Source organism: Elaeis guineensis, chromosome 7 (genome assembly GCF_000442705.2).
Source record: "Elaeis guineensis isolate ETL-2024a chromosome 7, EG11, whole genome shotgun sequence".
NCBI classification, from domain to species: Eukaryota; Viridiplantae; Streptophyta; class Magnoliopsida; order Arecales; family Arecaceae; genus Elaeis; species Elaeis guineensis.
In genome coordinates this window covers 1,625,522-1,697,610 of record NC_025999.2, presented here as the reverse complement: position 1 = coordinate 1,697,610, position 72,089 = coordinate 1,625,522, and the positions used below count along the sequence as shown (strand labels likewise).

Here is a 72,089-nt window from a genome sequence, read left to right as displayed (position 1 = left end):
TACTTTTATTGCAATAGGCCTCTCCCCTCTCCTCTTGCCCAGCCTCTCAAGTCCCTCTTCACCATTGCCTATCCTCGTCACTTCCAAGAGACCCATGACCGCCTCCTCACTTCAGGCTTCACCATGCTGTCTTCCTCCTCCACTCCATCTCCTCCTCTTTCACCATTGCCCACCCCTTTGCCCCTCTCCTTCACCTTCTCATCCTTCTCAATACCTACACCGCCACCCGCTCCCTCCCTGTAGGCATCTATGTCCATGTCTAAACCCATGCTGCCAGTGGTTTCAATGTCGACATCACTCTCCAAATCGAGTGCTCTTGCCTGGCCCTTGCTTGCATGATGTTCGATGGAATATCCATCATAGACACCCCTCTTTTCCCCAACTCTCCTCCAAATTTAAGAAGTGAACTTCCTTGCAGTCAACTATGCAACTTGAGTTGCAATGCAGCTTCAATTATAGGGCTCCAAATAGCTCCTAAGGTTTACCTCAATGTTGTAGGTTTCGTATGTGAACCAACTTGCATGGATTCATTGCCAAGTTCTAGAAGTTTTTGATGTTCATCAATTCATTTGATTCATTTCAATAACTCCAGCTCCTTAGCTAAAATTGGATCAAAGTAATATGAAAAATCCTAGGTAACTCATAAAGTTTGCATTTTGGTTTATAAACTTAAACAAAAGCTAAACAGAATTTTATAGCATTAAAAAAAGAGAGATAATTTCAAACAGCTGGTGCACCCTTTGAAAGCTAGTTGGAAAAGTTGTGTCCAAATCTTGCAAGAATAAAAGATGTCTACTAAAAATAGTGATAGCAAAAGCACACATATTTCGAAATTTTGCAGAAGAAGAAAATTTAAACCCAGATATTGAATTCAAGAAACTGTATAAAAAGACCTGTAAAGAAAGGAAAGCCTACCGTATAGTCTCCAGAGGAGCAAGAATAGCTTTAGTCATGGCACCAGCTAATGCCCCACTAACAAACTCTCCAACTTCTCTTCTCCTGAACAAGTTCTGCAACAAAGCAAAAAATTATAATAAAATATAAAAATATATGGATGACCAGGCCAGAAAACCTGTTTTCATCAATCAGTGCTCCCATGGTAGCTTCAAAGATCATTTTCACATTTGGACCCACAAAAATATCCTACCTGAGAACAACCTTCTATAATAAATATAGCGAAGGGACTGGAAACTGGAAAACAAACGTCATAGGCCCTGTTACTGGAACAGTTCTAATGGATGCAACAGCTGCAAGACATATTATTTTAAGATAGTATTGTTCGATGCCTGATCAAGATGTAGTATATGATGAAACAAACAAAGCTATTTAAACTTTCAACCCCCATGTTGACACCAAACACCTTGCAATCACATTGATATCGATCAAAAAAAAAAAAAAAAGCTCACTCAAAATAAAGCCTGTGCAAGTTCTCATACTCCAAGCGATTGCAACAATCAGAAATTAAACTTTTGCAGACAACTCCTAATGGAACGGTAGGTTCTAAAAACAAAGCATGACCAAATACGTGAAGGAAAACCTCAACTTGCTGAGGACTAAACCAGGTACTTCAAGGTGTCATCAGCCCCTTCGACTCCAAAACAAGTAATTGAGCTAAAAAATTAAAAGGTGTGAACTTTCCGATGGAGGTACGCACATAATGGCCAGAAAATGGAAGGTCTCATCAGATTGGGAGATGCCCATCTGATCCTGAATCAAATAACGAAGAACAAAAATAAAAAAGATGCGAATTTTCATAGAGTAGCTAATTAAAGAATCCAATTCCAAAAGAAGGAAAATAGAGCTTTAATCCAAATAAAATAAAAAAAGAGTACGACTTAAGAAAAAAATAAAAATTAAAAAAAATGCAAACAACTGCAATCCGTCCTTTTTCGATCAAGAGACTTCATCTGATTCCAAAAGAGAGAAATCAGAGCTTTGATCCAAGAGAAAAAGTGAACGGCCTTTAGGCTGACGAAGATTTTAAAAAAAAAAAAAAGAGAGACAGGGATCAAAGGAGAGATAACAGGAGGACAGAGGGAAAAAACCCACCTTAATGGCCCCGTTGACATCGGGGATTCCGATACGGAGCTCGACGGCGGGGGAGTTCTTGTGGACGTCGAGCTCCTTGGGCACCACCATCTCCACCGCTCAATCGTCCCCCGGCATCCACATCTCTGCTTCTTCTTCTTCTTCTACCTCTTCCACGGCTCCAACTCTAAAGCCATTGTACCGATCCTTTTTTTTATTTCTGGAAACAAAAAGAGAGTTTTGGAAGGCAGTTAAATGCGAGCCAAATCCAGAGGGGAAAAAAAAAAAAGTCAGATTTCTTTAACTAACGGAAAGGAGAGTTTTTTAAATACTTTTTTCATTACCGATTTATTTCTTCCTGTCCCGGAGTTTTTTTTTTTCCCCCTTTATTCCACCTCCTTTTTCTTTTTCTCCTTTATTTAAAAAAAAACTTATTTTCCCTCCCGTTCGTTGCGCTGACGAACCCTAGCTCAAAAGGAAGTCCTTTTTTCATATCCCGGGGTAACTTTACCGAGAAAATAAAAGAAAGATATAAAGGGTTAAGTGGGTCCCATTTAAAATCCGAAAGTGGGGGGACACCTGCCAGGAGAAACTATCGCCTAGACTGCCCGCACAGCGTGGCCGTGCACGCAACCAATAACCGCTGATTTTAGTAAATCCCATTCATCAAATACGCATCTCGATGCATTATTATAAAAACCATCGGTCGTGATTGGCTGCATTGATGGTCATACGGGTGGAGGCAGTGTAGGCGATCAAGATCAGGAGGATGTGGCTAGGGTTCCAAACGGTCGGATTGGTGTTTGGATCTGCATTTCATTGAATCGTTTTGGCTTGCATAGCGTCCGATTGCATTTGTGCACATGGATTGAAGGAAAGATTGTGATGATCTAAAGTACGATCCAACAATAGATATCGCGAAAAAACACCCACCTAGAGAAAGATACAATCCCGGAGGCGTTAATCGCAGCAGCATTGCATAAATAATTGTGCGACTGATACTCAAGCATCAAGGAGTAGATTTTTGTAATATCATATCAAATTTATAATAATTTAATAAAAAATTAAAAATTAATAAAATAATATAAAATATTATTATAAAAATCGATGAAATATATAATAATCGATGAAATATAAATATTTTTATTGAATTATGATTAATTTGATATAGTATCACCGTTGTAATGAAGTTTTTTTCCTGTAGTGCTGGACCGGTGATTTAGTGCTCCTAGCCTGTAGTGCTGGACCGGTGATTTAGTGCTCGACACCTGTTTTTATGTTGCGATCACATGAATTATTTTACAACTAAAAGCTGGTTTATATTTGAAAACGTACTAGTTAGATTGGGTGATGTCATTGCCCCTGTACGCGAGTGTCACGAGGGCAAGTGAATGGGACAGTGCATCACTGGCACGCAATGTTGGTCAACCACGGTCAACCGTTTTATCCAAATGGCTACTCCTATGTGGCATTGACCAGGAACTCTTGGGTCAATGACTCTTGTCATTACACGTAGCTACTGTTCTTTTGGCATTATCAACAACGGGAAACTAATACGTCTCAAGATTGGCCCAGCCATTAGCGCATATCCAATCAATTGAGATCTGATACGAAGCAGCCTTGAATTCTCCATCCCGACCAATAAATACGTGACATATGACTAATCTCCTAGATATGGAGTAGTTATCCTTGATAAATTCTCATGCACGTCCTAAAATTCAGAATGCAATGGACATCGGCTCTTGCTTTTATAAACTTCTTTCCAAGGCTCTCCAAGCAAGTCTATGGAGCTCAAATTGAGTTTGGAAGTCCAAGTCCCGGTTGAGTGCGAGCAAGATAGAGACTTTCTCTCACTTACTCACAAACTCTAACAAACAAACTCAATGACTTCTGTCATTTTGTCTTCTTCTACTCAAAACTTCTCCTATTCCATTAAGATGTATTGATTTAGGCATCTAAAAATTCTTTGCTTGGAAATCTCCTTAAGTAGTCTTCTTCAGCTTGTGATGTTTTACGATATTTTTGGGAGGTGAAGTGAAAATTCGATCCTCACCAATTGTATCAAGATCTCCATCTAACTTCTCGAATCTCTGAATTGCCACCCTTAGCTCTCCAACTTACCTTTTAGCTCATTGACTTGAGTTAGATAGATCCTTGCGGTACAATAGAAATAAAGATGATTTATCTAGAAAATAGAATGATATATAGAGAAATGCATAGTGCACATGAGACAAATATACATTAAAATTCCATCGCATTTCATAAAATATAGGTACCAAACATTAAATATTTTTTTATTAAAAAATTTATTATCAAAAGCTCTATTTCTCAAACATCCACAGACAAAAACTCTACTACTTATGGCAATATCAGGCCAAGCTTCCCTCTTCTTAGTCTCTATTCAGGGAGCTAAACCAAGGATGATTGACCCATGCTATAGAATATGCATATAAGGTGACAAAAATAGGGTCATAGGTTTGGCAAATCTTGGTAGGCTGAAGATATTAATGTAGATTGGGTAAATCAAGATGTTAGATGTGGAGATATTTTGAAATTATTGTATCTAGACTGGTCCATGTGCATTTATGTTCCAAAAAAAAAAATCTCTAAACAATCAAGAACATAGGCGGACATATTTTCCGTGGATGTTGTTTTGGAACTAGGTAACGACATGAATGCAGCCTCTCCAAAAAAAAATGCCAATTCGAAGAAAGATCTTAGTCCAAAAAAAAAAGAAAAGATCTTACTTCAAATGACAAGCATCATCCCTAGGGAGGCCATCTGACAAATGCAAGCTCACATAGCCTAGATGTGGTGTCCTGCTAGCATACACTAGATGATACTTCAAATGGAGCATTGGGCTTTTGATAGTTGTTGCTGTAGATTTTCGGCTTGGATACGTGGACCACCTACGTCACTGGACCTCAACCTACTCCGATCACTCTGACCCAAGTCGAAAATTTGCAGCAATAATAGTAAAAGAAAGAAAGCCAACCGACTTGGTTATAATTGTCTATCTAGTCCACAAATGGATCCAAAGTGTGACCATCAAATGGACATCGAAGAGAGTACATAAGATAATATTCTCGAGTCAAGAGGCAAGAGATAATATCATCCAAGCTAATACTTGGTGGTGTGGCCCTCATTATTTTTATCATGATTTTTTTTATTTTTCTTGTCATAATCTTGATGTTGCTCTCTAATAACATTCTTTTTTCCTTCGTATTCAGCATATTAATGAGATAGACCAAGCAAGTGCTAGGTTCCTTAAGCTCGGCTTTTTGAAAAGTTCAGTTTCCAACAACAACTTGACCATGTCATTGGGGACTTGTTTGGTTCGCGGGAATTGGAGGGAGGAAATGTAATTCTTGGGATGTAGAAAATTTTTTTTTATTTGGTTGAAATTTTCATGGGAGAGAGATTAAAAAAAGTCTTCTCATGGGAATGCAATTCCTATGTTTCGTAGGAAAGAAAAATCATGCAGAAGATAGATTTTTGGAATTCCCGTGAGAGTGAGAATTAGAGGCTATTTTTTTTGAAAATACCTTTTTAATATTATCCTTTTACATCATAAATATTAATATAATAATATATAAATATTATAATATTTGTAATATATTCATATTATTTTAATATTTATATTAATATAATATTATGTATTACTATGAAAGTGTAAGAGGGGTCGTCAATGAGTAGTCACCCTCAAACTAATGGCCCAACTGAGCACTTCAATGCCTTACTTGAAGAATACCTTAGGCACTTCATAAATGCTAACCAAAAATATCAGATAAACTCACTAATATTTATATTAATATAATATATTTTTATAGTTTAATATATATTATATTAATATTGATATTTATATCAAGTTTGAGAATATATATGATCTTATATCTATTAAGGATATAATAAGTATTTTATATAATTTTTTTAAAAAAATATATGCTCAACCAGAACAGCTTTCTGGCAAAATTAAAATAGCTTCTAGATTTTTTATCCAACATCACTGTATCATCTCAAAGTACTTTCTAAGGATCAAAAAATATTTTTTAGAGGTCAGAAAGTACTTTCTGATACTCTAAAAGCTTAGCCAAACAAGACCTAAGCCACCTTCACAAGATCAGCCAAATAAGTCAAAAATATTTTTTCAGACATCATATTCCTAGAAATCAACTTTTCAAAAATAATATTTCAAGAAAGAAAAACTTCTTCTCGTGAATCAAATAGGTCCTAGATTGAAGTAGGTACAATTTTTTATTTTTCTTGAAAGTTAGAGTGCTCGAACTCAGTAGGGATGGCAATGGGTAAGATTTGGATCGACTATTATACTACCCATCTCCAAATCCGAACTTAATATTCTATACCCAAATCCTATCCGATACTCGATCGGATAAGAAAAGAGATACCCATCCCCATACCCAACGGATTTGGGGATACCTACAGATAATTCATTTCTCCATACCCAACCCATACCCATCCCATGCCTATCCCATATCCAAAAAAAATAAACAATCAAAATAATTTTATACATATTATCAATCAAAACTAAATTAACAATTCAACATAGAACATAATTTATAAGTTCAGATTTATAGAAATCAAACATAGAAATAGAATTATAATTCAACATTGAACATATAAATAATCAAAATAATTTTATACATATTATCAACCAAAATAGAATTATAAACATATATTTTTGGATATAGATTCGAGTATTATCCATACCCGTAGGTTCGGATCGGATTCAAATTTGGATAGAAAATAGCACTACCCATACCCTACCTATGTCCGTACTATAGTTTTCGGATTTTACCCAAATTCGAACTCAAATTCGGTCAAACCCTATTTTTTGAGTTTGACCGAGTTTGGATAGGGTGCATACCCATCGGATCGGATTGATTTTGCCATCCCTAGAACTGAGCATGCTAATAGTCAAGGTTGGGCCAAGGTTTGAGCTTATCTTATCTACTAATAGATCGAGCTTATTAATATGACAAGTCAAGGATAAGCTCCAAAGTCTTGGGACATTTGTAGGTAATTAGATTGAGAATAATAATTTCCTTTTTCCCTTTTTCTTGCTTAAATAGCAAGGTCTTGGGCCATCCGAAATATATCCGATAGGAGCAAAGTAGAGGTTGGATCCATTATACACATAAAGTCAATAGTTCGAAAGCCCATAAGATGGTAACACTTATACTAGTTTTTACTATTATACTACAAGTTATGAAGTTCATAAACTTTTAAACTTATGGTCTAAGGTTTTGTCTTTATTTTTCTTCTTTTTATTCATTGTTAACAGGATGATCCAGAGTCTGAATAGTGGCTGGATGCTATGATGATTTGAAAGGCCTCTCAATTGAGATCTAATAGAAGTTAATCCATTCTAAATGGAAAAGAAATTATGGTATATAGAATGTGATTGCTTCAACTATATTTCATGATTTAATATCAATAATTTTTAATTATGTTTTGTTATTATTATGTATAAATATAGAATAAGCTTTAAACGATGGTTGAGATATATCAAGAGAAAATTCTTCTGTATCAATCCCATTAATTGAGCATTTCACACCCATACTACAAAGGAGGTCGGGCCACTTGCATGGTTTAGGTATATAAAGAATCACATCTAACACTAAAGAAAGATAAAGTATTCATGCATAGATTGAGATTATAAGAAAGTATGCTGATGTTTTAGAAGATGAAGTCTAAAGGCTTACTGAGATGATAAAAAAAAAAGAAGAGGTTAATTTAGAACTTCAAGCAGAAATGCAATTCCGACATACATAACTTGAGGCTCAGCATAAAACTATTAAGGTATAACATGTGAAAATACAAAAAGACATCCAAGAAAGCTCACAAGACTCGTTTGATTTGAAAAGAATCTTTCTTTCCAAAAAATAACTTCCTAGTAACTTTCTGAAAAGTTATTTTCTGAAAATAAAATTTTAATATGTTTGGTTGATCATATAAAATAACTTATTAAAGAGTGACTTATGTTTGATTGAGCATCCCTTTTTTTGAAAACATATGTAGAATACCAATTATACCCTTAATAGATATAAAAGCTACATTTTTTTCTAAACTTTACATAAATAATAATATTATATTTATATTAATATAAAAATAATATTAATATGTTATAATATAAATTAGATCATAATAATTTATTATACTAATATAATATTAATATATATTTATTAGATTAATATAATATTATTATTTTAATATAATAAATTTATTAATATCTTAATAGATATAATATAATATAAATATTAATATTAATATAAATATTTTATGAATATTAATAAAATATCATAATAGTATAAATATTAAAATATAATAGATAATATAATATTAATATTATATTATATTATCATTATTCAATATTTCATCCTAACTATCTATGATATTTTACAAAATCTTAACCATAGATCTTAAAAAGATACTTTAGATAATAAAAAAGTACCATTATTTTTCATCCTATGTAAAGTATCAAAATCCATTTCCTCCATGATTTCTACTTTCTATGAAATATGTAAAGTGACTTTCTATAGAAAGAATTTTTTTTATTCTTTTTTCTCTTGAAACTCCAACCGAACTAAAGGCTCCCTCTCCACTTCTCCGTAATTGGCTCTTCTCCTCTCCACTTCTTGCAAACCAAATAAGTCCATAATGTCAAATGGGCACTCCTTTGCTCACTTTAGCAATAATAGATTATTCCTCGAATAGCTATTTGTGCATCTTCTTTGGATGCCCCTACTAATAATATAAGTTTTATAATTAAAAACATACTATATAATTAGCTAAATTTATTTTATTTTTATAATTTGATAAGTAATACTTATTGTTCTCTTCTCCTTGTAACATTTATATAATTAAATTAATATCAATTATATTTCTAAATTATATTGATTGACTTTTTTAAAAATTTATTTATCATGCAGGAACGTGATTGAACTTTTTTGAGATTAATTATGATTTTTGTTCATTATGTAGGATCATAGAATCATAGTGCTTGTTTTTTGTATTTCACTATGGTGAAGTTATAATTATATTTTGGATACATTTTAACATTGCAATGGATATATACGGATTATATATATATAACTAGATTATAACCCATGTGATGTATAAAATGCCTTTGTTGCCTCTCGCTCCACCGTCCCATCGAGCCCAACCTCCCATTGCCACCATGCCACCTTCCAATATTCCAAAGTTTGTAGATGATACCATGTCTAAGGTTAGTGCAAAAATTGTGCCATTATCTTTTGAATTTTGCTTACTTTTCCCTCACTTAGTATATTTATTTTTCTTTTTCTCTCTTGTTTCATCACACGCTTCTCTTAAAAAAAAATTGAGAGAGCTTCTTTTTCAAAGAAAACTAAAGAATGTGATTTAAATTTTTTTCAAAAGAAAAGCACTCACAAGCATGGTAACATAAAGAAAATGGCTTTCTAAGAATCTCAAACACTTCAACCTTGACATTTCAAGAAACTACAAACAAAATTCATAAATTTGGAAATAATATAATTAACCAAGTCCATCTCCTTGCCATTCCACATAGCTCCTAGCTTCGATTCTGGAAGTAGATCTTAATCTGTTTGGGCTCAATGTTGACTAGGATCGGGCACTCATGGATCAACTACTGATGACGCATCGAGCTTGGCATAGGGCTCTCGGTGTAGACCTTCTCAAGCGCCTCCACCTGCTCTACCGTATACCTCATGTACTTTCTGTTAGAAAATATGTCCTAAAATCAATCATTTGACAATTGTGTTAATTATAAATAAATATAAATTGATAAATAATAAAAATTATTTGATCTTTTTCATCACAAGATAACATCTTTTAACGAACTCTTATGTTGTGATGAAGTCCTTAGGACTACTTTGATCGATAAAGAAAGATTTATTGCATAGTCCTTAAACTGGTTTATAACCAAATGACATGCTATTACTAGGACGATAGTGATATCAAGTGTAGGTCGTTGTGTACCATATGCGTTGGTTATCCTCATAATCAAATGGTGTGGAGATATTGATATGGTATGCAGGTGAGATATAGGAGTACATCATCACCGAACGTGACCAACTATGGAGTACTCTGCTGTCAAGGATAGCTTGCAAAGGGTATGGGTATAAGTGTCCCTCCGACTTGAGATCACCAGGTGACTTACAAGCAACTCACTATATTTTGGTGTTGGACTAACTGAGTTTCTAATTCAGTAGTAAAAAATTTTTGGATGCAGTTAAGTACTTGTCAAGTCGGTGCATGAGTCAAGATGGGATTGATCCTTTCGAATTAGTAGGAGTTAATGTATTAATGTATTATAATTTAGCAAAACTTGGGTTCGGATAATCCATATGATGGATTTGAAAGATTAAAATACAATGTGGATGACTTATCTAGGATTGACAGTTAAATCCTAGGTCGTCCCCAAGTATTAGGATCAAAGAGATAAATTATATGATAACTATATGCCAATAGGTTCTTAAATGTTGCTTCACCACCATTCGATTTATCCGGATGTCGGGTGATCATTGCTAGATGGTTACATCGATTGGTTCAAAAATTTATTTTTGTACTACCGATTTAAGTTCGAATCTATGGGATCACACTCAAAAAAAATTTTTGACTGATCATGTGGCTGATCAATGATTGAGAATCGTTCAAGGGCTTAATCATCAATTTGATTGATAATTAACCTTATGCAAAAGTTACAATAAATTTATTCATCAAATGTTAATGAATTAATGGAGGATTAAATAGTAATTAAATTACTAATTAGCTTAATTTAATTGAGCAAAGAGGATTAAATAAAATCTAATTAAATTAGATTCAGTTAGGTTTGATCCGATTAGGTTATGAGATGATCTAATCGCTAAGGGTGAAATGTTCCTGATTTAATCTAGACTTTGGTTCAATTAATTTTTAATTTAATTGAGATTTGATTAAAAATTTATGAATCTAATTAGATTAAATTTTATATATTTTATTTGGACTAAACTAGATATGATTTGGTTTGGATTCAAATAAGGAAACCTAGAGTCCATATAGGATTGGACTCTTCCTCCAATGCGCCACCAAGTTTTGGATGCCACATTCCTTATGCACAAAATTTTTTTGCATTAGATTTTTCTATGCCAAAGAAGTCCTCCGCCCTCCCTTTTTCATGCCAAGTCTGATTTGATTTTGATAAAAAGAAGATTTTGAAATTGAATTTCAAAATATTTCTTATTAAGAGAATCTGTTCTTATCCAAATCACTCTACACGCTAACTTATTTTTTCTCCTTATATGTGTGATACTTTTGGGAGGATTTTTATCGTGAGAAATCAGATTAGGATCTGATTTCATGTGGAAAAATAAAAGAAGGGGCGTCCCTTATTTTTTTTGGGGCGTGAAATTTGTGGAAGGGCAATATATCTTGAAGAGTCCGAGATTCTTAGGACTCTTCATCCAATCCTATTACACGTAAATAAAAAGGGGTCTATTTCTCACTTTTGTACATGTAAGAGATCAAAAAAGGAGTTCTCCATGTCGAGGGGTTTTGGGGTGTGGTTCTTGGCATGAAAAAGAGGAGGAGGGTCCTCTCTCTTGGGGTGTGCGTAAAACCTAGTCTTCTAGGGGTTCTACCTCATGGTTTGGGAAGAGAGAAAAATAAGAGAGAAAATAGTTTCTTCTCTATTTTTTTTCTATCTCTTCATCTTCTTCAGAAGTCCATCTTCAATCTCTGAAAAGATTTCAGAGATTTGAAGAAAGAATCTAGATCAGCCAAAAAGAAGGTCTTTGTGTGAGCTAGCACTTCTGAGAAGATCGATTAGATCGGAGCTTCGAATGGATTTTTCGTAGAGACCAGATGCATGTGCGACTGCGAACAACCAGTGAAGACCTTCTCTACCATATTTTTAATAGTGGTGATCATCGACCTATGCTCAGGTATCGAGTTTTGAACTTAAATTAAACGTAGATGTGATCTACTGTTTACATCCATACATACAGATTTTATCATGTGATTATTTCAGATTTTATATGCAACATATCATATCATAGATCCTAGAGTAGGTTGGTTTGATAATTAGATCATATGCATATTAAATTAATTTGATTAATCTAATTATCTTTCACTGTAATTTATTTGAAAAAGTTTCAAAATACATGCATGAAATCACCTACGTTTTCTAATACTTCCTTATATCCATCGACTGCTTCTCCAAACCACAACCTTTATTGCTCCTCAGTGCTAGTGCTGTGGCCATCTCTTCTCATTGGTTTCAAAAGAGTTCAGATATGTACAAATCCTTCAAGAATAGCCTCCAAATTGCTTCAAGCCGACCTCCAAAGACTTCATAAAAGATCAAAGATCGATCAAGTGATAAAGTGAGATTTGAATCGTGAAACCCAAGAAATAGGCATGCAACCATATCCCTTCCAACTGGAAGAGCACCGCTTTAAGACCTTGTGAACTACCTCAGACCATGCATTCAAGCACAAAGACCCTAATCTACTTCGATCTAAAGGCAAACCCACTTGTTTCCATTAGAGAATCAAACCTCCTCTCTTTGAATCACCAAAAACCTTCCAAAATCCCTTGCTTCGAAACTCGAAAGAAAGTAAGACAGGGATTAAGAAAAGCTCTCCCCACTACGTCATGTGCACGACTCCATTGGCGAAAAGAGAGCCTCTTTCCTCCCACTCCAAAGGCCTCTCATCGTCCTCCCCTTCCTCCTCTTCTACCTCTATTACTCCCTCCACCATGCCCGTGCTTGCAACTGTACCCTCCCCCTCGACTCCCCCATCGCTTCTCCTTCCATGACCTCTACTCCGTCACTACCTCCTTCCACCACTCTGTCGAGGTTTTCTACAGCCTCCTACTCGACGGCACCGTATTTTGTGGCTTCCTCCTCGACGACAAGTCCATCACCATCAAATACCTCAACTTCCCTTCCTCCTTCCCTCCCTTCTCCTTCTTCGATTGCTCTCAATCTTGACGCTGCCACTCCCCCCAATCCCAAATTCCTTCATGGCCCCTCAAAGCATGTTGAACGATTTGATTGTTTTTTTCCACATTGCTCTCTTCCAATTTTTTTCAAAATTTCAATGTGTCAAATAGAGGCTCTGCATGATGGAGCCTTCATTTTAATATATATATATATATATATATATATATATATTAGATTTATATGTATTAATAATTATTATTGTTATTATAAATATGAATTAATCTTAATGTATAAAGCAAGTAATACAACATATACTTCTTGAAAGATTATTTATTTTTTTAAAAAAATAATATTAATGATATTTTACTATTACTAAAAATATATTTAATGATTACAAAATTTTCGGTGATACTAATTGTTACTAATATTATATATTTTTAATATGATATTTTTTGTTACTAATACTATTTCATTTTTGTGATAAATAGTATTGTCACTAATATGTTAACACCAGTGACAACTTCGTGGTCACTGTAAAAAAAAATTATGATGCTACTTGTATTACTAATAGTGATAGTATGTGTAATAATATTTGCATTACTATTATGATAAATTTTAGTGACAACTAATAGCAATAGATTTATGATAATATATTATCATTACTATTATTACAAATATTAGTGACAATAGTACTATAATATTGTTATAATGAAATTATATTGTTCAGTCAATATCTCCAATAGAATATTAATATTTTGTTTTTGCTTTTTTCTTTTTTGATGAAACAAAGAGGAGGAATACAAGATTTCTGAAAAAAAAAAAAAGAAAGATACATCAAAATGGGCCTAAGCCCATACATAAATATTCCTAGTTGATCGGTCAATAATAATTAGAACTGTCAACGCTGGCCAACTCGTCCCAACCCATCCCGACCCACCCCAATCCACCTCTAAATGGGGCGGGGTGAGCTGACCCGTTTAACTGGCCAGTTGGAAAAGCTCCAATCCAATCCGATCCGTTATGGGCTGCAGGTTAAATGGGCCAACCCACCAAAATTTTTTTCTCTAAAAAAAAATATTAATCCTTTCCTCTCCTCTCCGCATCCCCTCCACGATCTCTGGAGGATTGGTAATTTTTTTTACTAAACAAAATAGACGGACCAGCCCGCCTCGATCCGCCAACCCAAATGGGACGAATCATTTGACCTGCTTTTAAATGGATTGCTAAAATATGAACCCAACCCACCCCATTTACATGGCGGGATAGGCCAACCCGACGGGTCCAACTCAAATTGACAGCTCTAGCAATAATAAATAGAGTCCAACTGAAGTGGATCCATATGGAAGATAGTAAAAATCACTGAAGATCTATTTGGTTCGGGGTAATTTACCATCGAAAAATAAATCCCAGATTAGTTACCATATTTGATATGACAAAGAAAAAAGAGAGATGGTAAAAAAGTTGATGGGCTCCATATTTATTTTTTGGAGAGAGAAGATATAATAAATATCATGGAAGATTGGTACTTGATTAATTTTCAAATGACGGTAATCCATATTTAACAAAAATATCCCTAATAAAGTTCATATATAATCATTAGATTTATTCTAATGCATTTCTAAATTTATTTAATAAAGAGTTTTACAAAAAAATTAAAATAGAGATGATGTTATGTAAAGGACTATGTAATTATAATTATCATATAAAAATTAATTGGAGATAACAATGCTATCCTATTATTAAAAAAATATTTTATGTTGGAGGATATATTTATAAATTTGACTATATTTCTATATAAATTTATCTTCAATCAAACGTAATAATTTTTTTCAGTATCATTTTTTGAAGTAATTTTTCCACCAATCAAATATAGTAAAAAAAATTATTATTTTTTAAATATTTTTTAGATAAATAATTTTTAAAAATGATCAAATTATCGTATAATTTAATATATTCCAACCAAATGGACTCTCAAGGAAACCTGATGTGCCAAATAATCGGCTAGGCAATTCCCTTCTCTAGGTATGAGATACTTTGGATGCCCAAATACATCGTTGAATATCCTGCAAAGAAATGAGGAGCAGCCATAGTATTAGAAGACTTTAACACCCAATTGATAGTTGTAAGAGAGTCTCCTTCAATCTAGAATTGAAGCACCCCCAAGCGAAAGATAGCCACCTTCAGACCATACCACAGTGCAACAAAAGTTTTTTAGCATTTGATTGCAGGCAGGCTAGCCTCTCATGGCGAGCCAAGCTCAAGTCAAGCTTTGGGCTATAACTTAAGAGCTGAGCTAATCATTGGTCAGACCTCAAGCCTAAATTCTGAGTGCTATTTGCTCAGAATCAAAATTAGAATAGATTGTAATGGGAATTAGAATGGCCATGTCTCCCGAAACATTCGATTCATACTGAAATCAGAATTGCAATCAAATGGGATTGAAATTCTAGAGGAGAATATGAATTAGGTTTTGGGGAATTAGACTATTCCTATTCTCCTTTAAAATCAGAATGCGAATGCAACTCTTTGCAACTAAATAGCTGGAATGGAGCAACTCATTCGCATTCCTATTCCAAAGTTCAACTCCTTCCTATTAAATATACTTTATATTTATTTTTAGTTGGACTTCGGATTAGAATAGGCCAATTTAAAATTTGATATTGCCGGTGCTCAAGCCTGGGTTATGATGAGCTGTACCTAAGAGCTGAAATTTGAGTGCAAGCCGGATTCTACTCCAGTCTCGACCTGGCCTGGAGCTGGCCCAAAGCCCAACCCAGACATGCCCCAACCGCCTCGCCCGAGCTTGGGACTTGGCTGGCCCAACTCGACGCTAGGCCAGAACTGGGGAAATTGGATTTCGGTCCGGCCTCTAGTTTGGGCCCAGACCTCCGCATCGAAAATTTATCCTACGGTGGACCCAACGACTCAAAAGCTTATCTGACCCAAGACCTGGTTACGGGAGAGCCAGACCCGGCCCGACCCAGTTCTAGCCTTGGCGTTCTTGTCCGGCTGTTCTCCCGTCCCTCCTCTCTCGTCTCCCTTCCTTGTTCGCGATTGGACAGGGTTCGGTCCGGTCTCAGCCGCCGCCAGCGCTGTTTCCATCCTTCCATGCTCCGGCGGCGCTATTGCCCGCGGCCGCCGGCCCTCCTGAGGGCGGTGAGGCACCTCTCGAGGCTCGCCCCGCCGCGGCCGGTGACGGCGGAGCCGGTCATCCGGGTCTCCAACAACGTGGCCCGCCTCGGCGAGCCCAAGGAAGGCCCCAAGCCGCGGCAGCTCCTCTCCCTCCCCCCCTTCCCCTCCTCTCACACGAACCCTCTTCCCGGCCGGAAGAGGGATCCCGCCGCCGATCCCAGCAAGCCCCGCCGCATCACCGCCATCACCTGGGTCAAGCACTACTTCGCTGACATCCCGCCGGAAGTCATCCAGAGCCATTTTAGGAAGGGCCTGGTGAGCATGTGGTTTCTGGTGTTCTGCGGAAGTTCAAATTCTTGCACGTATGAATAAGATTAGGCGAAAGTTCAAATTTTGACCATTTCATTGGCTATCCAGATGGCATTTTTCTTTGTTTTCACAATTTCTCATCTGTTTCCTCTTTTAATTCTTTCATTCTTGTGTTCGAGAGTGTATTGGCTTATGAGACTCTGGTCTAATTCTGATTTATGAGAATGATTCAAAGTTTGATAACTTTAGAAGCTCTAAAATTTAAAATTTGTTTGTTGACAAGATTTTATCGTGCAATAAGTTAGTTAATGTTGGTGAGAGTTCAGAGTACAGTTTGGGAAAAAGGCTCAATACCCACGGTTTAGCGACCCCCTTCTTGTGAGGTCTGGCTGAGATGAGCCTTGCAATTTGGTTTAATGGTTGATTCACTGGAATTGTATCCATGGCTTCTTTTGATGTAGCGATAGAATACCTGATATACAAATGAGGTAAATGTGGCCTGATTGTAGAGAAACACATTTTCATTGTCAGATAAGCTGATCAACAAAGCATCTGTTAGGAAAATTATTTTGTGATGGAGAGTATATCTTCCATTTGTAGCTCTTATGCTGAGTTGTTCTATCACTATGCAGAATTTATTCATTGTCTAAGGTCCAATGAATATGTATTTTTTTCAACAAGCGAACGAAAACCTGTATCTGTCATGCTCCTAGATAGCACTCCTTTTCTTTTTCTATGTATATGATGATGTAAGAAACATTAGGTGTATGCGTTAAACTCACATGGTTTGTGCCAAAAGGAAGAAGGCATTTCAGAGTTACCAATGTCAGAATTTGAGAATCATCTGTGCTTAGACATTTCCTTTTTTCTTTTTTTGTTCTTGTTTGAATCAGGTCCATGTGGAAAGTTCAAATCATGGTGTTCCCCCTGATAAAGGTGATCATCAGATGTGCCAGTTGAAAAGGGTATGACATATTAAACTTCCTTGATAGTCCTCCGAATTCCTCGATTGCACACATAAAGTAACTATCTTTTGCAGTCTGTGTGCAGGTTAAGCATAATGATGTTATGGAGGTTGGCATGAAGATTCACATTCCTGTTTCGGTTGCGGAGACCAAGATAACCAAGAGATATGACACCATACCAACTGCAACCTTGCATCCAAATGCGGATGAGATAGAATACATAAGAAGGCTTGTCATCTACAAGGCAGAATTTTTAATTCTCTGTTTTTCTTTTCCTTTAATCAATCTCTCTATGATTTTGCTGAGTTCTTGTGTTGACATTTGATGTTGCCCTTGGTTGATGAGAGCTTCATTCTGTGCACTGATAAGAATAATGTTTATCAATGCAAGGTCTGGTAAATATTCTGTTGTCCTCTGGTTATTTATATCATTATATTGATTTGTGAAATGTCAGGACTCCGCTATAATTGTGCTAAATAAACCCCCTAAAGTGCCTGTGAAGGTTTGTTTCAACAAATTCCTGCAAAAGTTGAATGGACATTCTTGTTGGGCATGTTATACTGATATTTTTGAATATCTTAATTCTTTGTAGGGAAACTTACCTGTTCATAATAGCATGGATGTGCTGGCAGCAGCAGCATTATCATATGGCAATGAACAGGGTCCCAAGTTGGTAAGCTATCAAAATTATACACTAAATGTATTTTTTCAAATTACCTAAATCATTTACCGAACTAACAGTTGATCACACCTTTCTTGCTTTGTGCACTATCCTTTCCAACATTGCAAATTTGACAAAAAGAAAACTTTCTACATGCCCTCACATGGTAGTGACTTATGTGATGATAGTGATTATGTTAACATATTTGCTATCTTGTTTATTTCAGGTGCATCGACTTGACAGAGAGAGCAGTGGCCTGCTATTGATGGGGAGAACGAAAGAAACCTTTGCTCGACTTCATTGGCTTTTTGCTAACATAAATCTTGCAAAATCATCTTCTCAGGTATACGCTGACAGCACCTTCATTATAACAGGCAGGTTTACTGATATATGAAAACATAAAAATCAGTGGAAGTTCGGTGAAGAGTCAATCATAATTTGTTGAGTGAAGTCTGATCCGGGCTTCTGCTCAACCCAAAGTTTGAGATAGATGATAGTTTCCTACAGGAATGTGTGTACCTAAGATTTTCAACCAGGCCGGGATACTTGATAGTTCCTAATATGAAAAGAGTTCTTTTATGCTATCAAATAGTTTTTCTATAAAAAACAAGATACACACATTCACTGCAAAAATAACAAAACCCATTGTAAAATATTCAACTCCAGATGCATGGGCTTAGCTAGAAAACTTTATTATGTTAATTATTGTGATCGGTCAAAATGACATGACTCTGTCATTACTTGATCTGAGGACTTAACTGAAAAGCCAAAAGCACAACCACCATTAATTTTATTGATGGTAAGAAAAGCTCCTGACTGTAGAATTAAATCTTAATGCTTCTTTTTTCTTTCTCTTTTCATTTTTTGGTGCAAATTAGTTCTTCATGTCATGGTTACTTTACTGAGCCATCTGAAATTTAGATGGTGTTGGTTATGCTTTTGTCCACGATGAAGTAATTGTGAGTGTTTTGAAGCTTTTATCATAATTCATGTGCTGAAAAATTATGTAGATCTGGAATGATGCTTGCGAAGCAACAATGCAGAGGTACTGGGCATTGGTCATAGGATGTCCAAAAGAAAGGGAGGGCCTTATTTCTGCTCCACTTTCAAAGGTAACTTTGATTTTCTACCATTTATATTCATGCATCATGGTTCTAGGCATAGTTTTGCAATCTTTGACGTATGGAAAAGCTCTTTTTTCTTGCTTTTTATTTTTTATTTTTCTGTCCATATGTTCAGTCATAATTATGACATTGGCAATCACACAAATATGCACCTGGAATATGCTATTAAATATTAGGTTTCTGAATAATGGAGTTGGATACTGAAAATAAAGGAAACATTGATGACAATATGCATATTGTATTCTTCATGCCTTCATTATATTCACTTTCTAATTGATTTCGCCAGTTGCTACTAGTCTTTTTAGCAAAGTCTTTGGAGATTTTGGTTATGGAGACGCGGAAAAAAGTTTTCAAGTCCAAGCACACCATTTAAAGGACATTATCTTTGATTTTTTTAAAGTAGCATTAGACTTAAACCAGATTATATGCATTGTAAATTACACCATGCGACTTGAATGATAAATTTTACATGTTCGGCTTATTGTCTTTTGTTCTTAGGTGCTTCTCAATGATGGGAAAACTGAAAGAGTCATTTTGGCTCATCCTTCAGGTATAGATGGTTCTCAAGAAGCTGTGACTGAATACCGGGTGATGGGACCCACCATTAATGGATGCTCATGGGTTGAGCTCCGTCCACTCACAGGCCGGAAGCATCAGGTACTGTTCCCAGCCTCAGGAAAGGTCTTCTACAGTTCTGTTTTCCTTTTGTGTTTTCTATCAACCACTGCCCTCGAACTTGGTATAGTTGCATACAACAAATACCTAACTTACAAAATCACCCAAGTCAAACATGATGACAGGGATGCTTTAAATGATTAAAAGTTTCATAAAATGTTTATGAGGGTATGCATTGATCGCATCCTACATGATCTTATAATTGTGTGGCAATTTTTAAGTTGCAGATATCATTAAAATTTGGAAGTAATTAGTTTTGAATTTCCAGTTTTAGCTTTGCACAAAGTTTTTGATTTGAAATTCTTTATGAATTTACTCATTGTCCATCAGTAACTCAATTATATTATTTGTTAACTTTTAATTTAGATATACTCTTTCAATGCATAAGCTAATGTCACAAGTATGTCCAACATAACCTACCAACCAAATATAAAAGGAAAGAAATAAAAGACAGATGACTACCTTTTGGATTTCATTTGGTGCCTTCCATTTCATCTGAACAAAATACATGGAATAATATGCATGCCTGTGATAAACTTTTTAGTAATAGTCTGGCAAATTGTGTGTTATGTGACGTATGACTGCATACTTGCCCAATAGGGTCTATTTTGCTAGTTACCAGATCTTTGGTGGACCGACTTGTAAAAGGAAACAGCATGTACAGAAGAGGATTGATAGCCTATTTCGCAAGTGCACGAAATCGCTCAAGTAATATAATGATAAATAAGAGATCGTTCCCACGAGGATTGAGTTTAATTACCAAAAATGAACGCTAATTTTACTAATATCTAAACGATCGAAACTGAATGACAGTGGAAAATAAAATTAACTCTAAAGAACTCAATGAAAGTTGAATCAAAATTCGATTGATAAAGCACTAGGGTATATCTGATTTTACTTGGACCAATTATCAATTCCAGCTATTACGATTAATAATCCAAATTCAATTATTAATGCAAGGATAAATAATCCTAAATTATTTAATAATCTCTCCCGAGTCTTATTAAAATATACTAATTAAAACCTATAATCTATCTTCCAATAGTAAAATAGATTTCAATTAGTTCAATAAGCACAGTGATTATTTCCAAAATCCCACAGGTCAAATCTTCTGCTCCCGCTCCAATTATTATTCCTATGATGTTTGTTATTAACTCCAATTTATAATCTTCTTTCCCAGTACCAATTATAAATCGAAATCAATCAAGTACCAAAGATAATAATACTTAAAAGCATTAAGTGCAAATAACAAACAATTGCATTAACTAAGAAAATTAATACAAGATTCTGGAATTGAAATTAAATCCAAGCTACATCAGGTACCCTAGCTAGAAATTTAGCTTTTCATCATATCAAAATCAAACTCAAGTATACTTGAATAAAACTCCAAAATCATCCTAACAATGAGTTTTAGAAAATAAATTCAAAGTAAACAAGAGAAAGAATTAAAAACTCTGAAGGAATTGCAGAGCCGAATGAATCCTCTCTTCAAATCTTCCAGATACTCCAAACTCTCCTTGCTTGATTTCTAGCTTTCAAAGATGATTCTCCTCCCCCTCTTGCTGGTGTTTTAGGATCCTTAAATAGGGCTAGGGCTAGGGTTAAGGTGGTATTTTTCCCATGATTTTATTCTATATATCATTCTTTCTATTTGATATAGAATCTCTCCTCCTTTGGATAGGTTTTAAGCAACCACCAGCCATCTACTCCTTATGCTGCCCAAATTTTCTGATTTTATTCTGATTTCCATAGTAAAAGAAGGAAAGGAGGCATGGTTAATTAGAGGAGAAGAATTTCTTCCTTCCTGGGTCCACAAAATCTGCAAAACAAAGTAAGGTTTCGGCTGCCCAAATCAAGTTTTCCAAGAATTGGTTCCAATTCTTTCTAAGTTTGCTCCTCATGCAGAATTAGTTTGGACTCTGATTTTCTTCCATTTAATTCTTTCCAAGATAGCTCTTTGCCACCCAAAATTGGTTGCCATATCAGATCTTTGTGCCAAGAAACACTAAGAAGAATCTGGGTGTATCGGGTGTTTCTTGTTGTGTCCAACATTGTTACCAACTTCAACCTACTGTAGCCACCTCATCTGGAATCCAAATTCAATTCTGTAAATTATGTTCCTTTCTTGCCTCTCTCAAAATTCTGTAGGATCTAATCTTGCTCAATTTGGAGTCATGTAGCTTGCCTTTTAGGGGTCCTCACACCAAAATATCCAGAATTTAGATTGGTTGACTAGATGGGAGAGATTAACTGTTTGATTTATTTTCTGCACCTCTAGTTTCTTTTCTGGCTGATGATGCCAAAAAGGATAAGGTGTGGGGTCCATTGATATCTTGATTTGGTTATTCTGCTTTGAGATGGACTCTGATTTTGATGCAAGACCTGATGACTCCGAATGACAAATCCTGCTGAATCGGACTCAACCAATTTCACTTAATTTGACCTTTAAAACATGGTTAAGCCCAATTATGTGTGACCTGGCTCAATTACCTGCAATTGACATAAAACATATCAGATTCTTATATTTATTTAGTTAATTATTATATCAATTTCATCAAAATCATTAAAAATTAATAATAATTATTATTATAAAAATACAATACATCAAGGATCAGATAATAATATGTTGTTTGAAAGGACCATTCTTTTTATGAAATACTGGTCTTTTTACCCCCCTTGCAGCTCCGAGTACACTGTGCTGAGGCACTGGGCACACCAATTGTTGGAGACTACAAGTATGGTTGGTTCATGCACCAGAGATGGAAGCAGATGCCTCGAGTGGACTACGAGCCAATGACCAGATCACCGTACAAATTGCGGAGGCCTGAGGGCTTGGAGGTTCAAAAGGGGAGCGTCCTATCCAAGGTCCCTTTGCTGCATCTTCACTGCAGAGAAATGGTTATCCCTCACTTTGCAAAATTCCTTCGCAGTTCAGGTGAATGGCATGATGAGGGCACTCCATGGACCTCTGATAAGCCAGATCTTCTCAGATTTGTTGCACCAATGCCTTCTCACATGAAGATAAGCTGGAATGTTATGTCATCATACCTGGTGTGATGTAAACTTTTTTTTTTTTTTTTTTTTGTAGTAATTGAAGTATTTGGTTCCATGTTTATGCTTGATTCTGGTCTTTCAAGTTGGCGGTGCCTTCATCCTCCCAAATGGTGGTAGTCTAGACTCTTCCAAGCAGTTTTGGTATCAAATCCTTTAATGGTGCATCCATCCTATCTCTATGTTCTTTGTGTCGCTTGGAAGAGTGCTAGCTACCTGTACTCTGTATATGGGACCTCTAGCTTGGGAAATGGTCATAAATTATATGTCAATCTATTGACCTGCTAATAGTCTTCCTTTCCACGATATGGTCTATAGAGAGGTTGCAAATATTTTGTTGTCCCCATGGAATAATGAAAATTAAAATTTTTCCTTGGTGCACTCCATACAGAGACTGTAGATAAAATGAGGTCTTAAGTCACTACTTGCAATTATTTTCTATAAAATGGATATTAAATTGATTTTTGAAGGTTCATCAGCTTGTTATAATCACATTAACAGGAGGACAACAGGCATGATTCTTTGTGTGTGTGTGTGTGTATGAGTGTGTGTGTGTGTATATAGATAGATATAAACAGAGGGTCTATTTTGGACAGATAAAGGCTTAAGGGCAAAATTTTAAATCTCGTGAGATAGGGTTGTTCCCATTTTCTTATAAAACGGGATGATTTGTGCCTCTGCTCCTGCTCCTGCTCCGTTCCGTTATTTGAGACAAAGAATGTTTCAAGATGCCTTAATCGGAACGTTCCGGACCTGAATCCCTGCTCAAGGGAGTGTTATCGTAAATAAATAAAAGTTAAAGAAAAACGAAGGTAGTGCCCTCACTGACCCTGAGGCTGAGGTCCAGTCTCTCCTCCGCGTTGCCTGGGGCAACTTCCTCCTCAAGCTCTGCTTGGCGCATTCTCTGTAAGCTGTACAAGCGTGCTCCTGCTGGATAGCAAGCTGGGTTTATCGTATTTGGTATTCAATAAAAATGGTCCTCTAATATTTCACGACATGCTCCATTTTTGTTTGTGGATGTTTTTACTGGGAACATGAAAGTTGACAATAAAAAGGGTTGTAAAATATTTTTTCAGATTTTGTGAGAAAAATGTTCATAGTATCTTATCGCACGAAAAAAAAATTTTATAATCAGATCGATCATGAAAAAAATTATGATCGGACCTTCATCATCTGCTACGTGCATATATTGAGACATCTATAAAAAAAGAGACGGTTATGTGATATTTATCTAAACTATTCAAATACTTTTATGATTTATTCATTTATTTTTTTTAATATTTTAATACATAGCGGCTATCCATCTTTTGATGGATGTTTGCGAAGTATGTCTGACCATATTTTTTTTTATGATCGGTCTGAATCATAAAAATTTTATCCAATCACACGCGAAGATGGAAAGTGCTAGAATTAGTGCTTCAACAAAGACAATGTGCGTGCTCGTCAATAAATGAATGATTTTTTCAAGCCGATAAACTTCTGATGTGTTTTCTATTACTTATTAGTATTAAATATTATCAATTTTTTTCTTTTAAAATCTACATTAATAAGTAATTAATTAGAATAGTAAAAGATGAATGCTGGGCTAGATAGGCAATTAAAATTGCGAGTAGTGCAATTTTTTCTTATTTTTTTTAAAAAATAATTTGATATATATAAATGAAATAGAATGAATTTGGAAAATTAAAAAAAAACTGCACCTATGTATTGGATGGGTTATAAACTAGTAAGATATCAAAGACGGATACTATGCGGTCTATACAAAATTTTAGTGGCGGTAATTCACTCCTCTTCATCAAGTATTCAATCTTAATAAGATAGATTTTACCTGACCTATAGCGGATTTGAGATGTGTATGAGTCATGATAAAGTCTATTTTGAACTTAATCTATATATATATATATACAAATTTTTTGCTCGATCTTTACTCACTCCACATGCGAAAAGATTGAATATATAAAAGGTTATATACTATGATGCTTAATTATTTATTTTCTAATTATTTTTTTTTAATTTAAAAGATATTTGATTTTTTAAAATTTATTATTTGGCTTCTGTTATTATTGAAAATTAGGTTGATTATATTCTTCAATGCTTATTTTGTTTAATAGTATATAAAAAACTAAGATTTATTTTTATTTTTTATATTTTATTTAATTTATATATAAAAAATATTTTTTACAATTTTATCAATCCAATCCATGCCGTCTAACTTTATCTATCTTATTTTGATACGAGCATAAAATAAGTACAATCGGGTGGTAATTGACTCTGACCTATTGAGTGCTTGACCTGACCAAATTTTAATGGAATGAGTTTTATGTGATGCAAAGTAAATCCAAGGTGGATATAGATAAAGATAAAAATTGATTTTGAATCTTGAATGAACATATGTAGCTCTCCATAATTTTTTTTAAAAAAATTAATTTATATATAAAAAATTAATTTTTATAGCTTCACGTAAGACAATTCATCCAACCTACTTCATTTAACTCAAACCACTCCAATCTGCTCCAAGGTAACTATGGGCAGATATGGGTAATGGCCTATTTGGACTGTATATATGATTTGTTGCTATTATTTAGAATGCCGGTGATGGGACATGCAAAATTTTTTTTATCTTTTTTTTTGAGATTAAAATAAAAATTTCTATCATATCTTAAAAAAAAAACTTTCGATTTCGGCCAAGACAGTTGGCTTGAAGCATTCGACTTCGATAATTTTATTTAAATAATATTAATTTTAAAAAAATTATGAAAATAATATTTTTTTAAAATATTTATCAAAATATTATTCAAGATAAAATCATCTTATAATAAAATAACTTTATGTACCGATTCACTATCATTTATCTTACATAAAAGATGAAATCAGTAATTAATAAATTATTTTATAATAAAATAATTTTATATTTTTTTAACTATAATCTTCTATGTCAGAGTGATTATGATAAGCAGCAGAAAGAATGGGGCATTGTAGTGGTAACCAAGTGGAGTTTGCTAAAAGAGTGACGCCATGCGGCTCCCATAAAGTACAAATGAACAATCCTGTTACAACTGGTTGCCCCCAATAGGCCATCCAAGTTACAACTTGCATATTCAGGAATGTTCTTTCTTTGGTCCAGTATAAACAATATGTATTGAGCAATTTACTAAAAAATAATATCACAAAACACCGTACGGACATGATAAACAGGGTAAACTAAACAAAGAAGAAAACATATAACCTCTCGAAAAAGAGCTCTCTCACTGTACAATGGAAAAGAACCACACCTGAAATATTAAAACATAAACTGCCTGTCACTGGAGGGAAAGAAGAAAGAAAGAGGCGAAGAAAAAGATTCCTTTTAATAGTCAGCCTTTTTCCCCATTTAGAGCAAAACGCCTTTTTTTTTAACTTATAACATAAGCAGGGTCGGTACTAATATTTTTTAGATCTGAGATCAAATAAAAAAAATATTTTTTTATTAAAAATTAATATATTTTAAATATTAATTGTTATTAAAAAATTAATTTATATATAATATTTTTTATAAATATATTTATTAAATAGTATGTAAATTTTATTATTAATTTATTTAATTATTTTTTATTATAATATTATAAAAAATTATTCTTGTATTTCATTGGAACATCAATGCTGGATCTGGAGTCCAAGATGGTCGTTCAGTTCGATCTGCTCAGGATCAATTTTGCATATAAAATTATTAAAATAATAATTTTTTTATAAATAATTACTGACCAATATCAACAACAGTTGTATTTGAGAAAGAACGGACTTTATAAATTGCAATAGAAGAAGCGTGCCAACGGGACCCAACGTTTGTCTTTCTTGTCCTAATTTGGGAGAGGTGGAGCTTCAGAATCAAGAGGAAGGCAGCTCTTTTCAAATACACCATTATAACTTAGAAGATCCAACACGTCCCACCATCGATGTCAGGACTCGTTCACCGCATGTCTCGTCGCCAACAGATGGATTCTTGACATAGATACAAGAAACATATTTAATATTTAAATTATTTTTAATATTCATGATTAATGAAGCTCCATATTTAATGAGATTTAATTTATTTTTTTTAATTTTATTTTTTTTATTTTATAATAAAAAAATTATAGTTGGAAAAAATATAAAATCACCGTGCTACAGGATAATTGTATAAATCACCCTATCATAGAATAACTTATAGAATCACTCTATTTTTCAATATAGCAGCTGTCGTCAGTCATACACATTGATCGTATCTCTATTAGATATTTCTCTGCCATATCTTTTTTGTAGTAGTCTCTGTTCGTGTATAACTTATTATTATATTCATATTTTTAATTTGTAATTTACGAACTCTGATATATATCAAGTCGATGAACATCCTGAAACTCTCCATCCGATCAGATCGAAACTTTTTGTCGTCACCTCCGGCCGTCACGGGAATTTTTATTTTTCTGAAGGCATGTGGTTGGACAGTTTTATTTAAAACAATATTTTGATAAATATTCGGGGGAGGACATTATTTTTATATTTTTTTAAAAATTAACATTATTTAGGTAAAATAATCTTCCTCCCGCTGACCGGATAATAAGGGCACATCTGTCATTTTGATCACTACCCCACGCTCCATCCTTTTCTTCGTCACTCCCGATTTCCTTCCGCTATCCAACATATTTGGCGTCCCTCTCCATTGGTATTTTCTTTCAAACATTTCCCGGTTCTCTTTCACCTCCAAGAAGAGGTGATCAAAGACCTTCCCGGCGGCAACGAACGAGGGCGTTAAAACCCTGACCTTAACCCTAACCCTAATCCTAACCCTAACCCTAACACTAGCCCTGGTTTCGATCGCCATATTCGATCGTGAAGGCGAGAAGAGCGGCCTCCGGTATCTTCTTGATCTCACCTTCCATGTGTGGATCTTCCCGCCCCATGGAGAAGCGGGGCCAAAGCCATCAAGAACTCGTGTCTCGGTGGGAATGCATCCAGCGGGAGCAAGAGGACGACGATCCCTCCCCCGAGGAGTTCCTCCGGATCAAAAGAGCCAAGGAGCGGTGGTTCGCTTCTTTTTATCCCGTCCCTCCTATAGAACTCTCATTTGTTTCGGCCTCCAATTCTCTGTCTTGCTTTTTTTACTCCCCTTCTTGATGTTTGCGTTTTCTTTTGCTATCTCATGCATGGATAATTACGATAGATTGGATTTATGAAAAGGTGAGTAAAGAGACGAGCTTTTTGCAGGGTTTTGAAATGTTATCTGCTTTAATTGCTTTGGCTGTTCATTTGGTAAATTGGATATTTTGGCATGCGAGCCAGTGGATCTTGCTCCTAATATATATCATCATGCCAGTGCCGCCGATCATTTTGTGTAGACTTTATTTGTTAATTTATTTAGGTTGCTAAGTTTGTTTCTTGGCCTTTGAGCAAGATTTAGATCCTACTCGTTTCTACTTTCCCGTGCGGACCAATTGGGGACAGTTTGATATGCTTTAATTAATACATGTCTAGACAATCAGCTAAGAAAGCAGTGAGTACCCAATATCACAGTACTGATTGTTGGAGGTGCCCACATGCCCCTACCAAATCCCAGCATCTATCATCGTGTATACAGCAAGCTGATGTTAGCAGCAGTTAGCATTATATGGAGAGCTTGCTTGTAGTTACACATACTAGTTCTACTACATACACATTCATATGCATACACACACATACACACTTGCACATGCAGTTCAGTGCCTTTTGTCCAGGAGATCCTATGCTTCTTTCATCAAATTTAGAGATAAAATAGATAAATGATAATAACATAGCTTTGTGAAATCTATTCTGCTGATGCTGCCTTATGCAAGTGTAGTATATTGATATAAAATGAAAGTTTCTGTGCTTTGGTATTAATTTCAAATGATAAAGTTCTAACATACGGATAGAAGGTCTTAATTTAACTGGCTCAATAACACCAGAGACAATATTCCGTGAATTATTCATGATGGTACAGGAAATCTTTAAATATTATGCAAATCAACTGGTTACTTTGGAAGTGCTCGGAGATGTAGGAGAACTTATGAGTTGTATTTTAATTTGTTTACCAAGGCTATGCAACTTGTTTTTTAGACATTTTAATTGGGAAAGATACTAATATGGAGGCGGATGGCAATGGAATGGTGTTTGAGTGGGATGGGAACAAAAGTTCTACTATCTAGGCTTATTTTTCTTGTTTCAACATCTCATTTTTTATGTGGGGCAAAAGATTTTTCTTAGAGTGGTGATGGTTGCAAGATGCGAAATTTTTTTTAAAGTTTAATTTGCTCATCCCATGAAGAAAGGAAAAATAGTTGGTATGATAGAGAAACCCAACCAAGGATTCAAGTTTTGGTGGGACAAGGTGTGCCAGCGGATAGCCAGAACACCTGCTGTTTCATGCTGAAACAGAAAAAGAAAATTTAAAAGCCTTTCTTATAGGAAAATCTTACAAAAATATTTAATTGGTGCCATGCCAACCAATACTTGGTGCTGATATTGTTCCAGCATGTATGTGTCCATTTGAATAGACTGGCACCATTTGACACTTGAAACCATGCTCCCAACATTTACCTCAAAAAAAAAAATCCTCCCAACCAATTAGTTTTCCCTTGACTTCGTAAAATGTTTCTTGTGCGTATTTCCAGTTGCCATAAGATAGTCCATTATGCATTTTTTTTCCTCCTACTTGAGAGGCGTTCATCAAAGCCAGCAATTTCTTGGATTCTTTGTACCAACTTGATGCTAAGATGAAAAATAAAGCAAATAAAAATATGTAAATTAATGTAATTTAGGCCCTTTTTGGGGCCTATATACTTATATGCTTCAAAGGATGGGTTTTGGTCATTGCTTCAACTTTTAAAAGACCTTAAGCAGTAGGGGGGCCACAATGGATCAGCCTAGTGCCTCGGCCCTAGGTAGGCATTCAGTGGTCAAGGTGGCCAAAAATAATAAAGAATAAAAATTGAAGAAAGAGAAACCTGAAAAAAATCATGAACCCTCAGCTGAAACGTATCATATAAGTTAAATATCAACTTGACAACATCCAGTACTAATTTACAAATTTTAAGGTAGGTAACAAGGTGTCCATCATATGAAACAGTGGTTTTGCTGATAGGATATCAGTTTTCTGAGTTCAGTTTCAAGAATCATATGAGTACACAGTTTCAGTTAATTCAACTGAAATCAGATAATGAAGCAAATATGTTATGTTTGGGATAACGGAGCCGCTTAATCTCTTGATTCCTGTACCCAAATATGAGATAGGTCAATTTTTCTACTATAAAAACTTGGTTGCATCTATGATGTTGCTTCAAAATATGCCAATTTGGTATGCACTATTGGAGTTATTGATTAAGTTAGCTTTTACATTGACTCGATTCGATTTGATATAAGAAACTTAAGTCCTAGTTTTCTTCCAGAGAGTGAGTGAAACATGAACTTGGCTAGATCCTTTATATGGGTTAGTTTCTTGCAAATGTACCATCCATGTAACAATATGCGCAACCTTGACTAAGTGAACTTGGTTGAGCTTACAATAAGATATGTGTGCTACGTTGGGTGCCACGTGAGGCTAGTAGGCCTGGTTGTCCTCATAGTTACTTTTTTGGAATCATCCATGATTCTCTTAAGGGTCAATGCACCTGCCTAGGAGATGTTGGTTTCCTCTGAAGTAGGATGTACAACAGATGAGATTAGGATTTTAAACCAGATTTTAGGAGACAGAGTGAGATATATTACTTGGTTGAATCTTCACTAAAAGCAGTGAGTCCTTGTGCGATGCCAAAACTTGTTAAGATGTGCAATATGGATTCCAACATGTACAATTAGAAAAAAATAAAAAAAGGAGAGAAAATATCTATGAAGGCCTGATGCCTAGGTAATGTAATCCCCATACTTTTCTTTCTAGATACAAAGTAAAATCAACAATTCTTTTCTAATATAAAACTTAATAAATAATTCAATGTTGATTTGGGTCCTTCATGTTTAGAAAAAAAGGGCAAAATGTTGATTTAGTAATGTGGTTGACTAATATTCTCGTGCATTCCAAGAACAAGCCAAATAAAGGTCCTCCAAAAAATTAGCATTGGCACCCAAATGCTTTTGCCAAATATCTCTCCTCTGACAAACTTTTTTCACTCTTCTTTCCTCCAACACTACCCGGACCTGCTTATTTGTCTGTTTGTAATTTTCTTATCCTCCTCATATTGCAGAAGTGAGTGCATAGTGCTTTTATGTATACAGAGGTCTGTGCCATCTTCTTCGGTGTTTCCCTGCAAACAAATACTCGTCACAGCTGTGAGCCCTCTTCTAACCATGTATGCCACTGTCATGGTGTATGCACCTAAAGGGAAAAAATCTTCTTGTGTGCCTGAATATCTTTGATTTCCCAGAGCTTCTTATGTATGGCCTTCCTTGTCATACTGCCTGTAAACATATTTGCTTTATCTCTCATTTATAATGCTGGTAAACTCATCAAGAAATACCAATGGGGTTTCCATTTGGGTTGATAGGTGGCTCTCTGTTTATTGAGAATTTAGTCTCATAATGAGAATGCCTTTAAAACCTGGGTAGAATCTTTTTTGAGGAGCCTCTAAATTTTCATTTTTAAGCTTGGCAAACAATTAATTTAGAAGTCAAAAGAGGTGACCATTTGGACTTTTGATTTATTAGCATTACCTAATGAATGGTCTTTGCTTTTCAATGTTCTTTGCTTTCATTTGGTGATCATTTGTGGTAGGCTGTAATTGGACTACTTTTCTGAAAGGAAAAGGAATAAACCGGTGCTTAGATGCGCGAAGGACCCTATTTTTCACTCTATTTATGAGTCTTTGCAGGACTCAGAATCTAGGAGCTAGTTGGTCTTTGCTGGCTTTTTTGCTAACACGGTGATGTAAGATGCATTTAATCTATAGCAAGATGAGAACTTGACTCTCTTAGAAATTTTGTTGAAAAATTGGCTTGTGGGATGGGAAGTTTTGTTGATTCTAGCGTAGGCAGTCAACAGACAATAAAATCTAAGGAAGCAAGGATACTTTAAATCACATGTTGTGTCTATTCTGAACATAATGGATACTGATGCTTGCTATATGTTTCTCAGATACATGCCAGGTTAAATATCCTATTTTTCCAAAAATCCAGATATTTCCTGGATACACTCAAGATACTTCCCTGAGACATCTTCAAATAAGGGCGAGGGTGTTTTCTTTCTTTCTATACTGTTGACCTTTGACAATGAATATTCAAATGACTCAAATTTATAGTATATGTTGTTAATATTAGAGTATGAAGTATGGATTAGGGAACTTGAATTAGGACTAAATGATCATCTTGTAAAAGTTGATGCTATAGTATAAAGTGTGGACTATGCTATTTTGATAGTCTACTATGCTTTATGGCTGCTTTTTTATATGCATATGAATGTACATATATGCATGCATGCTTATATACCTACTCATGGTGTGTCTTACTTTTTCCAGATTTGCGATATTGGAGAATCTGTATCATGTATTATTAGTGTCCTGTATCTGTGTCCATGTTTCATAGATGAAATCAAGCTCTATTGGTTTGTTAAGATGCTGTATTTGATGAGTTCAACCATACTGAAGTTCTACAAAACCCATTATGTATTCATCCAAGAGAAAAAGCATTTCAAGAGTGGGATTATGAATTTTACGATAACATTTTGGGCTTCAATGTTGTTATATTGTGGAGACAAACATGCAAAATTACATGCAATATTTTTATTTGAGCCTGCCTAGATCAAGTTCTCTTCATTTCTGACAAATCAGCCATTAAATATGTATGTTTAACTTTTGTGTCTGAAATTTGTAGCACTGATTCTATTACACATGCTATCATATTCTATATGGAGCAATCATATTGATATTCCTTCCCATGTTTGACTTTCTAATTATTTGCCGCAGGTTTTCAGATTCCTTTGACTTCTTGGTCAATCTTCCAAATGAATACCATATCTGGTGTTCCTGTTCAGAATTAATGCGACCACTTTTGGAAACCTTCCATGATTACTTCAAGGATACTAATAATAACTCACCTTGCAAAGTTATATGGAAGAGAATTTCTCGAGAACTGAGGCACTGCACTCAGTGTATATGGCAACACCATCAAGCCCAGGAAACTTATGGTGCTGAATATGAATTAGATACTGTTGATCCTCTTCTTAAAGTGTTATATTGTCTTGACGAAGAGAGGATCACTGAGCATCTTAAAGAAATCAATGCAGGATTGCTGAATAAAGAATATGATCCTCAGTATCATGGCAATGAAGTTGTCAGCGTGATGTTTGAAGTATGTTTTTTTTTACTTTTCTTTGAACCTAATGGCACTCTTTATGACATTAATTATTTATTTACCTTTAAATTTTGTATTAAGTTCTCAGCGTCTGCCACCTGTGAAAGATGTGCTCTCATATTTAAGGCTAAGAATTTAGTGGAATGCATTGGGTACAGTACGCTAACTCACTTTTAGTTCAGTAGATGATTTAGCTTGTAATTGTTTGATTTTTCCTATTGTCCTTGAAGACTGCATGAGATCATTCTGCACGTTAACTTTCTATGATTTTGTTTTTTTTTTCTTTTTTTATTCTTCCTTTAAAATATTTGTGAGATCTTTTGCATTTCAATCAGATGGATCAATTTTTTATCCAAAATGATTACTAATACTAAACAGCCAATTCACATGTTCTGAGAAAGCCACTGCCTGCAGTGATTTGGTTCCCGCTGTAGATACATTATCAAGAGCTGCTTCACATGATCGATACGTTCCTCTGCATCACTGAAAAACTTTGGTCTACCTTGTCAACAGTGCCTTGTGGTCAAGCACACAGACATATTTGCCGCTAAAACATTAATAATATATATCTTCATCCTATCCACATCAAATATCATACTTGGCTTGATCCTTAAATAAATAAATTTATTGATTGATTAATTATCTCTTTGTCATGGTTCATGATGCTTACTTGGCCCTATCTTTTTTTCTTCTTTTCAATGTTTTCCTTGAATTTTTTATTTACATATATTGCCGATTGATGCTTAGAACTTCAGTTTCACCACCTATAATAATTTGTCATGTTTGGCCATTGCAGGTGTTAACATATCCTATACTGTTAGATGACCAGTCATTGGTTAATGAGTTCCAGATCTTTCTTGAAGCAATTGATAAATGTTGCGAAGTGACACTTACTGGCAATCATCAATATCTGGTAATTATTTTTTCTAATTTTGGTGCTGTTACATTTCTCTGGTTCTTCTGCATATATTCTCGTGACGTTTTGGTCTTGCTTCTTTCCATCTTGCTTTTTATATTCTAAATACTGTTCATTTTACATTATTAGGGAGTCTATGCCCTACTTTTCTTTAAAAGTGGAAGAGCTCGAGCGATTGGGCTTCGTCTTGCTGGACGCATGGGGAAGCTGAAGTAATGTTTTTCAGTCCCTTTTTATTATTGCTCCTATTTAGTCATCTGTCTTAAAATTATGAGTTTTAATCTTATAGTTTTGAAATTTTGAATGGTATGTAACGGTTAGGCGGGGAGATGCATTTACTGAGGGAAACCAACTTCATGATATAGTTATATGATATAAAAATGGTACATGAAGGAATGAGCTCTTCAATAGTTAAAATATCCATTTCCATTTTGATGTCCACTCTTTGTCTTCAGTTCTTTATTCTGAAGTGGCCTAGAGGATATTCAAAACCTTGATCTTTAGGACTAGTTACTGCTGATACATTTACTCCTTAGTCCTTGCATGGCCTCCTTGCCTTTCCTATTGAACAAGGTGAAGGTCTTGTTTGGCACGGTTGCAGATACCAGTGTTCAATTTTTTTCTTTTCTCAGAACACAACATAGGTAGAAATGGCACGTGGTACCTTATTTCTGTTTTTTGTTTTTCAAAACTCTTTCCCAGTTTATAAAACTTGCAGAAGCTGAAAAATCTGGTTTGTGAACTTTTTGAAAACCTAAGCAGCCTATGGCCACCATTATTGCCTCTGTAGCTGCTGCCCGCCACTGCTGCCACTGGCTGCTGGGCGCTGGCCACTGCCATCAATGGCTTCTGGGTTCTGGCCACCGCCATCACTGCCCCCACGCCAAACAAAACCTAACTGACTACCAAACATATTTCATATTTCGTTTTTTTTTTCAAGAAAAAAGGGAAACTGGTTTTCGTTTGTTAAAAAAATAAGTGATGCCAAATGCTAACTATATTTTAACTCGGAGTAAGCTAGGCCGTGTTTAGGGTCCTGATGTTTCACTGGGCCTTGTTTAAACACTTTGAAATCAAAAACTAATAACAAAGGATCATAAAAATGACCAACTATCACAGTATGCAAAACCAAAGAAGTATTAACATAACATGATGCGAGAAATTGTTGAATAACTGGTATTGTTGTATTGTTAGCTCATAGTTTTGTAAAGGACAAATAGCTTACATTTATCTATGTCAGTTGGTAACATAAACACCTCTTCTATAGAAAGGTTTGTTTTAAAGTTTAAATCTTGCAAGAGGTGGTGATGCCGTGATAATGTGTTATACCAACATTTAAATATTAGGACATGCTTATACAGAAGCATGTTGGTTTTGCATTGATTTTGGTAAATTCAATTATACTTTTATCTGAAATATTGGCATCTGCTTTGGTCTGTTAGGCTTGAAATAATCATGATTTGTGAAAAAGAAAAGTAAGCAGTTTGGCATATTACCTGCTCTTATAGTGATGCCATCTTATTATATTATGGTAATGCTATATTTCAATTTAATTTGATCATGGGAGAGTTCTGCATTTGGATGTCTTAGTCTATTAGCATGCCTGCTTTATCACATGTATGATCGGTGGACTGTACTTCCTCTTACTCTTCATTGTATTACTTAGTCAATTTGCCCTTATCATTTATAATTAATATATGGAAAAGTGAGGTAGTTTCTTTAATATTACTGGTCGTAATGTTGATTCAACTGTTTTTTAGGAGTGCAACAGATTTGGAACCATTGCAGCCTCTGTTAAGGAAATACATTTGGTTTCTAGAGACAGAGGTCATACCATCAACCTTGGACACTTCGAGGTCAAGAGTTCAGCTTGAGCGTATAAATGTATGGCTTGGAATGAAAACATTGTATGTATATCTAAATCTTCAAATCTAAAATTACTTGGTTGTCTTTTTCTTGAATCTCCTAGCCTACTTTGCTGGAAGTAATATTACTTTCTTCCTTAACTGTCACTTTTTAGAACTTATTTTTTGAAATCTGTAGGCTAGGATTTCTTGAGGCCCCAGCATTTGAAGATGGGATACTGGAGAAATATCCTGTTTTCCTAAGTATTGTCCTCAACCATGTCAGTGATGACACACCAGAATTTTCATGTGCTATTACGTGCCTTAGGGTGTCCTTCGAAATGCTTGGTGGGTTCTTCTTTAACTAGAATTTACCTGTTTGAACAATTACTTTCAATTTAAGAGATAATTTTATTCTTTCTTGGTCACTTGTGCTTCTAGGATGTAAACTTTGGTTGAGAACCACAATATCACCAAGCATGATGCGCAACACGCTATTGGGTCAGTGTTTTCACACTCGAAATGAGAAAAGCCATAAAGAGATTTTTGATCTTTTCCTCCCATTCTTGCAGGCACGTCTGCATATCAGTCTTATCTATATGATGCAATCTCTTCATGTTACAAGTTGTTTCCTAGCAATCTGGTTTTGCTTTTCATCATATGCTTATGTGTCTAACTTATACATAACACATGTAGGGTGCAAGGATAGAACTTTAATTCATTATAAAATTCAACAACCCAAGTTGCAAAATGGAAATCTAAACTGTTGGATGTGATGTAAAGTCTTAAAAATGCTTATTTACAAAAATCATATACTTTGGAGCAATGTTTGTAGTACCACTGCAAGCCACCCAATTAGGGGTGTACCTTGCTGTAGTTGGTCTATATTGGCATCAAAACACTATCTGGGTTGGTATAGGCTCTGTACTGACTTGTACCGACCCATACTGTCCAGTACCGCCCAAAACCAGGGTCCGTATGGTACCATCTACTTTTGGGTGGTACTGTGATTAAAAATGAGATAAATGGCTCGAGAATTGTCTCGGTATAGAGTGCATACCATACTGTACTGGTCCATAACATACCAGACAAATAACATGCTGGTATGGTACCTGATATCAAGGTTGCAGACCTTGCTTTGGAGAGCTCTAGGCATCAATTTCTCCCCAAATTAACACATTGTACCTTCCAGGAGGAGTTGATGCATAGGCAACATTTGGACTTACTGACTACTTTTTCACTACAGTTTTAAAACTAGAATATGCTGACTATATGGGATGTTTATATGCTAGAGCCAAATAAGAAGTCCAGCTTATTCTGAAAGTTAAAAAAAAAAAAAAAACAAAAAAGATATTCAGTGCATGGGAATTTTAGGTTTGTAAGGCCACATTTAGAATTTTGTTTCACAACTTGGAATATTGAATTTTATAGCACGTGTGAGGTCCTCTCTTTACACCCTATGTGTATCATAACCACACCCATATGTACATGTGTAAATATATATGCACACACAAACACACATGTATGTATGTATATGCGTGTGCGTGCGTGTATGTATGTACATATATGCATGCATGCATACATACATACATACATATGTATGTATGTATGGATGCATGTACATATATGTATATACACTACATATACGTACATACATACATACATATGTACGTACGTATGTATGTACATATATGTGTATGCATATATGCACATTCATGCATGTGTAGATCTATGCGTATATATACTGCATACACATGAATTTCATTATAAACTTGCTCTTTTTTTTTTCCACATGCAACTACTTACTAATAGACTATGTGGTTCTTCATCCAGTCTCTTGAGGCTTTGCAAGATGGTGAGCATGAAAAACAACGAAGACACTTCCTCTATTTTCTCCTACATCAAGTGACTCAGAGTAGTAACTTCAGTCACCTAACAAGAAAAAATGCTCGTAAGGTTAGGTGATTTCCTTTTTCTAACATTAATTTCTTTGACACAAGTTAAGAGGCTAAAACAAGGCTACATTAATATCTCATTCTTTATGTTGTTGATTAATTTCACACTATTTATATTTGGTTGTTTAAGTTTATCATTTTCTTTGTTTTAATGAATTGATTATATTTTCTTTTGATAGTTATTTTCTGCCATCTTTATGAATATACTTTCAGATTGCTCTTCTTATCATACATCGTGGCTATACAATGAATCCTCCATGCCCACCTTTTGAGTGCGCTCATATGTGGTAAGCTCTAAGCAAATTTATGCCATTTTTTTGTGCTCTATGCATTCAATTATTTGGTATTCTTTTTATTTTTCTATACATCATTGTATATAGTGTGCTTATGCAATATTTAACCATAATTCCATTATGATGAAGCCTTGCCCCACACACTTGGAAATGAATTTGTGAATCCTTCAATGCTTTTTCCTACCGGATGACAACAAGATCTGTTCATGGGCCTAACAGCTTACTCGATTTGCTCAAGCTTGAAATGATTCAGATGGGCCCGGACCTAGATTCTAAGGTTGGCGAACCAGGCTAGGCTCGAAAAATGGGCTTGCTCGTTAAATAGGCTAGACTCGGGTTGAGGTCAACCCAGCCTGAGCCCAACCCAACCCAGATTTTATATAATATAAAAGATATATCGTATAATATATATAAAATATATCATGTGATATAATATAAAATATAATATAAAACACTTCTCACCTCCTTCCTCATCTTCTTCACCCATGGATGCCCTCTCTATCCCGGTCTCCTCCCTTCACTCCTGCCATTGCCATCGGACTCCTCTTCTCCGGCCGCCACCACTTTGATCCTACCATTTGCCGCTTGGCCCGTGGTTACCACTTCGTTGACATTGAGGCCCTCAAGGACCTTTGCACCATTGATGAGCCTTTCCTTGTTGCCAACATCACCTCTTATGCTGTCACTGGCATGCTTAACCATGCCTTCTGTATCCTTGACAAAATCCCGCCCTTGCACTGCCGTCTCCCTCAACACCCTCCTCTCCACCCTCAACCACTCCCACCTTGCTCTCGCCACTGCCGAATCCCCGACCTCTTTGCCGACCTTACTTGTTGCTTCTCCATTGCCCCCAACAAGGTCTCCTATGGCATCCTTGTTAAGTTCCATTGCCTTGTCGGCGATGCCAAGAAGGCCCTTGCCGTCCTCAAGGAGATGGAGAAAATCAAGGTCACCATCATCATCTACACCACCCTTCTTGATTCCTTCTATAAAGAGGGTAGGCTTGAGGAAGCTAAGAGATTGTGGAAGGAGATGAAGTAGTATTACAAGCCGATTCACTAGCTTATAATGTCCGGATGATTTACCTAGCCCTCAATGGGAAGCCAAGAAACATGCTTGATTCAATTAGACAAATCATGGTAGCGCAACACTATTACTTACAACTTAAGGTGTTTGATGTTGGAGATCAATATGGCTTGGGGTTGTTGAGGAGTGGGGACTTGGGCCATCGAGAAGCCCTAGGCCGTTGAGAAGCCCAAGGCCTGGCCTGAAGCTTGAGTAAGTACCTGGCTTGGGCCTGGAAAGTAGGCTTAAATTTCAAGTTGGGCTAGGCGTGGGGTTGACTAATTTTAGTTATACCTTGGGCTAAGCCTAGCCCGAAGCTGATCTGATCCACACATTGAATAGCGCTAGTGACTTTCGAAATTTTGCCCAGCTATTTTCCACTCCCTTGACCCAACATCGGAATTCAAGACCCCCTCAGCCTCTCCTTGAGAGAGAGAAAGACCCTCTTATAAGGCTATCTTTAAACCTAATTGTACATGTGCATACCTTTACAATTGATTTCCCTTGCATCGATTTTACTTTTGTGCTTCATAATTTTTGTTTACTCCATCTTTCCTATATGTACTGCATGTTCACCTCAACATTTTCCTCTCTTCAAAATTTATATTATAAGTCCAAATCTTCTTGATCATGGAAAATTTTGACCCTCTTTATCTTATTACATTTATTTGGACAGTGTTCTAAAAATGATTTTTTTAGCTTATCGTTTGTGTCTCAAAATGAATGCTGTTCCTTGACAAATTTTGTCTTTCCTTCTTCATTGACTATCTTGGGAAATGTTGGATGGTTATCTCTGGTTGCATAAACTTAAATTGCATGACTGATAAGTTAGGTCTTTACCTACCAACCGTTGTTTTATATTTGAGGCACCATTCGTTGAATGCCATTTTAACATAGTGGGAAAATTTTATAAAGCAGCCACAAGATTTTGCATGGATGAGGATGTTGTCAGTCAGGAACCTGCACTAGCATACAAGAATGATAGCAAAGACAAAGATGTTGGGATTGAATGTGTGTTAGTACAAGCAGAAATAACTTCAGAGATGATTTACATTGGGCAGTCATATTTTAATTTAACAAGGTTTTAGAGATAATCATTTCGGATAGCTAAGCAGGTATAATGATTGATAGCCTAAAATGGTTATTACCATGGTGCTGAGTCTTGACTATTGGTTGTACAGTAGAAAAAAGGAGCTTAAAACCAAAAATGATTCGAATGGAGGTTATGACAAACCGTATGCAGGCATTTCTATTTTGGGTGATCTAGGCTTTTGTAGGAATGAAACACGTATAAATTAAAGGTTATATCTTGTGTTGATCTGTATTTGTAGGTCACTATAGCTAAAGAATTTTATATATTTGTTTATGGCCTTTATTGTCGAATGAACCATTCTTATTTCACTAAATGGTTTAAATATTTATCTTTATGACATCTGAAACTCCTTCGAAGACTAGTAGTTGTTCTATGATAGTTAGGAGTAAGGAATGTTGTTCTTTAGTAGGTTTCAGAATATCTATTAGGGAGAGAGATCATACATATTAAATTTATTACCTAACAATTTCTTAATGGCAAGAAGTTTCTGCATGATGGGATGTATCTTTTAAGTGTCTTATACAAAGTATGACACAAAGAAGATGGAAGGTCATCCTATACATGTCCACTATATTTCTAGAATGACTACTATTCTCATCTGCATCTTTTTTAACCTTCTTTCCATACCAATATGGCCACATTATATATGTAAAAAGATAAAGTAGATAACAACTGAAAAGCAAAAATTCTTATATCTTTTACTCATGCTGTTTCAACTAATCAAAGAAGTAATGTTGCTGATTTCACATGATTTTTGCTATCGCCAGCAGCACTTTTGCACTGAAGACTGCTTAAGTTCCTCTTAGGACAGGCAAAATCGGAAGCAAGCATGATTGAATGAAAAGAAAAGTTTTTTATATGGATAGCCAGCATAAGCAGGAACCTGTGGCTCCTTAGGTGGTCTGCCATACTGGTGTATTGCAACACTTGTTTTCCCAAAATAAAGGAGTGCATCATAATATATTACTTGGAGTCTTGGACACTTGGGGTAACCTCATGTGGTGAAGAAATGACCATAAACTTGGTGTTATAGAAATTTCATGCAATACATGATGCGGGACAACCCTAAAGAAGAGAGAAAAAGAAAATCAATCCTAATGATCAAGCTCTCTTCTATTCATCAATAACAAGTCACGTCCAGCCAGGGGCTCATTATTCCCAGGACATACAGTATAGTTGCCTATACTCTGCTCAGGAGGCGTGATTGATTGATACGAGACTAAAGCGAGATCAATCTAAATGATACAGACGAATGCCATTCGAGAGATCAGTAAACAACTAGCAATAGAGAATTTCATAAATAGATAGCAGAAATTAAACATGCTCACGAGTAAATGCAAAAAGAGAAATATGAATGGAACGAGAGAAAATAAAACATTAAACCCGTGAGAAAAATCTAAGAAGATGATAAGAATCCGGATCGTGATAGTTAAGAAACTACTTTGATTAGGGCTCTTAATCTTTTAACCAAACAGATCCATCGATAAAGAACTAGGTCTTTACCAACATCGGATTAAAAAAAAAAAAATCAAAGATCAACTGATAAGGAACGAAGGTCCTTGACAGCATATGATCTGTAGAATAAGAAATCACTCGTCTTCTCAGCACGATAGATGAAAATTCTAAAGGAGACAGATCTTCTCTTGACGGTATAGGCTTGTGTGGGTAGATGGTGGAGTCGAATCAGAGTCGCAGGAACTGGATTTTAGGTAGGAGTAGGATAGAAAGTGGGCCTCACACCCTCTCCTTATGGGGCGATTTTGGGTCTCACACCCTCTCCCTCTTGGAGCCATTGACACAAGTATTTGTGGAGTTTGTAAAATCATTCATTGTCCTCTTCATTGAAGATACAAAGATTTATATAAGACTCTAAGGGTCCTATTTCTTTAGAAATCTCTTATCTTTTACAAGGAAGAAATTAGTCTTTCGCAAAAAAGTAAAGCATTATATGTGATAAAATAATTTATCATGGGAAAGAAATCAGCTTTCAACAAAATAAGTAAGTAGCCAAGAACTCTTAAGGAATTCTAGGAAAGAAATGGAACTCCATGTGGGTACTTGATGCTTGACATAACTTGGCATGAGCACGGCACATGCTGGCATGCATATTTCTTCTCTTGGCATGTGGAGAGTGGTAGTTCCAAAGGTGACGTGGACAAATCCAAATATGGCCTTATGGACCCAAAGCTAAATGCATTAAAAATTTATTGACTGAAAATATATAACTAAAGTAGAATCAATCTAATGAGGCTTCTTCGATCCAAATCGAATTTAAATCATGTTGTCGATTTTTGATGGCTCAGGTGTCTGCACCAATTCTCCCGAGATGGGGAAACTCGATTCTGTCAAGTGTGGGTTGATTCCACTCTAGTGACGCTCAAGTAGATCGGGATCAATGCATTGCAGCTCTTCTCGAGTGATCCAGGTATCTTCAGACTCCAATCGACCTCACTATCTGATCAGATATCGCCGATAGCCTCGACTTCGGGTGGAGAGGATCTGCTCATCCAAAATTCTCTCAATCTGATCGTGTTTTGCTGATATTTTGGTTGGTGGACACTCAGGGATAGGTTCGCTTTCGAAGGTTGGTTCAGGCTCAAATGGCTCACTAGGTATCCGAGTTGGTTCTTTATAAGCGACAAGATCTGTAATGTTAAAAGTAGAGCTAATCCCAAAATCAGAAGATAGGTCCACAACATATACATTTGATCTGATTTTCTTTATGATCTTAAACGGACCTGCTCCTCGGGCATGTAACTTCTTCACGATTTCGGATGGAAACCGTTCAGGTCTCAATCGAACCATCACATAGTCTTTCTCTGCAAACTCTTGGACACGTCGATGAGAATCTGCATTCTGTTTATAAATTTTATTGCTCATACTAATTTTTTTACTGATCTCTTTATGCAGACTTTTGACATGCTGTGCAAATGACTCTGCAGATTCGGAAATCCTAGCATGCATGGATAGTGGGATGAGGTCTATTGGTTTTCTAGATTAATATCCGTGAACTACTTCAAAAGGACTCATGCCAATAGACCTATTAACAGAGCTATTATATACAAATTCGGCTCGAGACAGCAAAAGATCTCAGTTACCCATATGTTCCCCAATCAAGCAATGCAAAAGATTTTCAAGACTCCTATTAACCACTTTGGTCGGTTTGCAGATGATAGGCAGAAGAAAATTTTAGTTTTGTGCCTAAAAAGTGCCATAGAATTTTTCAAAAGTAGCTCATAAATCTAACATCCCTATCAGAAACAATGATTTTAGGCAATCCATGTAGTGTAACAATCTCATCAAAGTATATCTTTGCAACTTTCGACGCATCAGATGTTTGACAATAGAACAAGAAATGGGCTATTTTTGAAAATCTATCTACAACCATCAGAATAGAATCATGCTTCTTAGCTGTCCTGGGTAATTCCAAAACAAAATCCATACTAACATCTTGCCAAGGACAGTCTGGTATAGGTAAGGGTGTATATAGGTCGGTGTTTTGTTTTCTCTGCTTGGCCACGGCACATGTTCTACATTGGGCAACAATTCGGGCGACATCTCTTTTCAAGCTTGGCCAAAAGAACTGGGCCTCTACCAACTCTATAATTTTATTCCTATCAAAGTGTCCAGCTAATTCTCCAGCATGTAATTCTCAAACTAAAAAATCTCTTAAAGATGTGTGGGGGATACACAGCCTAGTTTCTCTAAATAGGTAACCATCCTGAAGAGTATATTCACTACATTCTCTAGATGGTCCCTTACGTAAAGCGGTAAGTATGTCACCAAAATCTGGATATTCCTCATAATTTTTTTTAATCTTATCAAAACCAACAACACTTCTATACTAACGGTAGACAGCAAAGTATGACGATGACTCAGGACATCAGCAGCACGATTCTCTACATCTGCACGGTGTTTCAAAACAAAAGTATAGGCTTGCAAAAACTCGACCCACCTACCGTGTCTATGATTCAATTTTTTATGGGAATTCAGAAGTCTAAAGGCCTCATGGTCAGAGTACAAAACAAATTCTTGCGGTAGTAGGTAATGCCTTCAATATCTTAAAGCTTGGATTACCGCATAAAACTCCTTATCGTAGGTAGAATACTTGAGTTTAGAATCGTTAAATTTCTCGCTAAAGTATGCTACCGGATGACCTTCTTGACTAAGGACACCACCAATCCCAACTCCTGACACATCGCACGCTACTTCAAAAACCTTAGAAAAATCAGGAAGACGTAAGATTGGGACATGGGTCATCTTGTCCTTAATGTCTAGAAAGGCTCTATTGGTTGCCCTAGTCCATTCAAATTTTTTCTTTTTAATACAGTCAGTGATGGGAGCGACTATGGTGCTAAACTCGTTTATAAACCTGCGATAAAAGGTTGCTAATCCATGAAAACTCCGCACGTCATGCACACTCTTAGGCACCGGCCACTCAACTATTGCTCTAATCTTTTTAGGATCAGCAGATACACCATTGGGGGTAACAACAAAACCTAAAAAGATGATATGGTCTGTCATAAAAGCGCAGTTCTTAGGATTAGCATACAAGCTTTCTGTTTTAAGAACTTGACACACTCTTTAGAGATGATCTAGATGGTCTTCCCTAGTTTGACTATAGATCAAAATGTCATCAAAATATACGACTATAAATACTCCTATAAATGGTCGTAGCACTTGGGTCATCAACCTCATGAAGGTACTAGGGGCATTAGATAATCTAAATGATATCACCATCTATTCATATAAACCATTTTTTGTTTGAAAGCAGTTTTCCACTCATCTCCTGATCTAATCCTTACTTGATGGTAACCATTCTTAAGATCAATCTTAGAAAAGATAGTGGATCCGGCCATTATATCTAACATATCATCTAACCTAGGGATGGGGAAGCGGTACTTAATGGTGATCTTGTTAATGGCACGGTTATCTATGCACATCCTCCATGTACCATTCTTCTTTGGAGTCAGTAGTGCAGGAACCGCGCAAGGACTCAAACTCTCCCTCACAAATCTTTTTTTTATCAGCTCTCCAATTTGCCTTTGTAGCTCGGCATGCTTATTAGGGTTTAACTTATAGTGGGACAAGTTGGGTAGGGTAAATTTAGGAACTAAATCAATGGTATGTTGAATGTTTCTTATAGACAGTAAGTAATCTGGAAGATCTTCAGGAAAGACATTATGAAACTCACTAAGAAGGCTAGCTACTTCTTTAGGATAATCCATCTTAGAATCCTCACGAACTTCTCTAGCAGCAAGCATCTAAACTGGTGATCCTTCACTTATGGTCGTCTCTAATTCTTTAGCACCTATCAGATGGAGGCTTTTCTTCTTGAGGTTTTCTTTTGGTCCATTGCCTATCTTTCTATTAGTAGCCTTAGGTGAGGAATGATTAATCGTGATCTTACGGGAGTTGGTTCGGCCATAAATCATAACATCATTATCGAATAGCCAAGATCGACCTAATATGATACTTCCGACTTCCATGGGTAAGACATCGCACCACATATGATTCTGGTAGGAATGAAGCTGGATGGGCACACGGTATCTAAATTTGATGAGAATAGAGGAGGAATCAATCCAAGACACACGGTATGGACTGGGATGATCCACAGGAGTTAATCCTAATCGCTTAACCGTGTCGGTGGAGATGGCGTTGATACAGCTACCGCTATCAATGATCACCTTACAAATTTTATCGCCAAATTTTATGAAAGTATGAAAATAGAGGTCCTACGTTAGTCTTCATTTTCTTAGTTTGTACTAGGACATACCTAACGACTCCAAGCCTAAGGTCTGACTCGGTTGCGGCATAACCTAGGATGTCCTCAGTACTCTCAAATTGCTCGGCTAAATCTGGATCAGCTTCATAAACTACCTCCTCAATATTTTTTAGAGTTTCTCCTAATTCTTCTACGAATAATGATCGGTTGGGGCATTGTGCAGTAAAGTGACCGTAACCATGGTACTTGAAGCAATGGGATCGAGAACTACTTCCTTTTGATAACTCTCCTATAGTTCTTTTTTCTTTATCTTCTTTTCTCCCAATAGGATTTGTAAGTGGAGGTCTGTTACTAGGAGTTTGATTAATATTAGGTCTCGATCCGGAAGGGGTTATTCGGTTGAGTTCAGAACGACGGAGAGTCAAATATCTAAAAAATCTTTCAAAATCTAAGATAAGTTGATAAGCTTGTTCCAACGTGGTTACCTCTCGCAGAAAGAGCTCACGCTGAATATCCTCTCGCAATCCAGCTCTAAATCTAGATAAGGTAACAACCCTATCTTTGGCTACTCCACATCTCATGAGGTATTCATCAAATCTCGTGATATACTTGGTGACTGATCTATTCCCTTGAGTAAGCCTTTGCCATTGATCTAAAAGTTTTTGTTGGTAAGAGGTTGGGAGGTACTTCTCTCTGAGTTTTTCTTTCATCTCATCTCAGGTTTCTATCGGATCTTGTCTTCTCTGATTGAGAAGACGCTCAACACTTTTCCAATAAAGTCGGGCTTGCCTAACCAATTTCATCCTAGCAAACCTAACTCTCTTTGCTTCAGACATTTCGTACCATCCAAAATAGTGGTCCATACATGATTTCCAATCTAGGTACTCTCTCGGATCTAGACAACCATCAAAATTTGGGGCTTCAACCTTCATATTCCTAAGAATATGCTCATCTTGATCGAACTGGTTATGGTGCGGGCGTGCCCCTATAGGTCGATCAAGTTCTAGATTCCTACCTCTTTGTCCTATAGGTAGTTGGGGAGACTCAGGTTCAGGTTGTTTCTGCCTAGCTTCTTTTAATACCACTATTCTCTCATCCATGGCTTTCATAAAATTTTTCATGTCATCAAATTTTTCAGTCAGAGCATTAATGATGGCTGCTATATTGGGATCCATATTGGTGTTGGGTGGGGAAGTAGGATGTTGGTACCAAGTACCTGATCTAGTGGTCATGCAACTCTAGGATGCAGAAATAAGGTGTAATAAAAATTAAAATGCTTGAAAGTAAAATACGAAATTTAGAGTGCGAAAATTTAACTTGCGGAAATTTAAATTGCTGAATTTAAACTAAAGCCCTAATCAACCGGCTCTGATACCAAATTGATGCGGGACAACTCTAAAGAAGAGAGAAAAAGAAAATCAATCCAAATGATCAAGCTCTCTTCTGTTCATCAACAACAAATCACGTCCAACCAGGGGCTCATTATTCTCAGGACAGACAATATAGTTGTCTAGACTCTGCTCAGGAGGCGTGATTGATTGATACGAGACTAAAGCGAGATCAATCTAAATGATACAGACGAATGCCATTCGAGAGATCAGTAAACAACTAGCAATAGAGAATTTCATAAACAATAGCAGAAATTAAACATGCTCACGAGTAAATGCAAAAAGAGAAATATGAATGGAACGAGAGAAAATAAAATATTAAACCCGTGAGAAAAATCCAAGAAGATGATAAGAATCCGGATCGTGGTAGTTAAGAAACTACTCTGATTAGGACTCTTAATCTTTTAACCAAACAGATCCATCGATAAAGAACTAGGTCTTTACAAATATCGGATTAAAAAAAAAAATCAAAGATCAACTGATAAGGAACGAAGGTCCTTGACAGCATATGATCTGTAGAATAAGAAATCACTCCTTCTCTCAGCACGATAGATGAAAATTCTAAAGGAGATAGATCTTCTCTTGGCGGTATAGGCTTGCGTGGGTAGATGGTGGAGTCGAATCAGAGTCGCAGGAACATTGAATCTTAAGTAGGAGTATGATAGAAAGTGGGCCTCACATCCTCTCCTTGTGGGGCGATTTTGGGTCTCACATCCTCTCCATATCGGAGCGATTGACACAAGTATTTGTGGAGTTTGTAAAATCATTCATTGTCCTCTTCATGGAAGATACAAAGATTTATATAGGACTCTAAGGGTTCTGTTTCTTTAGGAATTTCTTATTTTTTACAAGGAAGGAATTAGCTCTCCACAAAAAAATAAAGCATTATATGTGATAAAATAATCTACCATGGGAAAGAAATCAGCTTTCAACAAAATAAGTAAGTAGCCAAGAACTCTTAAGGAATTCTAGGAAAGAAATGGAACTCCATGTGGGTGCTTGATGCTTGACACAACTTGGCATGAGCACAACACACGCTGGCATGCATATTTCTTCTCTTGGCATGTGGAGAGTGGTGGCTCCAAAGGTGACGTGGACAAATCCAAGTATGGCCCTATGGACCCAAAGCTAAATGCATTAAAAATTTATTGACTGAAAATAAATAACTGAAGTAGAATCAATCTAATGAGACTTCTTCGATGCAAATCGAATTTAAATCATATTGCCGATTTTTGATGGCTCTGTTGTCTGCACCAGTACACCTGCATATGAATTTTACACTTGCATGGGAGTTTTTGACAGCATGACTTACCTGCATGTGGATTTGAGTTTTTTACCAGCATGATTCATTTTGCTTGCTAATTCAGCTAAATAACAAATAAAAAGAATTCTATCTTTTGGGGTGAAGGTAATACACGTGGTGCGAATTGTGATTTTCCTTCTTTGATAGTAGTAATGTGCATGTGCTAGACCATATTTTCTATTGCAGATATGGATAATCTGAACTTTGATTTGATGAACAGGGGTCCTTCTCTGGTCAGCTCACTGAAGGATTCATCTCTTCATAGTTCTTTGCGTCAACCAGCATTTGATCTCATCAATACAATCATGATTTCTGATGCTTCTGCTTTGATTTCTTTGAAGCTACAGTACCATTCAGTTTCAAAGTATAATATGAGAATGTCAGCTGATTTTATTGATGATGAGGATGAACTCCAGTTTTCCCATGACATTGAGGAGAAGGATTACAGTTGTTGGAGTCTTTCTGGCATCCAAAGCAAGCTTACCTCTCGTGAATGTAAAGAATGGACATGTGTTCCTGCATTATGGTTTGATGCTTTAATTAAAGTGGATCCATCAATCCTTCCTATATCTTTTTCGAAGGCTGTTTTTTGGGCTTTGGCTCATATTTCTATGCTGGAGTCCATGTCGAGTGTGGAGTTATCACTATCTGTAGATGACTGGTTGTCATCATATGCTGGAGAAATTTCTTCATCATTGATGTGGGAGGTTCCAAATGGTTCCGATGATGGTGGAGATGGGAATGAGTCCAGAAACTCTGTTAAGGCATTGTCGTTGTGTATTCTTCTAATAAGAACATTCAAGAGGTTTCCAGCATTATTTTTTTCTCACGACTGCAATGTCCATTTGTTAATTTTGTGCTGCAGCATTTACTGGAAATATATTTTAATTTGATTTAGGTTTGCTGCCCATTTTATCATGCAAATAGAGCATCGTGAACTTCAGAAGCAGTGGACTTGGGAACCAAGAATGGCTGAGAGCTTGATACTTTTGCTTATAGATCCTAATGATGTGTGTGCCACCTTAAATTATTCCATGTAATACTTTTACAAGTTTTGATAGGATATAAGAACTAGTGCTAGCATGCAATGAGAAGTAAAGAAAAGACATTTAATTCGCTGATATTAGATTGCTTTTCCATCTTTTATAATTGTTTAACATAAAGCTAGTCTACTCGTTGCAGATCATAAGGCAAGTTGATAGGGTTATATTGGAGCATGTTTCTAATACAAGAGGTCTGACTTCTGGACTTCAATTTCTTTGCTCTAGTCCATCTTCTCTATCTGCAATGTTTTTGGGGCTGAGATTTGCTTTAAAACAGGTAATCTTTGAAACTGGTATGCAATTTTATAGGTTGCACTGTACTTAAAGTTAGCCAGCCTCAATGATACAAAGTGTTCATGTTTCTGTTAACAGGATATTGTGTGGGTTTATTATTTATTTATTTTTTCAGATCATGCTTATCCATTTCTGAAGTCTTTGCTTCTATTCTAGTTACTTGTACTCATTAATTAATTGGATCAGCATTTTTCTTCTATAAGGATCTTATTTAAGAAGTGTGATCTGCAAGTTTTTCTTTTTTGCCTTTTTGTGTGTGTGTGTGTGTTTGTGTGTTTAGAATGAAGTGACAGGCACTTTTCTTCTGTTGTAGGGCATTTGATCATGTGAACTTACATCTTCTTTGCTGGATAGCATTTGTGAATTTTTAAACATTGAACTTTATGTCTCATGTGAAATTTGGTTGAACATTATTGAAAAGTTGGAAGCATGTGGCATGATGGTATAAATTCCATGGATTCTGTTGGGTGGACAAATCCACAGTCTAAAATTTGACAAGGATTTCTTGAGTTTATTTGCACTCTACCTGGGTTGACTTGAGCGAGATGGACTGCATATAGCCTTTTCTCTCCATGCTTGACATGTATGTTGCTGAATTTGTCTACAAAAGGGGATTGGCAAGTCCTTTTTACTGCATGGACCTAGGGAATATCAAGATTATTAAATTCCTTCCATAATGTAAGGTTTTAAAATTCTTTTTCTTCCATTCTCTTGGAATTGTAAGTTCAAGACGTGCTCAACAAGAGAAGCATTTTTGTAGTTGGTGTGGCGATGCTACCTTTGCTAATAAGTGGGGTGTTGAGAGTCACTTTTGTTCTTTGCATTGACTCTGTATATGTTTGTCATGGAAGATTGAGGTATTAATGCCAAATGATCAACTTGTGGTCTTGTTGATGTCATGATGGGAACAGAATCCTGGAATTCTCAAATATAAATCTCAAGCTCATATTTACTCTGCCATATGACTGTTACTTGAGTAGCATACTGCTATTTTTCCATTCAGACGTGAACTAAGAAGCTACTAGAATTTAGATACACAGGGATTGTTGATGCTTATCTTTTTGTAATGTTGGTAGCATTGCATATAAGGATTGTGATTTTGTTCCTTTTTGGTTCTTGGTGCTCAAGTTATCTTTTTTAGCTAAGGGTAGCAAGGACCTTGTAATTTGCTTGTTTCTTTATTTTAGTTTATGTTTACTTCTTCCATATGATAGAATTACTGCACAACACAGCCCCTTGCCCCCGCCCCAACCAATCCACACCCCACACACACGCCCCGCCCCCCCTCCGCCACTAAAATAGATTACTAAAATCCATTTGTTAAAACATATTTCTAGACATTGGAGAGTTTTCACTCAAGTTAACCAGTGTTGGCAAGCCTCATGATGATGATATACTTGAAGCTAAAGTTATTATGTTAACTAGACTACAAGTAATCTTTCCATTATGTTAACATTATTGCAATTTTGCTCAACTTTCAGATCCAAGCGGATTCCTTTTTGGGAAATTTTCATGATCTCCACCACTTATTTTTTGTCATGCGTAAACTATTAAAGGAAGTAGTTACTTCCCAGAAATCACCTATCAGCCAGGATTTAAACTCTGCAAAGTTTGTATCCGAGGGAGGATTTTTGCGGCAACCTTGTTCTGACTATCTCTCAGTTAGACCTGGAAATTCGTCAATTTTTGTGGGCACGAAATCTTGGGAGAAATTCTGTTATTTCCTTTCAGCAACTATATGGCCTTCCATATTGAAATGCTTAGAGGAAGGAAAGAAGCTTATTAATAGCAAGAATTGTCAGGTACAGAATGTTGAAATGTCTCCTTTTTATTTTTATTTTTATTTTTTGTCATTCATTCTTGCCTCATTTGTTCTTTTATATCAACTTCCCATTTAAGACATTTATCCCTTTCTTTGCTATGGATATTCCTTTTTATGATTTATTGGTCTTTTCCATTTTCTTTATTTCTTTATTCTTATGTAATTGCAGATGACATGTGTTCGGCTACTGGAAGCACTTCCTGTTGTTTATGAAAGGGTGAGCTCATTAGCAAATGAGTGGTCCGGGAGTTCAGGATCCATGGTGCCTGAACCTGATATTTTTGACATTAGATGGCTCTCTGATTTGGTGGACTGGGGGAGGTCATCTCTTCTTGTCATTAGCAGACACTGGAAGCAGTGCATGTTTGCTCTGCTGAACATTTTACAAGGTTCACATGGTGGCACAGCTCCATGCACTATTGATGCCATTGAAGCAATCATATCACAAGGTTTATTTTTTCCCCTCTTGTACGTTGTCTCATGTTTCTCTTAACTTCCTTGCTTTTGGTAGATATATTAAACATGTCCAGCTTTTGCATACTAGATGCAGTTGCAGTTGATGAGTTGAAGGACAAAATATATCACCTTGCAATTTCATTACACAAAGAAACTTCTCAGTCTATTCTAGGCAAAGTATTAAAAGCAAAGCCATTAGTTCCTGAACCTTCCTTTGTGAAGGGAAGTCCTGCTCCAGAGAATAGGGTCCGGGCCAACCAAGTTCTACATGCCAAGGGCAAAGAGCCCACTACAAGTGTCATTGTTGTATCAGATGATGAAGCAGAAAAAGCAGCTTCCCCAAATTTGGCTGGTAAAGAGTTACTATCAGATGATTCTATGGTTTTCAACAGTAGTAGTTCGAGAAACATATTTGAAACTGTTGTACCAAGAACATATGTCAAGGACAGTCAAATTTCTTCCCAAAAGCAAGATAATGATACTCAAGTTTCTTCGGCAGTTGAGTCATCTGCTAGTGGAAGAAAAACATCTCCCATCCCCTTAAAAGGCATAGGCGTAGACAAGCAACTGCGTAAGTTGTCTGATGGCAATGAGATTGCTCCATCACTTAAAAAAGCCAGCTCATCTTCCCGACTTGTGCATCCTCAATCATCAGCTCAAACTATTCCTTCTGTGGAACCGGAAAAGGGGAATGTTGTCATTGAAGATTTAATACATGATGCTGAAGATGATCCCTTGGAATGTGCACTTGGTAATTCTAAACGTCCAAAATTAGTCCTTACAAAGCCAAGCATTTCTGCTCCCAAACGGCAAGTTGTTCACCTTCAATTACCAATGCAAAATAAAACAGGTTTCCTTGGTAGAAGGCACATGGGAATTAGAAGGCTTAAGCCACCAAGATTGAATGATTGGTATAGACCCATTTTAGAGATGGATTACTTTGCTGTTGTTGGGTTATCTTCTGCTAATGAAGTTGAGAACACAGCTTCAGCAAATTTGAGAGAGGTGCCTTTATGTTTTCAATCACCAAACCATTATGTTGAGATTTTTCGGCCATTGGTTTTGGAAGAGTTCAAAGCTCAGCTACACAATTCATATATAGAGACTTCTTCAGATGAGATGTCCTGTGGCAGCCTATGTATACTTTCAGTTGAAAGGATTGATGATTTTCATCTTGTTCGGTGCCGTCCTGATAATACTGAGTCTTTAGTATCTAGAGGGTGTGTAGAGAATGACCTGGTTTTGCTCACCAAAGAGCCCCTTCAAAACTCTGCCCAGCATGTGCACGTACTTGGAAAGGTATCAACTTCATTTTCTTTTTTATTTTAATTACTAAACTTGTACACCTTAACTGGGCTTGTATTATCTTGGTTTATATCTCAGGTGGAGAGACGTGAGAAGAGTGATAAGAATTGGTCAATAATTCTTGTAATCAGGTTCTATCTTCCAAATGGTTCTTCACGTTTAAATAAAGTGAGAAGGCTTCTTATTGAACGGAGTAAATGGTTTTTAAGTCGTCTTATGAGTATAACCCCTCAGCTCCGAGAATTTCAGGCTCTTTCATCACTACATGATATCCCTATGCTTCCAATTATTTTGAATCCATTTGATGGTTCCCTTGGGTATCCTGAATCTGGGAAAGTTCAACTAGGCAAGCTTTCTCAGGCCTTGCAGAAAATGTTGATGTCCTCATTTAATGAGAGTCAGCTTCAAGCAATCAGTGTTGCCATCAGAAAACAGGATTCCAGGAGAAATTTTGAACTCTCTCTTATACAGGGTCCTCCAGGTTTTAATTCTTTCTGATCTTTATTGATAAGTGATATACTTATGTGTGTGTGTGAGAGAGAGAAAGGTTCTGAAATTGTTCTTGTTTTCAGGTACTGGTAAAACTAGAACAATTGTTGCTGTTGTAAGTGCATTGCTTGCTTTACCGACAGTTTATAACAACTATTCCTCAAAAACACACAGCAGTGGTTCCAGAACAAATAATATCACATGCAGCAATCCAAGAACACAGATTGGCCAGGCAGCTGCTGTAGCAAGAGCTTGGCAGGATGCAGCCTTCGCTAAACAAATGATTAAGGATGCAGAAAAAGATTCCTCTAGTCCAACAGAACGTCCTGTAAGAGGTAGGGTTCTTATCTGTGCACAGTCAAATGCAGCAGTTGATGAACTGGTATCAAGACTCAGTCAGGGTCTTTATGGGAATGATGGAAAGTTGTACAAACCATATATAGTGAGGGTAGGCAATGCAAAAACAATTCATCCTAGTTCATTGCCTTATTTCATTGATACACTTGTTGAACAACGGTTGGCAGACGGCATGAAAAACCAAACTGATGCAAAAGATGATATAGATGTGGAGCCTTCTAGTTCTCTTCGTGCTAAACTTGAGAAGGTTATAGATGCTATACGGTATTATGAAGCTAAGCGTGCTAAACTAGAAGATGGTCATGTGAACACAAATATTTCTCAAGACAACGAGCTCTCCAAGGATGAGGATGTACAAAAAGTATCTAGTGCGGCAATAGGAGCAAAGCTCAACATTTTGTATGGACAGAAGAAAGCAATTTGTGGGGAGCTTGCTGCTTCTCAGGCCCGAGAAAAGAAAGTTTCTGATGAAAGCAGGTCCCTCAAGCATAATATTCGAAAATCTATCCTTAGGGAGGCTGAAATTGTAGTAACGACACTCAGTGGATGTGGTGGTGACATTTATGGGGTTTGTTCTGAATATGCTTCTAATGGTAGATTTGGAAATTTTTCTGAACAAATATTGTTTGATGTTGTTGTAATTGATGAAGCAGCCCAGGTATGTGTTCTTGTCTGTTCTCTATTATAGGTGTTAGCTCAGTTTGTTCCTGGGCTGACTGAGCTGAATTGTGAATGCCTTTGGAATTTACTTTTATAGGCTCTCGAGCCAGCAACATTGATTCCTCTTCAGCTTCTGAAGTCAAATGGAACCAAATGTGTTATGGTAATACCTTCAGTTGTTTAACTTACCCAGTGATAAAAAACCCTTTTTAATAACTTCTCATTTTGAAGGTTGGTGATCCAAAGCAGCTTCCAGCTACTGTGCTTTCAAATTTAGCCAGCAAGTTTTTCTTTGAGTGCAGCATGTTTGAGCGATTACAAAGAGCTGGTCACCCGGTGATAATGCTTACCGAACAGGTATATTACACAGGAAAGTTTTGTTGCATACACTTGGCATATTGATTGCCATATCTTTACTGAACATGCTGTTGCATCTTTCAATTTTCCATGTTGATATGCTTTGAAGCAAGATTGCTGGTTATGTGTTATGATTAGTTAGTATTGCTGGTGGTTGACATATTGCATAAATTACTCTCTAAAATTTTTATCATGGAGCTTCAAATTCTTTTCAATTTGTAAAAAAATAATTGTAATGAATGAAGTTTTTGAACTGAGAAGGATTATTCTTTCCATACTTATGGTTTACATTGGTGATCATCATGACTTAGTAGGGTTATTGAGGTTATGAGGTGAGAAAAGTTCTTTAATCTTATTCAAACCATGGCCTGACTCCATTTGGACACTTGGAAAGGAAGAGGGCAATGCGAGTGTGGCAGTCGCTACATGCAAACTGTATTCGCTGGTGCAGCACTGCATGGTCATGTTTGGTCTCACCAACAGCAGGGCATCCCATTTCGTGGAGAAACCGGGACACCCTCATCCCATAGGGTTTGAAACTTTGATTACAACAAAGGGAAATATGGTTGAAAAAGCATATAGACATGGAGATTTTATGTTGAAAATTGAAATCGATCTCCCAGTTTTGCATGAGATGAAAGACTACCCAATCACGAAGGTCACTGTTCTCAGTACAACTTACCAATATGGAAAAAGTGAAGGTGGATTCATAGACTATATCAGGGTTTTTCATTAGTGAAATGGATTGTTAATTATTATGTTTGAAATCAATTCTGTTCAAGTCTTGGTCTTAAATACCGGCTGAAAAGGATCTGTTTAAGGTGATTAAAATTCTATACTATTGATGCTCATGGCTAAATATCTCTACTATATAAAAAACATGAGTTTTGAAATTGTAGAAAATTCCTTCTAGATTCTATCATTTTTTATACCAAAAATATCCTTCCATTTTTTAAAATTACTTATACAATCCTGACCATATACAAATAAGGAAACAAAATTTAAATCCAATTTTTGATAAATAAAGAAATTTTGCCTAATAACAAGCCTAAGAAAACAAATAAGAAAAATCTTAGTTTTTAACAAAATGAGGACATAATTACAAAAACTAGTTATAAACACGTGAGAAAAGGATCATACCAAAGAAAAATATGATAGAAAGGAATAAGGTAAAAAAAAAAGAAAAGTGAATAAACAAATAAGGAGAAATGTAATGAAATATTTTCTTTTTGGTGAGATTATACCAAAAAAAATCCTCTCTTTTTTATTCTCTCACTATTTTTTGAGAATAAATAAATAAATTAATTAAAATCATGTTCCAAATAAATGGAAGAATTCCATATAAAAAATTATGATTAAAAAAATTAGAAAAAAAATAGAAATACCTACAGTAGATAGATAAGTAAATGTTTAATTAGAATACTTGTGAGGGTAGATAATACAGACAAAGGTACACTAGCATACAAATGAATATCTAATTACTTTAGGATTATTTTTCACTATTGGAGATACTATAATTGAAAATTTTATATTATTTTTATCTCAAATGTTCATTGCTTGTGCTTGGGTGCTAATTTTATCTACAAGGAGGAATCTTCCATGTTGTCCGTTAGTCTAATCCTTTATGCCCCATGTCCGCATCTTGATGTGTCCTGACCCATTTGTGCTATTCTACAGCAGTTTCTTCTCTTAAACCTTTGCTTTGTCTTGTATTTTTGATCCTGAACTTGTTCTTTGGCAGCACACTGCTGGCATTTTGTCATACTCTATTTACTCCTAACTTAGGCACAATTTTTGTTTCTGCTTATTTCTTATGTCTCTATGCCATTCTCTGCTTTCTCAAGCAAGCTTGTTAAGGTGGTTGAAGAAGCTGGGCTGTGCCTTGAGGTCCTTCAATTGTGTTGTTGTAGACAAACATGACCTTTCAGTGTATCTTTGCCTACCCTGAAGCACAAAACTGTTTGGATTATGGAGCAGTTCTAGAATCTGCAAGATGTTCCGACACCTTAATGCTGACTACATCAATTCACTGTTTTCCATAATTATTGCTTCAGGCAGTTCTCAGTTCTCTTACATGCTGATTTGCAGGATCATTCATCATTTAAATCTGATGTCTTAATATTTCCAGCATTTCATGCTTTCTTACCAAAGCACATCCTGATGGATCTCCTTGTTTAACTTTTGCAAGTGATTGTTGCACGTGCATGTGCGCGTGTGCACACACTGCACATCTACATTATATAAAATATTATTTTTGCACCATTGCTTATGGAAGTGCAAAGAGTCAAAAAAAAATATCGTGTATCATGCTATTATATGTTTCAAAAATTATAAATGCTATGATATAAGTATATACCCAGAAAATTCTTTAGCTCAATGATTTTTCATATTAAATCTCATATTTAGGCAAATAAAACTATATATTCTGTTGGTTTTCTGAGATGATATTGTGTATTCTTTTCTCACCAGTATCGGATGCACCCTGAGATAAGCAAATTTCCATCATTGCACTTTTATGAGAACAACTTGCTAAATGGTGCTCAGATGGACAACAGAATAGCAGCATTTCATGAGAATGCTTGTCTTGGTCCTTACATGTTTTTTGATATTGCTGATGGTTATGAACATCCTGGAAAAAATCCTGGTTCTCTTTCCCTTTATAATGAGTTTGAAGCTGATGCAGCTGTTGAAATACTGAAGTTTTTTAAGAAAAGGTACTTTCTTTTCTTTTCTTTTCAGAGATTCAATGCAACTTTTGGTATGGTTATGCAATTTTTATTGATCGTTCTGGTTCTTTGTTTTCTTGGGACAGATACCCATCAGAATTTGTTCCAGGAAGAATAGGTATCATCACTCCCTATAGGAGTCAACTTTCATTATTGCGTTCACGGTTTTCCAGTGCATTTGGACCAGAAATTGTTTCTGATATGGAGTTCAACACTGTTGATGGATTTCAAGGCCGTGAAGTAGACATACTAGTACTATCAACAGTTAGAGCTTCAAATTCTAATGCCAAATCACGTACTATCAACTCAACTGGAATTGGTTTTGTTGCTGATGTGAGACGCATGAATGTTGCTTTAACACGGGCTAAATACTCTTTATGGATAGTCAGTAATGCACGGACATTGCAGACAAATCTCCATTGGGCTGCTTTGATCCAGAACTCTAAGGAAAGAAATTTGTTCATTTCAGTTGAAAGACCATATAAGTCAATATTTGGGAAGGCTCTGTCCTCATCCAGAGAAAACCATACCTCTTCAATGTTGGATCTACATTCAAGTAAACCAAAGCAGGGTCGAAGGTGCAAAGATGCCAGCTCTGGAGATCAAGCTGTGAACATTAAAGCTAAAGGACAGAGAGGAAAAGCTAAACTCATAGATGAAAATCTAGAAACACATGCAAGCAGGTGTTCACGTGATTGTGATTTGACTAGTCGTAAGGGAGCATGGAACTCAAAAAACAGTGGTCTTCATGGTGGTGGTGTTCCGCAGCAGGATTACAGATGCCCTAAGGATATGGCCTCAACTATAGAAAGACAAGATGAAAGGAACAAGCCCCATAAGCAGAGTCATAAGTTGGCACAGACTGAGGACATAGTAAAGAAAAATTCTGCGTGTAAAAGAACACGGGACCGGTTCAAGGTCAATGAACCATTGGGAACAGATTCTATTAGTAGTTTGATAAACAAAGCAAAAGAAGCACGGACATTTTCTGAGCACCCTAAATCTAGTTTGAGTCATAAAGATTCTTTAACTTTACCATTTTCTGGGAATGGAAATAACATTGCGATTGACACAAACAAAAGTGAATTGTCTAAACTAGCAGAACAAAAAGATCTGATCATAGCAAGGAAGCGACAGCGTGAGGCTGTTGATGCCCTGCTATCTTCAGCTCTTATATCTTCAAAGAAGCCTGAAACTTCATCAAAGCCTGTTCCCGTTAAGAAGCCACCTTCGGATGAAGCTGCAATATGAGGCATCTTTTACCATCCAGATAAGGTAAAGGTAAGTCTTGTAATCTAACCTGGCAGTAATTAAGTTAACATAATAATGCATATGTATTTTGCTGTTTGCTGATGTGAACTCGCACGTAGGTTATTGATTTGGGGATGCGTTGCTTTCAAACATCACTGACAACAAAGTCCTTAAGCCAGATGATATGAGTAGAAAGTTGACATTTAGCTGATTGTTGTTTGTACTGGGGATTAGAAGATATTAGTCTTTCTTAATTAAGTAATCAGTTCAATTGAATAAGAAAGATTTATCAATTCATAATTAAAATTGTTTATAGGGACCAAAAGTTCCATGGTTAATTATTAGGAATTAAAAATGACAATAATATGACCTGTACGTGAATATTGGTTATTATTTTCCTTCATTTATGCAATGCAAAAAAAGGCAGTTGAAAATACCTTTGATATTGGTTTTATATTTTTAAGAGCCAGAAAGTTTTTGTCTTTGCCTAAAAGTACTTGTCAAGTAATGAAAATTGCATAAATTATGAGGTGAAACCCTCGGTTGAGCCTTAACATTGTTATTAGTTGAACCATCATGCCCTGTTGGAAAAGGCCACCATTCATGCCTAGCCTTTAAGATTAATCATGCACTTTGGGTTGCCCTTCTGGCATTTAAATATGCATGTAGTTGCATCATTTGCTTCTTTTTAATGTTATTCACATGATTCATATAGCTGTACATGTGCATTCGACAGTATTCTTGGGATGCTTGTTTCACGTGAGAGGTAGTATGAATGGAGGCAGTTTTCCAATGTTGTGATGAAACTATATTATCCATAAATTTGTTATGTATTCCTAGTTTTGGAAGCTAGAGGGATTGCAGATGCGTTAGTTTGAGTGAGGTGGAGACATGGAGATGAACACATGCATGCTCCAAAGATCAAGTTTACTATAAAATATAGTTATGGTAGCAACTGCATTAGTGCGTTCATGACACATTTGGATATCTCCACCTATATAATGGTGAGCTCTCTGGGATGTCTCCATGGGTCTGATAATTCTACATCTCCAATGATTCAACACTCGAGGGGAAAAATGTAGGACAAGGAAGTGAGTCCAACCTTATGGAAAGATCAAAAAGAAAACATAGTTATGAACTCCTGATTCCAACTCCCCATTTTGTCTTGCTTTTCCTGTATAGACCCTGCAGTCTTGAATCGAAGCACTCGGCTCTTACTCTCCTTGAGGGAACAACAGCCGATGGAAACTAGAAATGCATTGAGTTGCATAAAGAGAACTTTAATCAGCGGGGTGTTTGCAGGCAACCACATATCTCTCATGCATCCAGCCGTGCTCCTGGCCAATGGAAGCAGAGAACCGACATTATCATTTATTATATGAAGATTTCATCCAGAAAAACAATCAGTTAAAAGGGCCAAAAACGGACACTGTAAGTGAAAGTCAACTGGCAGAAACTGTATTTCTAAACTTCACATATCGTTCTATTCATTTGCTTTATATCTTGTTGTGAGATTCGAGTTGAGCAGACTGAGAGAAGAAATTCATTCCTTTCTGATCAGATCAGGTTGGTAAGATGTCATAATTTAGATCAATCTATCCCAACAAGTTGAATTTTTCAGCAGTGTACATGCTCGTGACTTCAGTGTGAACAAAAGTTCACAGGCTTCAAATTTGGAACATTCTGTTTTATTTTATTTTATTTTTATGATTGATGAATTGATCATGTATTTTGGTATTTTGGCATATAGATTTCTTCAAAGGGTTCCTAGAGTCCATTCAGATGAATATGTCTACATTTTGTTCTTGCTCTTCCTAGTTTTCCAGGCCGCCTTTGTGAGTGCTCTACATTCTCAAGTTGTTTCATGCATGTCTTCATGACAGCTCATCCTGGTACCTGAGAAGGTCGGAGTAAAGCAACAGCAAGAATTTGCTCCTTGATGAACACGTCAGTTATCTGAAGGGATATTAAGACTGCTTTGCAAGAAAATTTTGACCTTTCAGTCAAGGCGCCAGTTGCATGAAGCTGGTTGCAGGAAGTGGCAAGGATTGCGAACACCCTTGCCCTCATTGTGAAGGTTATTCTCACGATTTTGGTATCACCAAGTTGTGCTGTAGGCCTGATTTTGAATCTCTGTAACCCATGTACATAAGCCCCTCTTTGATAATCCCTATTATAGATGGCTTATCTATCCTGTATAGTGAAGAAAATGAGGCGGCCAAATGTGAAATCTGGTCATTCAATCCATAAAGTTGGTGATTCTCCATCCACTAATTTCTTCTTCAGATGCACAGTCTTGCAGCCTTTTTTTGCCTTGCCTCTGTACATGTAAGAATTCAACAAATAATTAATAATTTTGATTACCCTAACAAGAAGGCTTTGCTTTTATCATTCTGCTGCGAAAATTTCTGAAGTCGCACAGGCTGTTCGAGTGTGTCATAGTTTCACAGTTAGCAGCTTGACTTTCAAATCCATACGAGTAGGATCAGAACTGTCCCTGGGATGGCCCAGAACTTGTTGGGGCTGGGGTCAAGCTTGGGTCTAACAACAGTGCCTATCCTTTTTTTTTTGGTAACAACAGTGCCTGTCCTTTGATTTGTGAAAATAGATCCTATATGGATAGGATATTGGAACACGCATATTGAATAGTATATCCATGTTTATTTTAAATAAATATAGATACAAGATATTATTTATATCAATTTTTTCTATTGGTTATGTTTATAAGTTAGATATTATTCAAATATAAATAATATATTTAGTGGAACTCAATAATATATCTAAATTAAATGTATATCATAAAGGATTGGAATAGAATGGACCATCTAGATTCTGATGGCACATAAATGAAGGGTCTAAGGTGCTCTTAAGCCTACAAGGAGACTGGTTTGATTGGATTTATATTAAAATATTAAAATAAAAATTATTTAATATAAAAAATATAATAATATTAATAAAATTTTGCATCAAATGCCTTCCATTACTTTTTAATTATAGTATAAATAAAAAATAATTATAAATATCTATTTTTTAGAGAGAGCTATAAGAAAAATATGTATAAATATAGGAATATTAGAAGTTATTAATATTTTTAAATATTTTAAAAAAATTCTAAAAATATTATAAAGAAATAATATATAATTTTTTTATTTAAAAGAAAATGATTTAGTTTTTTATAAAAATTAATGATTAAAGTATGAAATATCATAAGATGAGAAATTCTTTGTACACCGCATGCAGTGTAGAAAAATGCACCGTCCTATTTAATTGATTGTATTATCACTATTTTTTAATATGTATTTAATGTTCACAGTTTTATTTTTTATTTAAATTTTAATTATGAAAATATCTTCTCTTTTGAAAAAATTATGGCATTCTGTGACGATATTATGATATCTTGCGGTGAAATTATGATTTCTGCATAGGATGTTATAATTTTTTTATAAGATATCATAATTTTGGTAGGATATTTTCGTTATTTAAAAATTTTATAAATTTTTAATGATAAAAATATCTCTCTCTCTTCATGACATCTGTAAAAAATTATAAATTTCATATAAAAATCATAATTTGGTTACAGAATGTCATAATATCGCCATAGGATTCATAATTTTTCCAAAAAAAAAAAGTATTTTATCGTTAAAATTTTAAATGAAAAAGTAGAACTGCGATATTGAATGCGCATTGGAAAGCAGTGACTACATGATCTAATCAATAAGACGGTGTATTTTTTCTACACCATTGCAGTGTACAAAAAATTTTTATCGTAAGGGTAGCCTTGTGAAGCAACAAACTCTATCCTTGTGGGTGCACCATTTTAACAACATGACGGGTCATTACATGATTCATGGAATCCCTTGTATTTTCTTGGAAACGTCCATCCATAATTTCAATTTAGCGTTTTCCCCGTCTCCATCATGCAAACCAAATCTCAATTTTATCACATGATTCGAGGCACCTAAATGAAGACATCCAATCTATTTTGACACTAACAAGAATGAAATGGCGGCAAAATATTAGAGTATACGGCATCATTTCTCTCCAGTGAATCCTGCAGTTCATTCACATTCTTGAGACCAAAACTACAATGTAATGGTTGAAGGATCCCATGAGATAAACCGATAAAATTATTCACGATGTCAGCTAAGAGCTTAATGGGAGAGGCCTCCTCGCCCGTCTCTCGGCCTTCTAGCTTAGCTGTTCTCCGTTTCTTGCAATACATAACTACCGCTCTGCTTGAAAAAAAAAAAAAAAATACTGTACATTGCCATCGTCAAGCATCGTTAAACGACTTCTGTCATCTTTTTTTTTTTTTTTTTTTTTGAAGCAATTCTATTAGGTTTTCTCAATCTTAGGAAGCACATAGAGATGATCACAACTTACAGTAGCTTCCAAGCTTTACCATTTTCCTTTGTGAAATTCTTGAGCCTTCCACAGAGCATGACGATGGCCAATATCAACTTACCCTCATCACTCCACGCCCCAGAAAAACTATATGATCCGTCCTGACAGTCCGCATCAGGATGTAGCCGTAGAAAGCGCGAACAGCTGTAGCCCATCGACAGCCCCACATTCCCGTATCCACTACAATAAACAATGCTTCAATCAAGACCAGGGATTAATTTATTCATGTTTTTCGGGCCGTTCAACACAAAATTAAGGTTAAGATTTTTCACTAGCATTTTATGATTTCCATTGTATGTCTTCTAATTCTATTTAAGGCCCTCAGGAACGAGGAAACAGCTGATCAATGGACTATGCATGCGATTAGGGTGATGTCATCACTATCACAACTTGCCAATCAATCCTAAGGGGTGAATTAATTAGCATGTCTCTCAGACAGAATCATGAACTTGAAAATTAATGCTAGGGGTCACCAGGCTGAACAGTAGATGCGATCTCATTGCCAGGGATCACTTGGAAGACAAAATCTTGAAGGATTTTAGAGTTTTGGATTTGTCAGTTAAATTAATGAAAAGTAAGCAGGATGTTCCTTTTTTTTTTTTTTTTTTTTTTTAAAAAAATTTAAGCAGCATGATGATGTCACATGATACTATCAATTTTTATATTGTTCTAAGATTATCATGGATTTCACAACATTGAATTGCTGTAACTGTTTTCATTTGATTGTTTTCCTTTCTCTTACAGATTATCATCATATTATAAATTAGAAGGTTGTTCATGGGAGGAGGAGGGAGAATGTGAGCTTACCTAGTCACTTCAAAGATTACATTCAAAGTTGAGAAGTTGAGTGGATCTCTGGTCAGATTTTTGCTCTCCGTGACGCAGATTATGATGATGAAGACGACAATGCTGGATATTTGTGACAATAATAAGTTTTCCACTGGTGACCACCTTTTCTTGTCTTCCTTTTTATCTCCTGCAGAGCTTGACTCATCCTCTTGAAAGGGTAGAAAGGATACGGAAGGTGGAAGGCACCTGAAAACCAGATGGTAGGTTTCAGGAAATCATCTTTGAGTCAAAGAAATCAGGGTTCATGATTGTACAAAATGAAATCATTTCATCCAAAGTTTTATTTTGGATTTGTATACCTGAGACACACACACGCCAAAAAAAAAAGAAGAAAAGGATGCATGATGTAAATAATCCACATCATTTCTTTCAGGAAAAAAAAAAGAAAAAAAAAACTCAATCACACAATTCTATTTTCTTTTTTGAGAACTACGTAGGATTTCAATCTGAATCTTATGAATGCTAAGTCCTTGAGGTGTCAACTAACTGTGCTAATAGTTGTTGGCAAGATTTTTTCTTTTTTCCTTTTTTGAAAGAAATGACTGGACTATAAGTCCAGTCACATTCATGGAGACCACTCGAAGAATTCTTAAATAGATGATCATTTAGAGAGAACAAGAAGAACAGCCAAAGAGTGAAAACCAGGTGCAGAGGATACATAAATAAAGGGCAGGGAGAGAACTGACATCATAAGAATGAATAGCACAATAACTGATGGGGAGGCAAGGGAGATGTCGATGGAGTTCTCGCCGGCATGCCTGGAGTTCACTGCCATGAATAATGCACCAACAATCTTCTCATAGGAATTGAGCCCATGAAACACTGCTGATGTCCAGTCCATGGAGCAAAAGAGTGCAACCATAGCTGCTATAAATCCAATACATGTGAGGGACAAGAAGGCAGTCTGAAATTTTGGGCGCAGATCACCAAACTGTAGTGCTGATGGATTCTTCAACATGTAGTTGAACTCCTCAGCTTTGGTGAATCTCCTCAAAGCCCATATCACCAATCTCAGACACAGAGGGAACAGCAAATTGCCCGCAAGAATTTGAGGAATAATTATCAGGTACAGACCTGGATTGTTATTGAAAATTAACATGTTCTCATTCGTCGGTATCAGGCCCCATTTGCAAAAGAAGAAATAGTTGTGAATATGGAGAAGAGGAAAAAGTTGATACCTTTCTCAGGCCGGTCCTGATATTTTTAGACCTAGGGCTAAATGCAAAAATGAGATCTTCTCTATTAAAAATTAACATACTTAAATATTAATTATCATTAAAAAATTAATCTACGTGTAATAATTTCTATAGATATATTCGTTAAGCAGTGTATAAAATCCATCATTAACCTATTTAATTATTTTTTTATTATAATATTGTAGAAAGCCATCCTTGCACCTATTGGAACATCAATACAAGTCTAGGCTGGGCCTGGGCGGTCGCCAGTTTGACCTGCCCAGAGCCGGCCCTGCCCTTTCTCTTCAAAACGTTTCTGGCACTTGAAACAAGAATTATGTACAAAAAGATCGCCAAACAACCCACTACATGAAACACAACAACAAAACCCAACACCACAAATCCCAAATATCTTATGCAACTTAACATCAAATACTTACCATCGGTTATGGAAGTCTCTGATGAACCGACAACATCTTGACCTAATTCGATGGTATCTAAGGTGTTTGCGGGGTAGTTCATGGAGTCAAGTTCAATACCAATCGCATCAACTCTGTTACTGACAATCTCTGATCTGTTATTACACTGAGATCTTCTAAATAGAAGGCCTAGCAAAGAAACTAAAACATTCCCACCTAAGAACATCAAAAGAGCGAGGACAGCGATTTGAGAACTCGAGAGGTTCTCCATTTCGACAGTTCCCAGACCTGAAACCGTGAGGGCAGACACCGACATGAACAACATGTCGACGTACCTGGGAGTGAAGGCGGGGTTATCCGGCTTAAGTAGCATCATAGCTAGAGAACCCAACAAGGCAAGGGAAACAAAATAACATAGCTGGATCCAGAATGGGGTTACACCAAAGGCGAAAAAGCGATACAAGAACGCGAGGAGCTCCCGGATGCATCTACCGATACGTGCGAAACTATGAGTTATATTGTGGTTCTTTAATTGCCTGAGAGAGAGGGCCATCTCCTTTCTAGAAAAAGCTTGCAGGGAGATGAAGCTGGATGGGACCAAGGAAGGGAGATATGGCTTGTTGTAAGTGAACTGGAGGTCTGGGTTTATGAAGACGATGGCGTGGGTAAAGCTTTATGGATGCGCAAGTAGAGAGGAAATGAGGATGGAGGTTGGTCATTCATGACTGCGATGCGTACATGCATGCACCTCTCGGCATGTTCATCTGCAAGGATGTGGAAATGGCACTGGGGAAGGACAGGTAAAAACCTTTCTTTTTTAAAAAAAAAAGGTAATTATTTTACGCGATTTAAATATGGTAAGATTATAGGAATGGGGGGACAATTAAATTTTGGGTTTTATCTATTTACCGGCCTGTGCATGAATCTACCATTGGATTTGTGCGACGGTCATTTTGAGATCTATACAGATGGATGAATAAGAAAGTTTGAAATACTGTGAGATCTATGCATAGTGCGATTCAATATCTGACATCGTGAAAGAAGATCAATCATTTTTGGATGAAAGATACATCCTAAATCAGAACTAATTATCGGTTTGAGAAATGAATGGGAGATTCTTATCTGTATCTAGTGTTAAAATTTGGAAGTATTCCAATTATGTACTGTGAAAAAGAGAGCGACAATCTTGGATTGCCTGCGGTCGCAATTAGCATAAAAAAGATATAGAAAGAATCTTTTGAAATTTTAAACTGCAACAGTTCAATCATGGCTGCCTAGTTTGCTGACACAGGGTTCTACAAAGAGTTAGGGTTTATTATCTGAGGAGGAGGTTTAGTGGGTCGATATTTTATTAAGTCGTCATGTAATCCAATTAGTGTCAGCTAAGGTTTCATGCCTTGATAAATGCTTTTTTTGGCTTACATAGTTTGATTCCAAAGCATATTCTGCTCTCGAGTTGATTTATGAAATTGAACTCAGAAATCAAGATGAGGGGCAGGTGTGAAAAAGATCGAGAGATTCTGTACCAATGGACCAAAATACTACATCCTCTAACACATCGTACCAAAATTCCCAAACACAGCACCAACTGGACTTGGAAGCCTTGCGTGTGACGGGCCAGCACCATCTCAAGAGGGGCCTCTGAACCCATGCAAGCCCTATAAAGGAGGCGGATGCTTTTCACGTGCTGGATGCTAATTGATTATAAACATAACATATGGAGTAGAGAAATTCTTTGTGCACGTGGATGGTTGCGCACCATCTGCGGTGATTGATTCATGTATGGAGTTGAGATGCGATGCATAAAAAAAAAAATTTTTTTATCGATCTTGTATGGAAATCAATCATCGCGGGCAGTGAACGTGGTTTTGCACTGTTTGCGGTGCATAAAAAATTTCACGATGAAGAATGATTGCTGTGCTTGGATGAAGAGGTCTGTTCGGAGACAGAGGTCTGACCTGAAAACAGAAAAGACAATAGTGAAGATTGCTGAATTTTCTCTAATGAGGGATCTCTTAAGTCTAAGCCAATAAAAAATTTTGAAGAATGACGGAGATTTGAGAAAATACTGAAAGCAAGAGCAGCTGTGTGAGAGTGAGCGCAAGCATACTTGAAGGTCTTCCGGGCATTGTTTATATAATATGAGAGTCGATATTAATTACAGACAGACTAATATATGTTTTAACTGTTTGGCAAGCAATAATCATGCATTTATAGGCTGAGCTATAACGGCCTTTCATTTGGTGAGCTTTAATTGATTTTATGGAGTCTTTAATGGTGGCCACATGATAAGCTTCCATTGGTCGATCTGATTATATCCATAAAAATTGGAGTATCACAGCCTAGGTGATTGAGTAATTAACTAATACCCTATGGAGAACAAAAAGACAATAAACTTACAACATAACAGACAAAAGTTGGAGACAAAGGCAATATAATAGTGGGTCATGTGACGAGAGATCGCAAGTCCGAAGTCGGATAGAGCAAACAAAAATCCTTTGATGCATTCACTAGGGAATATTATATGGACCAGACTTCTTATTTTATCATATTTTCTCTAACATCCATCTCAAAGAGGAGCCCCAAAGTCAAATCAAGATGAGATTCTTCCGAATGAAATTTATTTTTTTATTTATTTTTATAAAATTATGAAATCGATGGATCCGGTTAATATCACACCCCAAATCCGGGACATAACACGATCATACTATCGAAGGATGATCCGCGATAACACGAAACCAAAATTCATCTTCTTAAATATAATAACAGATGCATCATAAATAAATATAATAATAAAATTCAATTCAAATATTTAATTAAATCAAAATTGACTCAGAGCATCTAAATCCAAAAATAAAATAATCCAAACCTCAAAATTCATAATAGCTACAATATAAACATAAACTGAATTCCTAGTACAAAATTTTCAAGCTTACTTTGCCGATCCCCAAGCCTAGATTCTCTTTTTACCAGTCCTAGCCTTATTTCTCTGTACATGAAAAAGAAAACAAAAAGAATATGAGCTTCACTAGCTCAGTAAGTAGACTTCCGCTTCCTTACCGGATCAAGCATAAAATTTCTTATGATAATACATCATTTCGAAAATAACAATTATTGTGAAAATAAAAATTTCATAGAGCATGTAATAAAACAAGTTATAAGCTCATCATGCATGCATAAATCATGTATATTTTACAATCATGAATCATAAATCATTTTTGTCATGTATTCGTGTCATATTTCAAAAAAAATTACTCATAGATGTTCGTACTAAGGTCACTATTATACTCGTGACAGGGCCATATTTCTTAATCGATATAGTTCTTAATTTATGTGCCAATTTTATACCCGCTGGCAGGGCCATGTTTCGTGTGGATGCTAGCTCCGGATGTTGACTTTTCTGAAGGGATTCATTCATAGCTATCTGAGAGCCTTTGAAATCTTTGTATCTTTTTCTTAAAACATACATATACATAGATGGAAAACAATATAATCTCATGCTTCATAATCATGCAACTTTTTATAAAATACATTCATGCAATCAATGCTCATAATAAAACATGTTTTTTCATATCACATATGCTGATCCTTATTTTACGAAAAATATGACTTCATCAATAAGAGATCTTATGCATGAAAATCATGGAGATTTAAAAATAAATAAGGAGCGTAAGATCTATATACCTCGATCGTCCTAGACCTTTTAATCTTCTTTAGATGAATCAGACAGTCCTATTTAAAATATTAAATCATCATTAAATTTTATTTCATATATAAAATTACATAATATAAGAAGATGACCGACTTGATGATCAGTCTAATAAATCCCCCCCTTCGGCTCTAAATCGATTTAAGATCATAGGTCCCTAGGAGTGGAGAAGATGGCCTAATAAGAGATCCATAGGACTTCTTAGAGAGAGAAAATTTTTAGAAAGAGAAAATTTTTAGAGAGAGAAAGTTCAATTCTAGAGAGAGAAAAAATAGTTTAGACTTAAGAGAGAGAGAGATGAGAGAAACTTTCTCTCATAAGTATTTTTTTTCTTTTTCTTTTCTTTTCTTTTTCTTTTCTTTTTCCCGTGGCCTTCTTTGGCCGAAACAGGGGACCTAGAGGTCCTCTTGCCTTTAATCGGCCGATCACGACCGTACCTCGCCCGACGGTGGCCGACGGCAAGGGGCGACCCTCCCGAGCTCGGAGAGGCCAAAGCCGGCGGTCAGTGGTGACCGTCGGTGCCATAAAAATCAGGAGAAAGGGAGAGGCCGAACAGAGCTTTCTTCTCCGACGAAATCCGATGACTCCTGTCGCCGGCAGTCGTGCCTACAGGCACGAGAAAGAAGGGAGAGAAGAGAGGAAGAGGAAGAAGGACTTACCTCAGCCTCCGATGACCCCACCGGTGAGAAATCACAGCGAGCACAAGTCGAGGGGCCGCGGCTTCAATCAAAAAAATCGGAGAGGAACACCGGTGATCGTCGGTGATTGCTATGTCCTCTCTTAAAGGAGAGGAGGGGGCTTCTTATAGGGCTCATCCTAGGGTCCTTCAATGGCCCTAGGACTCCGATTCCAATCGGAACCGGAGAAGGAGAAGACTCCGATCGGGAGTCTTCTTCCCCCTTTTTTTTTTCTCTGGGCGAGCTTAGTGGGCTTTAGGCCCAACAGGCTGGGTTATCACATTCTACCCCCCTTAAAAAAATTTTGTTCTCGAAATTTAACATACCTTCATTTTCAAATAAGTATGGATATCTCGTCTTCATATCATCTTCAAGCTCTCAAGTAGCCTCTCTCTCTTCATGATTACTCCAATGAATCTTCACATATGGAATGATGCGCCGTCTTAAAACTTGCTCTTTTCGATCAATAATTCGGAGAAAAAATTTTTCATAAGTTAAGTCTTCATGAACTTGCAATGGCTCATACTTTATCACATTATTTGGATCAGGTACAAACTTTCTCAGTAGTGAAATATGAAAGATATTGTGCACTTTGGATAAATCTGGTGGTAAAGCTAGTTCGTAAGCAACATCTCCTACTCGATTTAAAATTTCAAAAGATCCAATATATCACGGACTCAGCTTGCCATGTCTTTCAAACCTCATGACACCCTTAGTAGGTGATACTTTTAAAAAAATATGCTCACCAACCTGAAATTTTAATTCTCTTCTTTTTCTATCTGTCCAACTCTTTTGTCTATCCTGTGCTGCCTTGAGTCTTCTCTTGATCAGATAAATTTTATCTCTAGCATCTTGAACTAACTCGGGACCTATTAATTTTTTTTCACCCACTTCATCCCAATACAGAGAGATCTACACTTTCTTCCATTGGGACATGATTATCCCAATGTCCTCTGAAATCGAAAGCACAAGCTCTTAACATATCCTCAAGAGTTTGAATTGTCCTTTCAGATTGGCCATCGGTCTAGGGATGGAAAGCAGTACTAAGCCTCAATTCTGTCTCCAAAGTATCTTGAAAATTTTTTCAAAATCTAGATACGAATTATGGATCCCGATCAGACACAATACTTATTGGAACACCATACAGGCGTACAATTCCATCAATATACATTCGGGCTAACTTATCAAGTGGAGTACCAACTCGAAAAGATAGAAAGTGAGCTGATTTAGTAAGCCGATCAACAATCACCCACACTATATTTTTTCTTGCTGTCCTTGGAAGTCCTGTAACGAAATCCATCGTGACATATTTC

At 36.1% G+C, this 72,089-nt stretch overlaps 4 protein-coding genes and 1 pseudogene across 11 annotated transcripts in view; 3 read left to right on the top strand and 2 right to left on the bottom strand.

The window, feature by feature from the left end:
• LOC105050878 (probable mitochondrial adenine nucleotide transporter BTL1) overlaps positions 1-2,284 on the bottom strand; it is a 6,894-nt gene extending 4,610 nt beyond the window's left edge. The window contains exons 1-2 of the mRNA XM_073260787.1: positions 2,050-2,284; positions 916-1,010 (exon numbers count right to left, since the gene is read on the bottom strand). Of these exons, the coding sequence (XP_073116888.1) occupies positions 916-1,010; positions 2,050-2,139 (185 nt within the window). The 5' untranslated portion in view covers positions 2,140-2,284. The remainder of the gene's footprint in view (positions 1-915; positions 1,011-2,049) is intronic.
• Positions 2,285-15,939: 13,655 nt separating this feature from the next.
• LOC105049289 (RNA pseudouridine synthase 3, mitochondrial) lies at positions 15,940-23,181 on the top strand. 2 transcript variants are annotated; one of them, XM_073260804.1, is made up of 9 exons: positions 15,940-16,423; positions 17,311-17,382; positions 17,468-17,626; positions 17,837-17,884; positions 17,975-18,055; positions 18,270-18,386; positions 19,054-19,155; positions 19,666-19,824; positions 22,525-23,181. In XM_073260804.1, exons 1-9 carry the CDS (start codon positions 16,085-16,087, stop codon positions 22,897-22,899), a joined length of 1,452 nt encoding a protein of 483 aa, XP_073116905.1. In that variant the 5' UTR covers positions 15,940-16,084; the 3' UTR covers positions 22,900-23,181. The 2 variants fall into 2 exon arrangements, with proteins under 2 accessions (XP_073116905.1, XP_073116906.1); XM_073260805.1 differs by lacking the exon at positions 17,837-17,884.
• Positions 23,182-27,531: 4,350 nt separating this feature from the next.
• LOC105049290 (uncharacterized) lies at positions 27,532-61,817 on the top strand. 7 transcript variants are annotated; one of them, XM_019851914.3, is made up of 22 exons: positions 27,532-27,932; positions 32,814-33,198; positions 33,998-34,114; positions 34,247-34,329; positions 35,878-36,024; positions 36,161-36,309; positions 36,403-36,533; positions 37,795-37,917; positions 38,130-38,203; positions 49,004-49,588; positions 49,682-49,793; positions 49,966-50,103; positions 51,602-51,922; positions 52,112-52,391; positions 52,493-53,697; positions 53,782-54,184; positions 54,276-55,207; positions 55,307-55,372; positions 55,441-55,566; positions 58,036-58,280; positions 58,379-59,573; positions 61,427-61,817. In XM_019851914.3, exons 1-21 carry the CDS (start codon positions 27,787-27,789, stop codon positions 59,541-59,543), a joined length of 6,933 nt encoding a protein of 2,310 aa, XP_019707473.1. In that variant the 5' UTR covers positions 27,532-27,786; the 3' UTR covers positions 59,544-59,573; positions 61,427-61,817. The 7 variants fall into 7 exon arrangements, with proteins under 7 accessions (XP_019707473.1, XP_019707471.1, XP_019707470.1 ...); XM_019851912.3 differs by having other exon boundaries at positions 52,487-53,697; positions 58,379-59,567; XM_019851911.3 differs by having other exon boundaries at positions 52,487-53,697.
• LOC140859066 (pentatricopeptide repeat-containing protein At2g18520, mitochondrial-like) lies at positions 38,666-39,772 on the top strand. The gene is given in 4 exon segments (XM_073260376.1): positions 38,666-38,937; positions 38,939-38,994; positions 38,997-39,245; positions 39,248-39,772. Coding segments are annotated over 4 exon segments (756 nt in total). The 5' UTR covers positions 38,666-38,698; the 3' UTR covers positions 39,460-39,772.
• A 2,105-nt stretch (positions 61,818-63,922) lies between the features above and the next one.
• Positions 63,923-66,943, bottom strand: LOC105049357 (cation transporter HKT2;1-like; annotated as a pseudogene).
• Between the last annotated feature and the right edge of the window lie 5,146 nt (positions 66,944-72,089).

Excerpts from the sequence above, each read along its gene's own strand:
- LOC105049290 (XM_019851912.3), top strand. The coding sequence starts at position 27,787 with ATGTGTGGATCTTCCCGCCCCATGGAGAAGCGGGGCCAAAGCCATCAA. Across the intron at positions 37,918-38,129 it reads CAAGAAAAAATGCTCGTAAG|ATTGCTCTTCTTATCATACA; the intron begins GTTAGGTGATTT and ends ATATACTTTCAG. Across the intron at positions 38,204-49,003 it reads TTTGAGTGCGCTCATATGTG|GGGTCCTTCTCTGGTCAGCT; the intron begins GTAAGCTCTAAG and ends TTTGATGAACAG.
- LOC105049289 (XM_073260804.1), top strand. The coding sequence starts at position 16,085 with ATGCTCCGGCGGCGCTATTGCCCGCGGCCGCCGGCCCTCCTGAGGGCG. Across the intron at positions 17,383-17,467 it reads AGATGTGCCAGTTGAAAAGG|GTTAAGCATAATGATGTTAT; the intron begins GTATGACATATT and ends GTCTGTGTGCAG. Across the intron at positions 18,056-18,269 it reads ATGAACAGGGTCCCAAGTTG|GTGCATCGACTTGACAGAGA; the intron begins GTAAGCTATCAA and ends TGTTTATTTCAG.